Raw genomic sequence first — 72,089 nt, 5'->3', positions numbered from 1 at the left:
TAAGTAAAGCATGCTATGAGTTGGGGAAAATAACAATGAGGTATATATTTTGAGATTATTTTTATTGTTGTGTGCTCGTGTGGGGACTTATATTCTATTGTGGTTGGTTGTGATATTTGATATAATGGGTTGCCTATGTGGTGGCTTCGTTTGAGATCATTGGTCATATCAAGGTCTTATTTTTTCTATATAAGCCTTAATTAGACATTTAATGCCTTTATCATGATAGAAATACCAAGTTATAATTTGATATGATATTTATGATGTCTTACATTTATATTTATTCTGATGGTGCCTAATAAGGGTTAATGATCATGAATTACAGACATATTGAGTTGAAATCTAGGCTCACTTATATATATTTGTGTTAGATATATTGGATATCTTCATATTGAGCTGATTGTGAGCATTACATCCTCATTTCATACATATACATTCACAAGATACTGGTACTTTTGAGAAATACTCTATTTGAAGAAAATGAGACACGTTTATGAAAACCCTCTCTGATTGAGATATGAGATATATTATATAGGTTGTGAACCCCCTGTGTGTCCTGAACCCCCTGTGTGTCCTACCTGGGAGTTAGGAGCTCAGTGGTTTTATATAGAAAGTCATGCGATGGCTTTAATCATTCATCCCATCCATATTGCATTGCATTAGATTTGCATATGCATCTTACTTGATTTTCATAGTTTTCTTGAATTCTGCTTAGTTTTAGTGTATTTTTGTGTATATGTAAGTGTTGTTTTAGTTTTCTATGTATTTATATACTAGAACTGATAGTCGAGATGATGTAAGCACCATTTGGGTCTTTTTTTGCTTGCAGGTGGTGTGCTCATAGTATATTTTACTTATCTTATTTTCTACTCTGCTCAGTTGACCTATGATACATATTGATTACAAGTGGTCCGTACTAATCCCTATGGTGTCCTTTTAATGGAGATCCTTGTACAATCACTACACGATGTGGCTGAGTGCGTGCATACGTCAGATAGTTTGTGACTCGAGGTACTGGCATACTCTAGGCGTCTAGAGTCATTTTCAGACCTCATCCTTTTTTATTTATGTATTTAGTTATTTTGAAGGAAGATGTTATATTTTAGACTCAATTGTATTTTTAGAGGCTCTGTACCTATAATAATACATTTTTGTTTAGACTACTTCTTTGACTTATGTATTAGGGTCTGACTTCATTCTAAAAGTCTCAACATATTTTGTTTTATTGATTGTTTTGAATTTGCAAGTCCTAAAATTTTGGCCATATCAAGGTTGGGCCTCGATGAGTGCCATCATGACCCAAGATGTCGTGATAGTTGTTGTGAACCTCTGGCTCTTTCTCATTGACCTTGGTTAGCTGAGGTAATATTATCAACAAGATGTGCATCTACATCAGCACCCATAACAACATCGTCCTCGTTGTTGGGCACATTCAATTTTTGTTGATATAGTTGATCAACAACAATTTGTGCTAGCTTTGCAACTTCTCACTTTTATACATTCTTATTTAGTCTCAATGTCCTAGAAAGCTCTAGGTTTTAAGGTAATAAGTGCTCGTTGTCAAATATATAACCCAACAAAGGTTGGGTTCAAATCTCACGGGGAATATTTTGAACATAATTCATTTGCAATTTAAGTGACTATTAGTCTACAATTTTCATGAATTATGGGGTTTTGTAATAAGTGATTTCGACTCAACATCTAAATTATTTCAAGTAATGACTATTAAATTAAAGAGATATGAACAATAAAGAAAATGAACTAGGATCGTGTTCACCATGGCTCTTTATCACTTTCGGGTTAATATTGATAATGAATCTTTTTTAATACAAGTAATGTCAGGCAATTGAATTCAAATTTACAAAAAATATCTTCTCAAGCTAGTTAGATGATGATCCCTTCAATTGATTCGACCTTAAAGTGATGGAAATAGTATACTCCATTTTAGTCTCAAGTTGATTAGTCTTATTTGAGAATTATTAATTAGATGGGGGCTACAAACTCTGAATCCTTATTGTAAAACCCTTTTCCCATTTTAACCTCTTAGTTCAAGAAATTTAAACCTATGGCTTGTTCTAATTTTTTTCAAGCATTAGAAATATATGAAAATAAAAGGAATAACAATACATTCATAAGTGTAAGTCAACTCCATACCGAAATTAACCCTAGAGTTTTTTAGCTATGGATCCCAAATTCCTAGTTACAGAGCTTTTAGCCACATGGTTATAAACAATAAGAAAGAAATAGATTTCATAGTCAAAATATGAATTCTTACAAGGATAAAACTCAAGCCTTGAATCTTTTCAAAAAAATTGTATTAGTAGTTTCAAAAACCCAAAAATGTTCAATCCCAGAAAAAATAATGGAAAAATATTCTAACTCATGAAAGATGCCTATTCCAAATTCTTAACTAGGTTTTCATAGGTTGCAGGGAAATTTAAATCCAACTTTGAACCCGATTGACCACTGTAACCCTGATGGCTCGCTTGACGGTTTATCAAGTAGGAGACAATTCATCGCTGACAGCTGTCACACAACTCTGCATTGGTTTTATTCTATTGAGATCTGACGACTTAAAGTGATGGCACATCGACAAATTTAATGTTTGTTATCTAAGCTATCATAGTGAGATCTTTAAAGGGTATTTCTGTATTGCCAGGCGACATCTGTGATGATTCATCACCTGCTTGATAGTACTTCAAGTGAGTTGTCACATGAATCTTAAGCACAATTTACTTTTATTGGACTTGAATTAAATTTCTATAATTAAACACATAAATCATCTATTCTAACAATGGTTGCTTAAAAACATACATATATTCCTGGTTAAAAGCATAAAATATGTCGTCAAATATTGGCACATTAGGCATTAACTGACATATGTGAGTTTGTGGTGGAGAGTACGTACAATAAATATCTAGGGCTAATTTTATGGTGTGGAGGAAGTAATTAACAGGAATAGGTGTTGTATGTGTAGCCTAGTAGTCGTTATCAAAAGGTGATAGGAATCAAATATTCTTATAGTAGGAACATGGTATGAAGAGTAGTGATTGGGTTAAATTAAGAAATTAAATGGGTATATAAAATGTTCATGATTGATTTTGAATTTTAGTATTATGTTTTATGTTATTTAATCTTGGTCAGCTGGTGATGCCTACTAATATGTATGACTGTACTGATACTACTCTTGTTATAACCTTTTAGGGTATAGTTTTGTTGTAGGACTGGTTGATGTTTCTTACATGATATGGTTTGAGATCTTCATTAGCTTCTGTCTTTATTTCTATGGTAGAAGCTGAGTTTTGTGTAATTCTTTTTTTCATTTTAGAATCTCTTATACACTTCTAGGGCAGGTCCTAGAGAAAAAGTATTTTCCTTTTATATTTGAAAAGAGATTATGATAAGTTTTTATGATTATAAAGAGATTAATGAAATTGTTTTATAAATTCTGCATATCTTCTATATAGGTGGAAAGGGTTGTCCAATCTATGTATAATAGAGTTAGTTTTGACATGATCTAGTTAGTTGGATTATAACAATCTATTTTGGGAGCTTTATACATGACAAGGTTGATTTAAAAATTTGTATGTGAAAGAGAATATATCGGTGCCATTCGTAGAAGTCCACATGATGCAGGTCACCTTATCAGGTGCATTACATTCAGGTTGAGCTTGCTAGGGATTAAATGGGTTATACTTGCAAAGACAATAATTTTGAAATATAAGCCACAAGCCTAAAGAAGATTAAAGAAGGCTCTAATTTTCATTAAGAGTAGTATTGCAATAAATGATTTAGACTATAAATAGTTGCTTCAGTCATTTCTTTCCTTAGTTTTTGATGCTATTGAACTTGTCTACTCTTTTGAGAGATTGTGAGCTTGTTAAAGATTCTATTGATCCATGTTTAGAAATGGAGGTTGCAAGGGTAGTTTAATTTTCTTGAGGTCGTCATCATAGTTCAAGGGCTTTCTTTGTGTTGACCAAAAGGCGTCTCAGATTTAATATAATCTTTGTTCTTTTTATTTCTTTGTTTTTGTCTAATATCCTATCCTTTAATTTCTGGTTCATAATTAGGGTTTCTTTTTGTTTTAGATTCAATATTACATCTATATTCATCCTTTGCGTGAGAGACTATCTAGGTACATTGAACATGAAGTCATAAATAAAACTTGTACACTTATTAGTGCCACCTTGGTCGCCCTAAACTTTCTCACCTATTTTTCATTGATGAACCTATAAAGCTAACCTTGCCTATGGCATCATAATCATCTAACAATTTTAATAACATTTCTAGCCAAAAGATCAAATATGGAAAATTCAAGTTGATCTTCTCCAACAATTGTAAGCCTGAAACTGCTACTGCCTATTCTAATATCCTCATGATCAATGTTGGTACTAAAATTGGTAAATACATTGACTCTTTTTTTCATAAGAAGCCTACCAATATGGATGTTCAATTCATTATTGATAACTCAATAATAAGCAAGTAGGTTGAAAAAACAAATTCCTCAACGTATTTGGTTTAAAAGACTACCTTCAGTAGTATCCTTATCCACATCATGCAATAAATCAAACTCTCTTTAAAGGTCACTGGTTCTATCAACAAAGTCTAGAGAGACTTTGCCTAGGGTACTAGCTCAAAAATTAGAAAAATACATCTCCTCAATTAGGATACTCTTACTAGCAAAAAAATAATGGTGGACTGGACTACAAAAAAGTAAGATTAAAAATAAAGCCCTTCATGCAAGCCTTGCATGGAGACTTTTGAAAAATCTAAACAGTTTGTAGGGTAGAGTTATTATTAGTAAATACTATAAGACCAATTGGGTAGAAGAGGAGAAAATAGTTTTCAAGAACATGAAAAACAATCAGCAAGAATTGGATGACTGTGTCAAAGAAAATGATGGTCTGTCTACAAGGGGAACAAGGTTAATTTCATCATGGACCCCTAAATTACCCACGTGGCTAGGTACTATTAGAAATATTATTCACGATCCCTTGGAATAGAGTACTATAATATCATAGTCAATGACCTTTATATGCATCCATGTGGACCTCTCAAGTCTTTCGTTTATCCTACATGATCATCTTACATCCATTATCAATATCTTCTATCTTTCTATCAATAGCAGCTATGAAGAGAAACTCATATGACGCTAAGTAGTGATGAAAAGTCTCCACCAGAGTGCCTGTGATAGTTCTACTATAAGTAATACTCTTTGGGGTAATCACAACAACAAGGACTTCAATTGCATCTAGAATCTCCAAGCCCCTAACAAGGTGAAAACTTTCCTATAACTCTTTAACATGGTAGACTCTCTATTAACCACTTCCTCTATAGAATAGTCCTAAATATAAATCTTATCTACAACTTTTGTAGCTCTCCCTTTGAATTTATTAATCATATATTCTTCTCGTGCCTAAACCCATCTAACTTGTAAAATAAATAACTTATTCAACAATAAGAGAGAAGCTATCCCAATTAATGTCACCATCCACCAGGGAACTGAATTCTATTTCTGGAGTAGTATAAAATTAGGCCCTAGTAGAGTTAAAATCCCTTATGCATATTAAATAGGAAACCCCACCAAGAGACACCTATAAGCTTCAAAGAAATGGTCCAGTCAAGGTAACCCCAAAATTAAGGGCTTAGAAGGGTACTTGGGAATCATAATGGCCACTGGATAATGGACATTTAAAATACCCACACAAAAAATTCTATAGTGTCTAAGCTTCAAGCATTGAAAAGGGGCCTTCTACTAATACTCGACCACAATCTCACGCCTTTGGAGATTAATATTAATTCCACTGATATAATTTATATAACTATGGATCATATTTTATATAACAATTTGTATTTGAGAGAAGGTCAATAATCAAGAGGATAGGAGCAACACTATCATCCCCCATATTTAATGAGAAAAATCAGGTGGCGGACTTTCTAGTTAAGGAAGGAGTAAGGATCATTGTTTTTGGAGCACCAACCATTTTTCTAGTTCCCCCAATGTTTATATCTGGAGAGATTTAAGCTAACACTCTGAAAATTTTGTATGTCCGGCAAGCTACAAATATTTTTGTTAACCGACCTGTTCGGGATGTGGCCTAGACTATTAGCTACTTAGCCTCTATATCTCATAGAGGCCTTGACTTTTCAAACTTTTATGTTTAAGCTTATATAACAAAAGAAAATATGAACCTTGTTGAAGTATATTAGTTTATTTTAATTTGTTGAGTGTTCAGCGAAATATAGATGAATCCATTTGAACATATATGTAAGTAAACACGGTGGGGGTAATCAATTTTTTTTGTGCTATGTTTGTTTGTGAAATATGGTGGTTTAGCATTATGTGGATATTATGGTTTATGAATTCACCTATATTATTGGTGTATCTCTAAGTAGGAGTTTGACTATGAATATTTTTCACACAATTTTGGAATATGTTATCACATTATTCTGGGATACTTGTTTGGTCATAAATATTTTGGAAGATGCTGTCACAATATTAAATTTTTGAGACACACCTCAAGAGATGTTTTCACTATTTTTGGATTTACTTTTTGCACTTAATTTATTTTTTCAATAACAACTTAATTTTGTATTTTCATAAAAAAACCCAATTTTCATAAAACCATAAATTTTAAAAAAATTATTTTCACTTTTTACAATTTTTAATGGAAAAATACATTATTTTCAAAATACTATAGTCAAACACAACTCCAAGTTTGTGTTCAACATAAAAAATGCCAAATAAAGTGAATTTGTTTTCAGTTTTCATGGCCAAGGAGGTCCTAATTATCAAAAGATTCTTGAGTCGAGGTTCTATCAAAAATAATTTCATCTCTGAGATACAGCTAAGATTTGTGTAGACTTTATTTTTCGCATACCCCACTTTGTGGGATTATGCTGATGTGTTGTTGTTGCATTTGAGTTATGTACATTAATAATGTGGAAAAAAGATTATATCATCAAATCTTTTTTATTTTAATTTAAATGAGATGTGACCTTTTATTAAATTAAAGAGTGAGTTTACTACCGGTCCTCAAATGACCCGGACACACATAATAAACATTTTAGAATCAATTAAAAAAGGAAGGTGAAGCATCGAACAACTCTAATCGTCTTCCTTACTGTCGATCTCAGTTCTTGTAGGTGTATTTACATAACCTTGAGCTGGGACTGTTGATGCCATCTTCACTAAAAATTTGATAAACACACATAATAAACATTTTAGAATCAATTGAAAAAGGAAGGTGAAGTATCAAACAACTCCAATCGTCTTCCTTACTGTCGATCTCGGTTCTTGTAGGTGTATTTACAGTACCTTGAGCTGGGACTGTTGATACCATCTTCAATGATGAGAAGATGGTGTTGAACCAAATCTCTTTCTATTCCACCATTTCAGTAATGAGCTCAATTTTCGAAGCAAGCTCATCTAAGAAGGCTATGTTCTGATCTACTCTTTTTTTAAAATGATAAGTTCTCCATTAGATCTTATGAATGAGCTTAGTTACTTTTTGTTTCTGTTATTGAATTATTGTTATTTATACTATTTTGCATCTTTTACCATCACTAATTTGAAGCTGAATCCAGCAATAGGCTAACCCATTTACAATTTTCCATCCAGTTTCTTGAATTGATGAATTAATTTTCTCTCGAAATTAATACCACCACCTAATCTCTGAAACTAGTATGTTAGATAGTAAATTGTTCTAGCCCTAATTCCTTGCTATGTCACAAGTAACACTTAAGGATAAAGCTGAGTACATACCCTATTCACTTAGAGCATAAAGAACTTGATTTGATATTTGGTTACAACTAAAAGGTCTCACCAAATGCTAATACTCAAACAAAAATAGAAGTACTTCTAATCCCATATATTAAGTGAATGTAAGTAGAGCTATAGCTTCCTAGCAAGGTATCTGCAACATGTTAATTCTATGAATATCTAATTATCTACTTGTTGTCTGCAAATATAAGGCACTCCAATTTTATCTAGATAACGTATCCATCTTTATTTGATTGTAAGATCTTGAACATTATTTTTAGGAAATTCCCTACAAAAGAAAAAACTAGGTTAGAGAAAAAAATCAACAAGAGCATTTTCTTCCCAAAGGAAATGTTGTACTCTTTTTCTTGGGGTACTCCTAATCCTATTTATGTGCTGCACTTCCATTGCCATACTCCAAGGAAGTTTCCATAGTCCTTCTAGTATTTGAACCATTTATAGAGAATCATATTCTGCTATAATAGGTTCAATCTTAAATTTCTCACAAAACTCCAAATATTCCTTTATCGCTCTTGCCTCAGTCACCATATTAGTAGAATCTGGGAATTTGATACCTTTAGAATTACAAAAGACCCCGAATAATACCTTATATAAAAATGTGTTGAACTGTGTCCAGGTTGCCTTTAGAGGCACATCAGAATTATCCTTAAAATAGTGAATTGGATGAGTATTCCACTTGATAATTTTGAACCTATATGTAGGAATATCTCTCTCTATAGCCATCACCATATCCTACCAATTGTTATATTCTCCACTATCCTTAAATCTGCATCTAATAAACCTCCTCAAAGTATTATTGATGTCCCCAATAATCTTTTCATTTGTATACTTTCCACTATGGAAAATAATGTTTCTTTTCTTCCAAATAAACCAAAGTAGTATCAAAGGTACTACTTGAGCAATTACTCTCCCTCTCTGATTACCTTGAGTGTTTCACCATCTTTTAATATTGTATTTCATAAAACCACTTTGTCTAATCTCAAAAACTCTTGAATAATGCTCCCAAACTACTCTTGCAACCTCTCCTTTTAAAAATAAGTGATCAATGGTCTCTCTTTTTGGATTAGTTCAATATATATAGTATGGAGATTCATTGGCATTCCAAGAATTAATCAAGTGAGAGACTGCTACCTTCGTTAGCCAAACTCTCCAAGCCAGGAAAATGATTTTAAAAGGTAGACCTGTACACCAAAATTTACTCAAATGCTTATCAATATTCTCATTTGTTCTACACAACTTCTATGAACTTTTAACAGAATATATACCAGTACTATTTTAGGCCCACCATAGATAATCTCCTTTATTTAGAAACTTTGTTGTACTCATATTATTCCTGATATGGTCCAATACATGCCCAGGAACTCTTGTTTTCATTTTTGACTAGTTCCAGCCATTGGGAAGTTAAAAATTCCCCAATTTCTTTAATTTCATGACTAGTCAGGGTATCATTGTGAATTTTAAATAATGGACCAAGATTTCTCCAAATATTAAACCAAATGCTTAAGGTTCGCCCTTTAGGTCCCCAACGTAGAAAATTTTTCTACTTCTTCTCTAGCTTCCAACATTTACTTCCAAACATGAGAACCACCGGTCCACTTAACTAGCGCATGAATTTATTTTTTGCAGTATTTATTCCATAAGAAATTAGACCACTAAGTGCTTTGTTTCCTAAGCTTCCACCACAATTTAGTATGCATGGCTTTAGAGACATCAAAAATGGATTTGAAACCCAGGCCACCTTCTTTCTTAGGAATGTACACTTTAATCTAAGTTGACCAATGCTTAGACCTTCCAGTATCTTTATTACTCCAAAAGAACTTAGCAAAAATCCCGTGAAGTTATTTTAACACATACTTTTGAGGGATAATTACAGAAAGAATGTAAATGGGAACGCTTTGTAAAACACTAGTAATTAGTACATTCTTTCCTCCATATGAAAATATTTTGCCCTTTCATGCTTGAAGTTTTCCTTTTACCTTCACTAGAAGCTCTACATAATCTTTTTTCCTCTTCTTCTTATGAGTAATTGGGCATCCAAAATATTTAATTGGAAATTTAACCCTACTTATGCCTATAACCTGTCTCACTAATATGTCTATTATTGTAATAGTATTTTGATAAATATAATAAAACCCTCTTCTTTATTCATCTTCTGCACTTATTTCACCTCATATTCCTACAAAATGGTCATAACATTTTCCAAAGAACAAATATTAGTGGATGAAAAAATTATTGTATTATTTACATATACCAAGTGATTTAATTTTTCACTCCACATTGGAACCCCAAATCTCACAAATTGACTATCTTTAAACAGATAGTTAAAGACTTGTGTAAAACACTGCAAAGAGAATAAATAAAGTTGAATATATAGGATCTCCATGCTTCACCCCTCTATTTGAATGGAAAAGGACATGAGATTTTCCATTAATAAGAATAGAGTACTAATTATTGGGCACTAGTCTCCATATCAGATCAGTAGAATCATTTAAGAATTCCATTTATTTCAATACTTTAATCAGAAATATCTATAAAACCCTATGATGTTTTTTCTATATCTATCTTGATTACAATATTATCTAGTTTTCCTCTTTTATTAATATCTATTATAATCTCTTGAGTTAGTAACACATTCTCTATTATACTTCTACCTTTGATAAGGCTTGATTAGTTAGGTGAAATAATCTGAGGCAAGATGCCTTCTATCATATAATGAATGATTCTGGATAGAATGTTGTTCACAAAGTTACTCAATCTAATTGTTCTCAAATTAGTGTTTCATTTTATATTTGAAATTTTCTTTTTAAAAAATTATGATTTGAAAACCAAATATGTATGTAAATGAACAAGAGAAGTACATAATTTTTAGAATAGATCTAATATTACTCGCTGACACCCACCCCTATTAACAAAAGATTTAATGGCGCCCTCAAATGAAAGAGAGTAATTTACCTAGATAAACAAGGATAATTTCCTATTAAATACTTTCTTTTCTATTTTTTTTTTAAATTGTATCCATATTATAGAAATTTTAGATTTGCCTCTGGTACTAGAATTTATAATGGCACTTACAAAATTCACCAAAATTCAATAACTTCTATTTAGATTGTGTATATATATATATTAAGAATTTCATTACATATATAAGAATTTAGATGAAATACCATTACAAAATAGGTTTATGAATCTAGAGGAACTCATAAACTTCAAATATTAAACCAAACTCTATTAATGTTAGATATTAAAAATAAAGAGTTACCAATTAAATATAAAAGTATTTTTTGAAAAAGTTAACTACAAAGTGTAATTGCAATAGAGGAAGCAATTCTCCAATAGTGAATATAAATGTTATGTCCTTCATAGATATGCAATGAGTCATTTATGTAGAGCTCTTGATGATTGCCCTTCCTTCTCTTTTTCTTTTTTCAATTAATTAGGTAGGATTACTTAGAAGTTGGTGGCAAACGATTTAAAGATATGGATTGTGTGAAAGCTTATAAGATTGGATTGACTACTTGGGCTAATTGGATTGACTCCAACATTGATCCTACCAAGACTAGGGTCTTCTTTCAAGGAATTCCTGCTCTTTATTTTGCGTAAGTTCCTTAAATTCAATGAATTGCTATTTGGAAGAGTTAACAGTACGTTATTTAGCCAATTAGATTACTATGATGAAGTTTACCATTACATTGATATCGTCAATGATTCAAACCGGTAACCATCCCTTACTACTATTTGTTATTTCAAATATTAATCTTTTTAACAAATGAATTTATTTAGAAGTAGTTGATATTTTCAAAAAAAAAAAAAGTGAACTCATTTGTTGCTTTATCTTTCTTCAAATCAAATAATGTTGTTTAATATAAATCTTGATGACACATTGTATCTGGTGTCTTTCTTTGGTTTGCTTTGACTAGTGGTGTAGTTTGGGGAGAGCCAAAGGAGAAAAATAGCAAGGGTCAAACTAAACCTCTAGGAGGATCAACTTTTCTAGGAGAAAGTTATCCCGGACAGCCTGTCATAAAAGAAGTGTTGAGTACTATGAAGAAGTCTGAAATTTTTCTTGATATATTACATTGCTGATTGAATTGAGAAAATATGGTCATCCACTTATTTATGGCACAAGTGGACAACTAGACTGTAGTCATTGTTACGTCGCTGGAGTACCAGACACTTGGAATTTGCTCTTATATACAAGTCTTATTTCATAGTGATGCTTTTTAAGTATAATGTATTTTTAGATTTGCTTATTTGAACAATTAAAATAATATTCTTGACTTGAAAAATACTTGAAATCACTCTCTCTCTCTCTCTCTCTCTCTCTCTCTCTCTCTCTCTTTCTCTCTACAGTTCCCTCTCTCAATCCAAAATGGACAGTCCTTTTTTCTAAGTACCAAAATGGACATTTAGTCTAAAAATGAACACACTACAACTAACATCGTCTGTGAACGTTTGAGGAGGAAAAAATGTTAATAGGGTTTTTCCAAAAATGGGCAAACTACATTTTCATAAATGTTTTTTTAATAAGTTTGCACATTACTTTTATATGGGCAAACTATGATTCTTCCACATAGAGATTCAACTGATAACTGATTAAATATCATACTGTTAATATTTTTGAATATTTTTTCACTTTAATTTTTGAGAAATGGTACAACTTTTTAACTTATAAAATATGTGTTGTTGTTCACTCAATTTAATCTCATTTATCGCGAGCAACACTCCTTATTCACAGAATACTTTTTTTTTCACAAATAGTTGTTTGTTTAAATTTTTTACAAGGGAAAAAATAATGAGTGATGCCATTAGAGTTAGTTTATTTAGGGGTGGAGAAGTTTTGTACGAAGGTGGTTCGATTATATATAGTCTTCCTGATAAAACGATTCAGGTGTTTCTAATGACACTCAAATATAATTGTTTTGTACATCTTTTACAGAGTAAAATGAAGGTACATGATTATGAACTTTTTATTCTTATTACTAATTGATATCCCATATCAATTATGGGTAACAATAATAATTTTTTAGGGGACTCGAATTTGGAATGATGAATCTTTATCGACCTTTCTATGTTGTCCTGATATTTTTTGCAACCAAATGCATTTAGTAACACTTGATATGTATGTCAAATCTCAAAACGCTATTTAGGATGAAGAATTTTCTAATAATGAATTTGATATTCAAAATAGTACCTGTTTTACTTGTTTCAGTGTTGGTTGGCCAAGCAATTTTATTCAACAAACAAATAGTAGCAAGGTTTGATAGCCAAAATGATGGTTTACCTTCACTAAATCAACACAATCTACATTGGATTTCTCAAAATTGTGAGTTTGGAAAATCGAGAAATCAAGAACCGATTAATTTATACTGTCACACTTCAATTGAGTCAATGGATAGGTAATGATATTATATATAATTTTTTATTCTTTGAGGATCGTTATAACATATTTGAATTAGAAAAATTATAATTCTGTTATTTTGTAGGTATAATGTCTTCCTAGACAATCCTACATTGACTTAATTCACAGAAACTGTGAACAACAATGAGCTAGCTAATGACATAGTTTGATCATGATTCTATTAACTAATGATGGTGTCACCCATTATTTTTTCCTTAAAAGAAATTTAAACGAATAACTATTTGTGAAAAAAAGAAAGTGTTCCGTGAATAATGAATGTTGCTCGTGATGAATGAGAGAAAGTGGAGTGAATAATAACACATATTTTTAGATTCAATATTACATTTGTATTCTTCCTTTGTGTGAGAGAATATCTAGGTACATTGAACATGAAGTCATAAACAAAACTTCTACACTTATTAGTGTCACCTTGGTGGCCCCAAACTTTCTCACTTTTCATTGATGACTCTATAAAGTTGACCTTGCTTAAGGCATCAAAATCATCTTTACCCTTAACAATTTCAATAACATTTCTAGCAAATAGATCAAACATGGAATATTCAAGTTGATCTTCTCCAACAATTGTAAGCCTGAAACTGCTATTGCCTATTCTAATATCCTTAAGATCAATGTTGGTACTAAAATTGGTAAATACATTGACTTTTCCATTTTCATAAGAAGCCTACCAGCATGGATTTTCAATTCATTATTGATAACTCAACAATAAGCAAGTAGGTTGAAAAACCAAATTCCTCAACATATTTGGTTAAAAATACTACCCTCAGTGGTATCCTTATCCACCTCATGCAATACATCAAACTTTCTTTAAAGATCACTGGTTCTATCAACAAATTCTAGAGAGACTTTGTCTAGGGTACTAGCTCAAAAATTAGAAAAATACATCTCCTCAATTAGGATACTCTTACTAGCAAAAAAAGAATGGTGGACTGGACTACAAAAAAATGAGATTCAAAATAGAGGCCTTCATGCTAGCCTTGCATGGAGACTTTTAAAAAATCTAAATAGTATTTAGGGTAGAGTTATTATTAGTAAATACTATAAGACCAATTAGGTAGAAGAGGAGAAAAGAGTTGTCTAGAACATGAAAAACATTCAGCAATAATTGGATGACTGTTCGGGAGAAAATGATGGTCTATCTACAAGGGGAACAAGGTTAATTTTATCATGGATCCCTAAATTGCCCACGTGGCTAGGTAACATTAGAAGAATTATTCAGGATCCCTTGGAAGAGAGGACTATAATATCATAGTAAATGACCTTTATATGCATACATGTGGACCTCTCAAGTTTTTTATTTATCCTGGATGATCATCTTACATCCATTATCAATATCTTCTACCTTTCTATCGATAGCACCTATGAAGATAAACTCATCTGACGCTAACCAGTGATGATAAGTCTCCACCAGAGTGCGTATGATTGTTCTACTATAAGTAATAATCTTCGGGGTAATCATAATAACAAGGACTTCAATTGCATCTAGAATGTCCAAGCCCCTAACAAGGTGAAAACTTTCCTATGACTCCTTCACACGGTAGACTCTCTATTAACAACTTCCTCTATAGAGTAGTCCTAAATATCAATCTTATCTACCACTTTTGTAGCTCTCCCTTTGAATTTATTAATCATATATTCTTCTCGTGCCCAAACCCATCAAACTTGTAAAATAAACAACTTATTCAACAATAAGAGAGAACTTATCCTAATTCCTGTCACCATCCACCACGGAACTGAATTCTACTTCTAGAGTTGTACAAAATCAGGCCCTAGTAGAGTTAAAATCCCTTATGCATATTAAATAGGAAACCCTACCAAGAGACACCTATAAGCTTAATACAAATGGTCCAGTCAAGGTAACCCTAAACTTAAGGGCTTAGGAGGATACTTGGGAATCATAATGACCACTGGATAATGGACATTTAAAATAACCACACACGAAATCTACAATGTCTAAGCTTCAAGCATTAAGAAAGGGCCTTCTACTAATGCTCGACCACAATCTCACGCCTTTGGAGATTAATATTGATTCCACTGAAATAATTTATATAACTATGGATCATATTTTATAGAATAATTTTGTATTTGAGAGAAGGTTAATAATCAAGAGGTTAGGAGCAACACTACCATCCCACATATTTAGTGAGCAAAACCAGGTAGTGGACTTGATAGCTAAGGAAGGAGTAAGGATCATAGTTTTTGGAGCACCAACCATTTTACTAGTTCCCCCAATGTTTATATCTGGAGAGATTTAGGCAAACACTTTAAAAATTTTATATGTCAGGCAAGCTACAAACATTTTTGTTAACCTACCAGATCAGGAGATGGCTTAGACTATTAGCTACTTAGACTCTATATCTCATAGATGCCTTGACTTTTCAAACTTTAATTAAGAAAAAAATGAAATAGATCCACTTTCTAGATTATTGCCGATGTAATCATAAAAAGCAAATTTTTCAGGGACCGGATAAACTTTGATTTTTGGCTAACCCAGCACCAAGTCTTTAATAGATTTTTTGCTGGAGTTTGGTCCTTTAAGCCAGGGAAGCTGTATCTACTTTAATTGATGATTTCTCACCTTTAGAATCTATACTATATTACATCAAATAGAAGCGATGGTATAGATATTGACCTAACCAAGCTAGTATGAATCATCTCAGCTCCGATCCAAGTAATTTTTCAGCTCACCGATAGGTATTACACGCTCCAAAAAGTCAAAATATCTAAAGTCGGCAGGCGAGGAGCCTTCGGCACCCCTAATCAAATTAGCGTGTATCATATCATTTATAATCACTAGTGGCGGTTTTCAGCTTATATAACAAAAGAAAATATGAATCTTGTTGAAGTACATTAGTTTATTTCAATTTGTTGAGTGTTCAGCGGAATATAGATGAATTAATTTGAACATATATATAAGTAAAACACAGTGGGGGCAATCAGTTTTTTTGTGCTATGTTCATTTGTGAAATATGGTGCTTTGACATTATGCGGATTGTATGGTTTGTGAATTCACCTATATTATTGGTGTAGCTCTACGTAGAAGTTTGTCCATGAATATTTTTCACACAATTTTGAAATATGTTATCACATTATTTTGGAATACTTGTTTGTTCATAAATATTTCGGAAGACGTTTTCACAATATTAAATTTTTGTGACACCCCTCAAGAGATGTTTTCACTATTTTTGGATTCACTTTTTGCACTTAATTTATTTTTTTCTATGACAACTTAATTTTGTATTTTCATAAAATAACTCAATTTTCATAAAACCCTAAATTTTTAAAAATTTATTTTCACTTTTTACATTTTTAACGTAAAAATACATTATTTTCAAAATACTATAGTCAAACGCAACTTCAAATTTGTGTTCAACATCAAAAATACCAAATAAAGTGAATATGGTTTCAGTTTTCATGGCCACGGAGTTCTAAATTATCAAAAGATTCTCGAGTCGAGGTTCTAACAAAAATAATTTCATCTCTAAGATAGAGGTAAAATTTGTGTAGACTTTATTTTTTTCAGAACCCACTCTGTGGGATTATGCTGATGTGTTGTTGTTGCATTTGAGTTATGTACATTAATAATGTGGAAAAAAGATTATATCATTAAATCTTTTTTTATTTTAATTTAAATCAGATGTTGCCCTTTATTAAATTAAAGAGAGAGTTTACTCCCGGGCCTCAAATGACCCAGTCCACAAATAAAAATTCGATAAACACACATAATAAACATTTTAGAAATAATTAAAAAAGGAAGGTGAAGCATCAAACAACTCTAATCTTCTTCCTTATTATCGATCGTGGTTCTTGTATGTGTATTTACATAACCTTGAGTTGAGACTTTTGATACCATCTTCAATGATGAGGAGATGATGTTGAGCCAAATCTTTTTCATTTCCACTATTAAAGTAATGAGCTCAATTTCAGAAGTAAGCTCATCTAAGAAGGTTAAGTTCTGATCTACTCTCTTTTTAAAATGATAAGCTCACCATCAGATCTTATGATTTGAGCTCAATTACTTTTTGTTTCTGTGTTTGAATTACTGTTATCTGTACTATTGTACGTCTTTTACCATCACTAATTTAAAGCTGAATCCGGCAATAGGCTGACCCCTTTACAATTTTCCGTCCAGTTTCTTTAATTAATAAATTAATTTTCTCTCAAAATTAAAGCCACCACCTAATATCTTAAACTAGTATGTTAGATAGTAAATTGTTTTAGCCCTAATTCCTTGCTATGTCATAGGTAACACTTAAGGATACAGCTGAGTACATACCCTATTTCACTCAGAGATTGAAGAACGTGATTTGATATTTGATTACATTTAAAAGGTCTCACCAAATGCTAATACTCAAACCAAAATAGAAGTCCTTCTAATCCCAAATTTTAAGTAAATGTAAGTAGTGCTATAACAACCTAGCAAGGTATTTATAATATGTTAATTGTCTGAATATCTAATTATCTACTTATTTTTTGCAAATTTGTGGCACTCTGATTTTATCTAGATAAAGTATCCATATTTCTTTGATTGTAACATCTTGAGCCTGTTTTATTAGGAAATTCCTTTTGTCGCACCCTATTTTCCTCGCAGAAAGCGGGATTCGACATGACCACTCTTTTTAGGATTGTTTTAAAGAAGGGTATGAAGAGTCGCCACCTAACATATTAAGGTGCATTAGGGCACCGGTCTAGGCTATTACGAATCAATTTTGTTGTTTAATCTTAGTTCACCACAGTTTGGGTAAGCTTTTAAATTACCTCGAAAGGAAGGTATTAGACACCTTTCGAGGTCCACAAAGGTGGTTCCCGATCAAATTTATACTTTATGTGGGGATTCTATGTGATCAAATAAAGTCTCTTATTTTATTAGTAATATAACGTTTAGCTAAGTGATAAAGTAATTAACAAACATTTATTTTAGCTATTAATCATCTAAGTGATAAAATATATAAACAAGACAAGTGAGGAGAAAGAAGGAAAATAATTATAATAATGAGGACTGCTTATGTAATAACTAATTACCCCAAATAAACATTTAAAGTAAATAAAAAGACTAAAAAGAAATCATCCAAGTCAAATAAAGAAATTTTTTGGTCTCATTCGGATCAAAACCTCAACTTGTTTAATCATCATCCGACCTATCGGCTGAACTCTTAGACAATTAACAGTGTTATTAGTCTTATCATCAATATATGTTAGGATCATCACTTCTTAATGACTATCCGTCCCACCCCACCTAGGCTGTATGTTAAGTCTAAAGGTGTTCTATGACAAGGATAAAACTAATGTCTCTTAGTAATACTTATAGTCCCACTTACTGTCCAAGAGGCATTGGACTTTACTATTTTAGATTTGTGTTCTATACAAAAGTAAAGCTATGTTTCCTAGGACTCTAAGCGCGTAACACGTTAGACAGCAAGTAGCACATAATAATCTCAAGTTAGCCTCTTGATTAATTAACGAGATTAATTAATGTGATTAACATGCGAAGACAAATAATTATTTATTTTTATATCATTAATATATAGGCATGATATCTAAGTGTTAAACAATTGATAGTGTGAAAAATACAAATGTTATTTGAGTGTGTAACAATGCATCATCAAATTGTTAAAAGAGGGTGTCTATAGTGTAGTAAATGTGTCAAGAAATTGTGCTCATGAGATAGTGTTATGAACTAATGGAAATATAAGAAATTAACAAAAATATTAAAATGCATTAACATGCTAAGGATGCAATGATGTACTTAACATGTTGAGAATGCCTTAAATCTAATATTTTAGAATGCTGAAAATTATACAAATAATGCAGAAATTTAATGTTAACATGCTGTAATTCGTATAATAACATTCTAAAAGTTTAATTTAAACATGCTGAAAGTTAACTGATTTATGTGAGAATATAATTTTTAGCATGCAGGACGTTAATTATCTTAGGTGAAAACATAGTTCTAAACATGCTGAGATGAATTTGTTTATTTGTCATGCAGAAAACATTATTAAACATGCGAGAATTGTCATTAAACATACTAGAAATAATGTGAAGGCGCAGTATTTTCATGTTGATATGCTGAAAACATGCCAAAATTGCCTAATGTCTAATATCTCAGCATGATGAAAATTAGAGAAATAGTAATTTAACATGTTGAGCATTAGTTGTCTATGCCTAAAATGCAATTTGAACATACTGGAATCCAACTAACCATGCAGGAAAATTAATTTAAACATGTTATAATTCAGTATTAATGTGCTCAAATTTGTTTTAATATGTCTAAATGATATTAACAAGCCTAAACATGCAAAGACATATTACATAAGTTGTGCTTAATATGTGAGAAATCAACGTAGTAGCCTAACATCTTATCATGCTTTAATTCAATGTGGACATGTTAAGAAGGTATTAGCATGCTTAAATTTTATTTTAATGCGTCGGATATTAAAAGAAACTTAAGCAATATCTAAAATCGTCTAAAAGATTCATGCGTTAATGAATCCTACGTTTGTGTGCCTAAATGATCCACGTAACACGTATTGCACATAAACCTAAGTTGTGCCTATCTATACTATTCATAGGGAACATAACTCCCCGCTCGCCAAGGCAGCCTTCTAAAATTATTAGTATAATAATAATAGCATTTTTAACAATATTACAAACCAAGTAATATGAAAATAAAAGAAAGAGAACGACTAGCTATAAAGAATACATGATAAGGGACTTACCATTAAGCAACAAGTAAAAGAAATAAATAGAGTCAAGCACTTGTAAGAATAACAGAAGGATGCCTCCAGTAAGCCTTGAAGGCAAACCAAAAGAACCCAAGTATCCAATTACCTCATATTAAAATAGCAGATATTTTATTTAAGAGAGTAGTAGTGATTGTAATTGTAGCTTTCGAGCTGTCTGTTAATTGAAGAATGAAGTGATTATATAGTAGAGAAAGTTACAAAATACATATGGAGGGAGAAAGTCCTACCAATCGAATGAAATATTAATTCCTTGATTAAAAGGATCAGAATCAATTTTGGGACGTGAAAAGGGCAATTTAGCAAAAGTAAAATATTTTTGAACATAAAACAAATAATGATAGATATACACAATTATTAATATTTACCTTAAATAAAAATTCGTCAATCACATGAGATATTCCCTACTCATAATATTTTACTTGTCTTTGAAGAGGGATCCAAGTATACCAAAAATAGACAAGTAAGATAAAAATAACCTAGCATTCTCCATATAAACCAACACTGATTGAAAATAATAGGGCGAGATTACTCAACAACGCTCCAATCACCAAAATTTCCCTAAATTAATTTCAAAATTATGCCAAATCAATTTCCTACTATCACAATTAGGAGCAACACACAAACAAATATTTTAAACATGGCCAAAATAAAGTTACTAAAGTAAGACGCAGTCTGCATATAATTACTTTAAAACGAGTATAGTTCCATAATCATATCAAATTATAAGGTCACATATGTTAATTAAAGAATATAGAAAAACATAGAATTTAAAGGCGTTATGTCAAAATTTATAGTCATGCTTCACGAATTTTACGTCTAAAATTATGCAAAGAACACAAAGCATAACGAGTAAACTTAATCCATGAGGAGACGTCAAACTCGAAACACTCGTATTATGACTCGTTCAAAGAAGTGGTGGTGGTTAAACCGCAGCTGGTGGAGGGAAATTCTAACAGCGTGGAGGCTCGACTCATCGAAGGAGGTGCTGGTGGCAACGATGGGGTCATTTCGTTGGTCGCCGGCTGGTGGCGATCAGAGCGGGAGGAAGGCTGGAGGCGGCGACTAGTGTTGTCATTGGTTGTGGAGAGGTCGAGAGAGGCATTACCTACGGTGGGATAGTCGGAAGCCATGGCTATTTTTAGAGGGAAATTATAGAAAAAGAGAGATCCTAAAGATAGAGAGAGAAGAGCCGGGACTCTTTTATGAAAAATGAATAGTGTTAGGGGTTGTGTTTGTTTAATAATGGAAAATAATAGGACTTGATCACAGCCGTCAGATCAGTTTTTGATCGACGGTTGAGCTCTAAGGGTTGAAACTTTGATTGATATTTAGCTAAAATTAGAATAATTGAATCACAAATTGGTTATGATTGTAATAGATTGGCTAATATTGTAAGAAATTGGATAAAATTGGGCTACAACATAAATAAGCTAGGCAAAACAATCTTAAATAGGCTATTAGTCAAATAGTAGTAGTAGTAAATAATAATAATAGTAATTAAATAATAAATAATAGTAATAAATAATAATAATAAATAATAATAACAATAATTATAATAAGTAATAACAAAATAAATAATGCCAAATAATGGAAAACTAGATAATGCATTTGCAAAAATGTGAATATGCACAGTTATGTGAAAATAATTTAATAATTATTAATAATATCATATAAGAATTTCATAAAAATTTGTAAAAATGATGTTAAAAGATACTGAAATAATTTATGCATTTTTTCTAAATTATGAATGTGACATGTAAATATGTATTTAATATAAGAATATTGTGTAAAAATATTAATATTTAAAATTAAATTTTGATAAAATAGTAGCCTAAAAGCAATATCGGGAGGTCAAAATTGGGTGTCAACAATTGCCCCTTCATTGCTTGGGAATGATTAAAGAATTGGCAAGCAACAAAAGTTGACGTAGTTGCCAATTTTGTCCGTCCGAGATGACGGTTTGCTAGGAAGAAATCCATGGGAGGTGGTTAAAAATAGTGTGGCCAAGACTTTGGCTTTAAGTCGCCTACATATCTCTATTTTTATGAGAATCTGGTCGAGTAAAGTTCTAGGTTTAGGAATCAACAATATTCCTAAAGAATGCTAATGATAAAGGTTGGGGCGTCAACTAGGATATTGCGGTTCAGTGAGACGGTAATGAATAGGATTTGAAATAATGATGTATGAAGAGCTTGAAAATGTTGAGGTAGGGGAGTTTCAGGATGAGTTCAGGTTATGAATGGATAGATGCGGTAATACTCCGAAAACAAAAATGAAAATTATCTCTGTTTGTTATTCCTTCTCTATTACCTGCATCTTTGCATCACACTAAATAACAAAGGTTAGACATGTAAGAGATAAATAATTGATAAATGTAACGTGAATTCAAAAATAAAAAAAGTATATCTGTTGTATCATGGAATCGTGTGATCAGCTGCTTGGCTTCTTATTGTGGGATCAACTTTTGGGATTCTCCATACATTGTGAAATTGTGTGATCGGTTGTTCAGCTTCTCATCGTGGGATCAACTTTTGGGCTTCTCTATGTATTATGGAATCGTATGATTGGCTGTTTAGCTTCTCATCATGGGATCAACTTTTGAACTTCTCCATGCATCGTGAAATCATGTGATCGGCTTTTTGGATTCTCATCGCGGGATCAGCTTTTGGGATTCTCCATTTGTGATTGAGGTTTTGGCTTCTCATCATGGGATCATTTTTTTGGTTGGCTTCTCATCGTGGGATCAGCTTTTGGCCTTTTCCATGCATCATGGAATCGTGTGATCAGCTACTTGGCTTCTTATCATGGGATCAGCTTTTGGGATTCTCCATGCATCATAGAATCGTGTGATCAGCTACTTGGCTTCTCATCGTGGGATCAACTTTTGGGATTCTACTTGCATCATGGAATCGTGTGATCAACTACTTGGCTTTTCATCATGGGATGAACTTTTTGGCTTCTCCATGTATTATGGAATCGCAATATGTACCTGTAATTCTTAGCTTTTCTCAGCGGAAATGATTAGTGCGGATATATTTGGGTATAAGATTGAAAATTATAGAAAATAACCATAATGGTAAAAATAATAGAAGATAAAAAAGCGTATCTGTCTTTTTTTTGGATCGATTGTGAGGTTTCTTGTTAACGATGTTGGATTGTCTATTATGCTCCTTCGTGATGGAGTGATTCCTGTTATCTGTACCTATTAATCCTATACTCAAAGAAAAATTGTGAGTTCTTAAAAGGGGGAGGTTGATTTGTGTCTCCGCCTTGACTGAAGTGTCTTCCTCTTGACGTCGTTGTCTTGTTGATAAGTTTCCGGGCCTTCACTCAGGTAGACAGCTAGGAAATAGATGTTATAAAAGAAAAATCATTTTTGAAAAGAGAAATTTTCTTTTGAAAGTAATAAGGAAAATCCATTAGAATAAACACAAAACTTTGTTGAATCATTAATTGTGACATGTCTTGAGATGATACAACATCTTGTATATCCTTGTTCTTTTGTTAAGAAATTTTTGAGGATCACTCAACAATTTCTACCCCAGTGTAGAACTAACTCATTGCATAAATTCCAAAGTTTTCTTATAGGAATTTTTGAGGTCGTCTCAAGAATTCTGGCATAATTTATGCCGATATCATGCCCATGTAGAATTTGTGAGGTCCTCTAAAAAATTCTTCCCCAGTTACAGTATTCTAAGAGAGGGGAATTATGAAGTGACCGAACTCCACACGAGCACCTACGTATCCCTCTTAAACAGGAACCAGGTCGAACATAGTTCCAATTACAATTCAAGGGGCATAAGATAAAATTTAAACATAGAATCTCTTAACAGCGTCTGAGTTAATGGGTTTAGACCAAACTATGCCATCTATTTCTGCAAGTATGAGTGGTCCGCCAGTCAAGACTCGAAGAATCACGTAAGGGCCTTGCTAATTAGGAGAGAATTCTCCCTTTGCCTTATCTTGATGTGGAAAAATTTACTTCAAAACCAGCTGTCTAGGCATGAAGTATCTCGGCCTAACCTTTTTGCTGAAAGCTTTGGCCATTCCGTTCTGCTAGAGTTGACCATGACAAATTGCATTTATTCGTCTTTCATTAATGAGTGCCAATTGCTCGAATCTGCTTTGTATCCATTCAGCGTCACTCAATTCTGCTTCCTTGATGATTCTCAAAGATGGAATTTTGACCTCTGCTGGTATCACTGCTTCATTGCCATAAACCAAAAAGTATGGTGTAGTGCCTGTGGACCTTCTGATTGTAGTACGGTACCCTAGTAATGAGAAGGGTAGATTTTCATGCCAATGTCGATTGTTGTCAATCATTTTGCACTGGATCCTCTTGATGTTCTTATTTGCGGCCTCCTCCGCTCTATTCATGTATGGTCTATATGCTGTGGAATTTTGATGCTTGATTTTGAACTTCTCACAAGTTGTTTGCATCAAATCACTATTGAGGTTGGCCCCATTGTCTGTGATAATAGATTCGGGAATTCTGAACCGACAAATGATATTACTTCAAACGAAGTCATCCATGACCTTCTTTGTGACCGATTTTTGAGAGGTGGACTCTATCCACTTGGTGAAGTAGTTAATTGCGACAAGGATGAACCTATGACTATTGGACGCGGCTAGCTCTATGGGGCCAATGATATCCATGCCCCAAGTTGCGAAGGGCCAAGGAGAGCTGGTGACATAGAGCTCATTGGGAGGAACTTGGATCATATTAGCATGAGTTTGACACTGGTGGTATTTCTGCACGTAGCGGATGCAATCACTTTCCATAGTCAGCCAGAAGTAACTTGATCTCAATATCTTTTTTTGCCAATATGAAGCTATTCATATTTAAAACACATGTTCTAGAATTTAATTCTTCAATTAGCCTAGATGCCTTTTTGTCCTTGACACATCTTATCAAACCTAAATCAGGGGTCCTCCTATACAGGATTTCCCCATTTAGGAAGAACTTTTGGCTAGCCTCTGAATGGTGTATTTTTTGGGTACTTATTATATTCTCGGGATAGTTTCTAGTTTTCAAATACCTATGTATGTCTGTATACCATGGTTTTTCGTCTGATTCCTCTTCTACATAAAAGCAATGTACAAGCTGCTCATGCACATGAATGGGAACAAGATCAATGTAGTTTTTGTCTAGATGTTGGATCATGGAAGACAAAGTGGCCAATACATCTGCAAACTCGTTTTAGATTCTTGGGACGTGTTTGAACTCTATCTTGTAGAACTTCTTGCACATTTCTTACATGCACTTCAAATAGGGTAGGATCTTTGCATTTTTGACAGCCTATTCACCTCGTACCTGATGAATCAATAAGTCTGAATCTCCAATCACCAGTATCTCTTAGACATTCAAGTTGATAGATAAGCGAATTCCCAAGATACAATCTTCATATTCGCCCATGTTGTTGGTGAAAGGGAACCTTAGTTTTACCGACACCGGATAGTGTTGGCCAGTTTTAGAGATCACAATGGCGCCAAAGAATTGTCTCCAACCATCATATTCTTCAGAGATATTCTCTCCCATGAATGCCACCTCCTCATCAGGGAAGTAAGTTTTTAGCGGTTGGTACTCATCGTCCATAGGATTCTCGACTAGATAATCTGCTAGTGCCTGTGATTTTACCACCTTCTGAGTGATACAGACTATGTCAAATTCACTTACTAGTATCGGACATTTGGCCAACTTTTTGGTAGGCATTGGCTTCTGGACTATGTATTTCAACGGATCCATTCTGGAGATCAGGTAAGTAGTATTTGCTGAGAGATGATGCCTTAACTTTTGAGCTACCCAAATCAATGCACAACAGGTGCGTTCTAGTAGAGAATATCAAGCCTCATAAGAAGTAAACTTATTAATCATATAATAGATTTCTTGTTCTTTCTTACCTGTCTCATTATGCTGCCATAAAATATATCCGAAGGCATTTTCTATCATAGATAAGTACAATAGTAGCGGCCTACCAGGTTCCAGGGAACCAAAATAGGAGGATTTGATAGATAATCCTTATATCTTGTCGAATGCCCGTTGACACTCCATTATCCATTCTATAGCAACATCCTTCTTCAACAGCTTGAAAATTGGTTCACAAATAACCGCGGATTGGGCTATGAACTGGATGATGTAGGTGAGGTGACCCAAAAAGCTTATGATGTCTTTCTTGATTTTTAGAGGAGGGAGATCTTAGATGGCCTTAATCTTGGAAGAATCCAACTCGATGCCCCTACGACTTACAATAAAGCCCAATAACTTCCCTGTAGGGACTTCGAAGACACATTTTGCTGGGTTCAACTTCAAATTATACTTTCTTAACCTGTCAAAAAAGCTTTCCAGATCTGCTAAATGACTTGTACCCTTCCTTGATTTGATGATGACGTTGTCCACATAAACTTCGATCTCCTTATGGATCATATCATAAAATAAAACTATCATGGCCCTCGTGTATGTGGCTCCAGCATTTTTCAGACCAAACAACATGAATTTGTAGCAATAAACCCCTCAAGGAGTAATAAAAAAAGTTTTCTCAGCGTTGTTCTCGTGCATCTTGATTTGATGATAACCGACAAAGCAATTCATGAATGATTGTGTTTTATGCTTGGCACAATTATCAATCAAGATATGAATGTTTGGGAGCAGAAAGTCGTCTTTAGGACTGGCTTTGTTGAGGTTTCTATAATCCATGCAAACTCTAACATTCCCATTCTTCTTGGGGATAGGTACAACATTGGCCAAACAGGTTGGATACTTCGTCACTTAAAGAATACCAACTTCAATCTGCTTTGAGATCTCCTCTTTGATTTTCAAACTCAAATTAGGCTTGTACTTTTTGAGTTTCTATTTGATAGGGAGACAAGATGGGTATGTGGTCAGTCTTTGAGTCACTATCGATGTTCTTAGTCCCATCATATCTCCATAAGAAAAAGCAAAGGCATCCGTATGCTTTTTCAAAAACTGGATATATTTCTCTTTATCTTCTTTAGACAAGTGAACGCTGACGTGGGTTTCTTTTATATCCTCCGAAGACCCTATGTTCACTTTTTCCAATTCTGTGAGCTTTGCCTTAGGTTTGTCTTCAAAGTCTTCAACTTTTCTGACAAATTCCTGGGGGATTTTAAATTCCTCTGTATCATCGACCTTGCTTATATTATGTTGTATTGTCTCATTAGATGTCACAATATCAGATTCAATAGTTTTAAATGTGATTTTGCTGAAAGAACAAATAAAGAACGTTAATAATCGAAAGGGGAACTTTATTAATAATGTGAATGTCTTGAAACATATTGTTGAGAATAAAAACAAAGAAACTGAAATTTAAAATCATCCCGGATGATCGTGTTTATTAAAAATAAATGCTAAAACATTCAAAACTCTGTTAAGTTAGCCCAAGTATTCGGTAAGGCCTAGATAGAGTGACAGTCCAGCTACTGACAACGACTTTTTGTTAATGGATTGGGCTAAGGTATTCTCCTTCCTCTCTAATAACAATATGGTAACCGTCTTCCTTGGTCAGAAAAGAAGCCTTAAGCTTTCCAAAATATCTTCTTTGCCATTATTCAGAAAATCAACAGAACGGAAGGTCTCACATAGTGCAGGCAAAGGCTTAGGTAGAGGGCAGTAGTAGCCTTTCATAGGTGGCTCCCATCGAGGTAATCTTCTATAGTGCATTCATATTCCAGACCGAAGGAGTCCATCTTAAACTGCGGCTATATGAGCTCAATGATTCCTTGCAGTTTTCCCCCAAACCTTTACCTGGTTCATACCTTTTCATCAACTTTCCACCTATATCCTTCCAAGTCATGTCTACCTCCATGGTCTCATTCCAAGTTATGTCTACCTCCACGGTTTCAATCTCATCTTGGCCTTTGGGAGAGAGAGTGATGTCCTCGGTCATGGCGAGCCCTTTCAATATCTCTGTTACTTTGTTAACTTTATTCTCACTATATTCGAGAAATCTCGAAGAATGAAAGATTTGGTATAATTATAATACTGGGTCAGGTGTGTTTCCTCTTTTGTTTGCCTCTTCATCAACTACATATCCCAGCCCGCAGTTGTATTTCTTTTTCTCAAATACTAAAGGATCAATTATTCCTTCCAATCTGGTGTCGAGACCTTTTCCTCTTCATACCCCAGCCAACTTATGTAACTCAAAGCATTCAGGGTTTTCTGAAGTTGTATGTAGCTTATTATGTCTTCTTCAATATTCCCAATCCATTGTAAAGAGTCAAGCCCTCGTTGTCCTCCTTCACCCCATATTAATACCTCTTATTGATAGTACTCAAATCGGATGCATCGGTGTAAGGTGGACAGGACTGCACCAACCATGTGGATCCAAGGTCGTTCGAGCAGCAAATTATATAAGGAGGGAATGTCCATTACCTAAAATAGTATGGGGAATGTAGCAGAGCCCAATGTGATGTTCTGTATGATTTCCCCGATAGTGTTTCTCTGGGAGACATCATATGCCCTTATGACCCTTACTCGGGGTTGGATTCTTGCCATGTCAAGTTTAAAACTTGTCAAGGTGGAAAGAGGACAAATGTTTACCCCAAAACTAGGATCAATCATTATGCGTGAAATTTCCCTTCCTTCACATTGTACGGTGACAAATAATGCGTCATTATGCGGCCCCCCTTCTATGCTTCCCACCAACATAAGGGTATGAAATATTTCCCCATCAAGGTCTTCTTTTTCTTTAATAGAGTATATAGGATGCCTCTTCTCTCCATGTATCACAACCTCCTTATGATTGTATTCAAACTTAAGGAATTGATAAAGAGTAGAGGATACGACGCCGGCCGCATAAAGCCATGGACGTTCAAGCAGCAAGTTGTAAGAGGCAAGGATATCCATCACTTGGAAGGTTATAAAGAAAGGGACTGGCCTCATCACTATTTCCAATGGAACTTCCCCAATAGAACCCCTTTGGAAGCAATTGAACCCTTTTATATTCATCTTCCAAGTCTGCACTTTGGACATATCAACCTCTAATCTGGTCAAGGTGTTCAAAGGGAAAATATTCAATCCCAAGCATGGATCAATCAACACACGGGATATCATTCTTCCCTCATACTTTAGTGTGAAATGTAGAGCCCGATTGTGTGCTCTAACTTCAGGATGTAATTCATCATTATGGAATGATATTTTGTAGGCCTCAAATACTTACCCTACCATATGGGCCATCTCCCCGCCTGTTATGGTAGCTGGAATATAAGCTTCACTTAAGACCCTCATCAAATCCTTCTGGTGATTCTCTAAAGTCTAGAGCAATGCAAAAAGTGATATTTGGGATGGATTCTTACTCAGTTGCTCTGTTACAGAATACTCATTATCTTGTACCATCTTCTAGATGCCATCTTCTTCAACCCCGATGACAGGTTTCTTTCCTTTGAGATAACTTCTATGAAGCAAGTTTTTGGGCGTGTATATTCTGCCTGATCTGGTGACACCTTGCGCAACATCTATCTCGACAGCCTTCACTTTTCTTGGAATGTTGAGTCCATAATTCCATGGAACTACATGAGGATTACATACAGTCGAGGTAGGTCTCACAACAGTGAAGGGAGCTTTGGGTGTTGCGACCTTGAATTCAAATGGTGCATGCTTCCGTACCCTAATAAGAGTATTGTCTCCCTTCTCAATGACCCAGATAGAATGCTCCAGGTCTATATCATCATCAACATTGAGCATATTTACTTCATGAGTGGGGAGAGGATTGTGGGTGATGTTCGGTTCTGGGTCCTTCAACTAAATCACCTTAGTATCGATCAGTTGTTGAATTTTGTTCTTCAATGCAAAACAGGCCTCAATGGGGTGCCCTCTCATGCCAGAGTGGTAGGCACAGTTTTGATTATTTTGATACTGTGGTGACTTCATGTCAACTTGTACAGTAGAAATGGTCGTGATATGGCCAGCTTTTTTGAGCCTTTCATACAATTGAGCCATCGATTTCGCTAAAGAGGTATACTGTCTTCCTTCACATTTTTGCTTGGGTTTGGTGGCCGAAGGCTTGGTAGCAGAGATATGAGTAGGATGGGTTGTTTGGACTTGGATGGGTGTGGCATTATATACAGGGTAAGAAGGATTTAAAATTGTGGAGGCACTTCGTAAGGAGGAGGCATTTGTTATAATGGGGCTTGATATGGCATTAGAGGTTGTGGTGAGTAGAAGGAGGTTGTATATGGTGTTTGCGGGTAAGATAAGGGAGATAGAGCAGGGGTTTCATGGCTTGAGATATTCTCCGAAGGCTGGGCTACCATTACTAACCTTTTCTCTTTCTTCTACTTATTTTCCACTGCTCCTATAGATTGAGTGTTCAAGTGGATAATGCTACCATTTTTAAGACTCTCCTCAAATATTTCTCCTATTCTGATTATTTCAGAGAAGCTTTTGTCTGTGATCTTTATCATTTTGTCATGGTATTGTGGCTCTTGTGACTTGATAAAATATTTCTTTATTTGTTGCTCTTCACCTGAAGGTAGAGCTCTCGCAGGCTCGGCCCTCCATCTCATGGCGTATTCATGGAAGGATTTATTTGGCTTCTTCCTCATTGCCTGCATGTAAGTCCAACTCAAAGCATTGTCGGTATTATACCCAAACCAATCAACGAAGCTAGACGCCACGTCAAGCCAGCCTGCCCACTTTTTCACACCCTTCTCAATGTACCATGTGAGGGACTCTCCCATGAGGCTTCTCATAAACAGCTTCATCCAAATTTTCTCATTCTTTCCTACACCCACAAGTTTGTCATAGTACACACGCAGATGCACCTTAGGATCTCCAATCCCATTGTACAACTCACACTTGGGAGGTTTGTACCCCTTCGACAGTTCTACATCTGGGTGAATGCACAAGTCTTCGTAATTGAGACCCTTGATACCCTTGTTTTCTTCCAAATGTCTCAACCTCTCAACTACATCCTGCATCGTATAATCATTCACTAAGTTATTGGCTGTGGGTTGAGAATAGTTGAGTGAAAGTATTTCAACATAGATGGGGTTCAGATTATGGCTTCCAGATGTCTGATGGTGGTATATGTTTGGATGTAGAGGATTTTCTGGAGAAGGATAAGCGGAGTTTTTAGGCTCTTGGGTAGGCATATATAAAGGAGTTGTGGTATTTTGGATATTTTGAACGTTGGTAGGAATTTGGGGCTGGAGATGAAATGTTGGATGGTCAGAAGGAGTTTGGGATTTTAGGATAGCAAAGCTATCAGATTGCAGTTCCGGAGTGTTCAGGTTAAGGGAAAGTTTATCCGGGTTGCGTACTTGGGCCAATTCTTCTTATAGTTCATGAATTCTTTGTTCCATTTTCATCATTATTTTGTTCTGACCAACGATACTGTCCCCTTCTGAACTAATACCTTCCTTTTCTCCAACAATGTGACAATCACCCATTGCTTCTTTTACTCTGGAACTTGTAGGTAAAGGAGGAGAAGAAGGAGGATCCCCTTTTGATCTAGTATGATAGGCCAGACTGCACAAATTAACCTATGGGAAGGGAGAACTACACAAACAAAAGAACAAAAGGTGAAGAAGTTAGTGCGTTAGTGATAAAAAAATGAACTAGATTAACATATAGCACATTGTTTGACGTGTCCTATGATGGAAGCCTCTTTTTGAGCTAGAGGTAGGGCTATCGCTGTTTAAGAAATAATTATGCCATAAAATAATGCCATTTTCTGAAAGATAAAACCCAAAAGAAAAATAAACTCTATTTCATTTGAACTGTTTCAACATTGCAAAATAAATACAAAAAAATGAATGCTAAACTAAATTCTAAATAGGTCCTCTTCTTGCTTCTTCTTGTCGGCTTCTAGGGCCTTGTCAAAGTAGTGGCGGCTTGTCAATAGATAAGATAATGCTAATTTTTCCCCTATGCTCCCCATATTGGCACAGTCCTTTCCTTGTTGGTCAAACTTATCACGGAGTTCTTGTACTTTTCTTTCCATTGTCCGTGCACGGTCTTCCAAGATTCCAGTTGCTTTTCCATGTTTGCCATTTCTTTGGCATTCTCTGTAATTATGTGGTGGTTACGTGCTTCAGATTCTAGAGTCCTCTTCTTGAACTTGCGGTAGAGGGCTTGTGCTTCATCCTCCTAGTCATTGATATGTATACCCCTTTTGATACCTGGGGTCACTTTGTTCTTCCACTCAGCATGCAACCATTTGATATAACCCACCATGTAGCCTGCATTGTATCTGTCTGGCACAATCCTCTCCATATCTAGGTGGGTTTTTTTACCCCAAGTCTCGGCAATGTCGTGGCCATTTGGAATCTTATCATCTCTATAGTAGACTCGGTATGCATCTATGTTAGTAACTCATGGAATTAATTGTTGCCTTCCTGCTTGCCTCATTAGTCTAGTAGGAAAGTACGGTTGCATCCCATGAAGTCCCATCAGAATCAGGGGTTCTTGTTGTTGAGTAGAAATCATGAAATCTATACTCGAGAACCATTCGAACATCCATTGGATGGAATCTTCGGTCAAGGCCCCCAATATTCGTCCCCACTTCTTTGTCTCATTCGGTCACTTGATCCTTTTGACTCCCAGTGTGACTCGAGTATCGTGGGTAGTGATATTCTCGATTCCAAACGATCTAGGCATGCTTTATACACTATGAATTTTCTGAAGATGCTCAATCAACCACAACTGTAGTAACAAATTGCACCCTTCAAAATGTTTGGCGCTGTTGTTGCAATGCTCAAGAGATTGATAAATATCTTCCACTATCATGGGTAAAATTGTGCAAGACCCCTTTTGGATCCTATTGCATAAGGCATAGGCTACGGTGATCATACGAGTGTGCACTATTTCTTTTACTTCGATTGGAAAGACCATCGTTCCTATCAAGTAAATGATGAATACAAAGATTCATTTATCTTCCTAAGAGTCGGGGTTAGAACCTTCTACTACATATATTTATTTTCCTTGATTGTAGGTGAATATATTGGCCAAGTAACTAATAGGCATCTTTTACCTCATTACATATGCTACTAGTTGACTGCCATGGAGACCCAACTTGCTGCTTGCTTCTTCTAGAGTAACACTTTTGGGGATGATAACCTCATCCTGTTGCCACCGATTTTGGAAATATCTTATTTTCTACATATCCTCCTATTTCTTCCAGAAGCGGGGTCATTTCCATATCACTAAACCTGAATACCGATCTTGTTTCATCCCAAAATGCAGTAACAACTTTAATAAGTTCTCTTCAAGGATTGATGTTCATGAGAGAGGGAAGACTACCCAATACCTTTTCTACCATACTTTGTCCATAATATCCAAAGTTGGTCCACTAATGTTTCATGTGCGGCGTTGTGCACCAAACCATGTCAAATTTAGGGTATGAGGTCAGGAGGGACATTAAATATGCTAAACAAAGTGTTAGTCTACCCAACCCCCAAAGAGCAAATGACATTATTTTGGCATAATTGTCTCTCAAAATGCCCGTAAATAGTAAGGTGTTCTTTTTGGGATCATGGGATCCCTTAGAACTTTGGGCCAGGTTTTCTATCATGACATCCTATGTTTTTTAGAATGCTTATTCCTTAATAAATGGATAAACGGCTAGGTTTTAAGAATAAGAGTGGTTTTGTCACGGTTCCCCCAAGTGGAAAAATTGAGAGGGAAAGTTTGTGGCTGTCAAGACACCGTTGATCGATCAATCCACAAGGCATTTCCCAAAGGATGTTTTAAGAAAGAACGTCCGTGCAACCACGTAACTGTTCGTACTAAGAAAATAAAAGGGGTTTCCAAGTAGAGGAGAATTATGAGCGGAATGCCAGTTATATAAAGCAGTAGAACATAACAAAAATACAATAACATATTCACAATATTAAAGTAAATTAAGCATCAAAACATTTAGCAAACAGAAGGAAAAAAATGAAATTGGCATAGAGAATACATACAAAGGGGAAAGGAGGAGGGAAAAACATGCAAGTACAAATCATCAAAAATAAACAAATAAAAGAGGAAAGGGACAAGGGAGAAATGTAAACATGTAGAAAATACATAGTTAAAGAAAAAATAAAGATGATCAAACAAAGAAAAATAAGAATACCACATAAAATAGGAACTTGTAATGGTTAGAACCTAAGATCCCCAGCAGAGTCGCCATTTAGTCACGTCCTATTTTCCTCGTGGAAAGCAATATTCGACATGACCACTCATTTTGGGATTGTTAGAAGGGAAGGGTGTAAAGAGTCGCCACCTAACATATTAAGGTGCATTAGGACACCGGTCTAGGTTACTATGAACCTATTTTGTTGTTTAGTCTTAGTTCACCAGAGTTCGAGTAAGGGTTTAAATTAGCTCGAAAGGAAGGTGTTAGGCACCTTTCGAGGTCCACAAATGTGGTTCCCGGCCAAATTCATACTCTATGTGGGGATTCTATGTGATCAAATAAATTCTTTTATTTTATTAGTAATATAATATTTGGCTAAGTGATAAAGCAATTAATAAACGTTTATTTTAGATATTCATCGTCTAAGTGATAAAATATATAAAAAAGACACGCGAGAAGAAAGAAGGAAAATAATTATAATAATGGGGACTGCTTATGTATTAACTAATTACCCCAAATAAACATGTAAAGTAAATAAAAAGACTAAAAAAAATCATCAAAGTCAAACAAAGAAATATTTTTGTCTTATTCAAATCAGAACCCCAACTTATTTAATCATCATCCGACCAATTGGTTGAACTCTTAGATAAGTAACAATGTCATTAGTCTTACCTTCAATATATGTTAGGATTATCATTTCCGAATGACTACCCGTCCCACCCCACCTAGGCTGGATGTCAAGTCTAAAGGCGTTCTATGACAAGAAGAAAACTAACGTCTCTTAGTAATACTTATCGTCCCACCTATCACTCAAGAGACATTGGACTTTACTATTTTGGATTTGTGCTCCAGACAAAATTAACGCTATGTTGCCTAGGACCCTAAGCGCGTAACACATTAAACAGAAAGTAGCACATAATAATCCCAAGTTAGCCTCTTGATTAATTAACGAGATTAATTAATGTGATTAACATGTGAAGACAAATAATTATTCATTTTTATATCGTTAACATATAGGTATGATATCTAAGTGTTCAACAATTGATAGTGTGAAAAAGACAAATGTGATTTTTGTGTGTAACAATGCATCGTCAAATTATTAAAGGAGGGTGTCCAAAGTGTTGTAAATGTGTCAAGAAATTATGCTCTTGAGATAGTGTTATGAACTAATGGAAATATAAGAAATTAACAAAAATATTAAAATTCATTAACATACTAAGGGTGCAATGATGTACTTAACTTGTTGAGAATGCCTAAAATCTAACATTTTAGAATGCTGAAAATTATGCAAATAATGCAGAAATTTAATGTTAACATCTTGTAATTTCTATAATAATATTTTGAAAGTTTAATTTAAACATGCTAGAAGTTAACTGATTGATGTGAGAATATGATTTTTAGCATGCAGGACGTTAATTATCTTAGGTGAAAACATAGTTCTAAACATGTTGAGCGGAATTCATTAATCGTCATGAAGAAAACATTATTAAACATGCGAGAATTGTCATTAAACATGCTGAAAATATTGTTAAGGCGCAATATTTTCATGTTGATATGCTGAAAATATGCAAAAAAATGCCTAATGTCTAATATTTCAACATGATGAAAATTTGAGAAATAGTAATTTAACATGCTGAGCATTAGTTGTCTACGCCTAAAATGCACTTTGAAAATGATGGAATCCAATTGAACATGCAGAAAAATTAATTTAAACATGTTTAAATTCAATATTAACGTGCTCAAATTTGTTTTAATATGTCTAAATTATGTTAGCACGCCTAAACATGCAAATCAATATTTCATAAGTTGTGCTTAACATGCAAGAAATCAATGTTGTAGCCTAACGTCTTATCATGCTTTAATTCAATATGGACATGTTATGAAGGTATTAGCATGCTTAAATTTTATTTTAATGCGTCAGATATTAAAAGAAACTCAAGCAATATCTGAAAGCATCTAAATGATTCACACGTTAATGAATCCTACTTTTGTGTGCCTAAACGATCCACGTAACATGTATTGCACATTAACCTAAGTTGTGCCTATCTATACCGTTCATATAGCACGTAAATCCCCGCTCCCCAATGCAGTCCCCTAAAATTATTATTACAATAATAATAGTGTTTTTTTTATAATATTACAAACCAAGTAATATGAAAAATAAAAGAAAGAGAACGACTAGCTATAAAGAATACATGATGAGGGACTTACCAGTAAGCAGCTAGTAAAAGAAATAGAGTCAAACACTTGTAAGAATAATAGAAGGATGGCTCCAATAAGCCTTGGAGGAAAACCAAAAGAAACCAAATATCTAATTGCCTCGTATTAAAATAACAGATATTTTGTTTAAGAGAGTAGTAGGGATTGTAATTGTAGCTTCCGAGCTGTTTATTACTTGAAGAATGAAGTGTTTATCTAGTAGAGAAAGTTACGAAATACATATGGAAGGAGAAAGTCCTGTCAATCGAATACAATATTAGTTCCTTAATTAAAAGGATCAAAATCAATTTTGGGATTGAAAAGGGAAATTTAGCAAAAGTAAAATATTCTTGAACACAAAACAAATAATAACAGATATGCACAATTATTAATATTTACCATAAATAAAAATTCGTCAATCATATGCGATATTCCCTACTCACAATATTTTAGTTATGTTAAAAGAGGGATCCAAGTATACCAAAAATAGACAAGTAAGAAAAAAAAAACTTAGCATTTGCCATATAAACCAACACTAATTGAAAATAATAGGGCGATATTACTCAACAGTGCTCCAATCACCAAAATTATCCTAAATTAATTCGAAAATTGTGCCAAATCAATTTTCTACTATCACAATTAGGAGCAAACACAAACAAATTTTCAACCATGGCCAAAATAAAGTTACCAAAGTAAGACGCAATTCGCATATAATTAAATTAAAACGAGTATAGTTCCATAATCATATCAAGATCTAAGGTCACATATGTTAATTAAAGGATATAGAAAAACATAAAATTTAAAGGCATTATGTCAAAATTCATAGTCATGCTTCACAAATTTTACATCTAAAATCATGCAAAGAACATAAAGCACAACGAGGAAATTCAATCAATGAGGAGACGTCAAACCCGAAACACGCATATTATGACTCGTTTAGAGGATCGGAGATGGTTGAACTATGACTGACGGAGGCAGATTCCGACGGCATGGAGGCTCGGCTCATCGGAGAAAGCACTGGTTGCAGCAATGGGGTCATTTGGTTGGTCGCTGGCTGGTGGTGATCGGAGCGGGAGGGAGGCTAGAGGTAGTGACTGGTGTTGTCGTTGGTTGAGGAAAGGTGGAGAGAGGCATCACCAATGGCAGGATGGATGGTAGCCATGGCTATTTTTAGAGGAAAATTGTAGAGAAATAGAGAGATCCTAGAGATAGAGAGTGAAGAGTTGAGACTCTTTTCTGAAGAATGAATAGGGTTAGGGTTTGTGGTTGTTTAAGAAAGGAAAATAATGGGACTTGATCTCAGCTGTCAGATCAGTTTTTGATCGACGGTTGAGATCTAAGGGTTGAAAATTTAATCTAGATTTGGCTAAAATTAAAATAATTGAATCACAAATAGGTTATGATTGTAATAGATTGGCTAAAATTGTAAGAAATTAGATAAAATTTGTCTACAAGATAAATAAGTTAGGCAAAACAATCATAAGTAGGCTATTATTTAAATAGTAGTAGTAGTAAATAATAATAATAATTAAATAATAAATAAATAATAACAACAATAATAATAATAAATACTAACAAAACAAATAATGCTAAATAATGGAAAACTAAATAATGTATTTGCAAAAGTGTGAGTATGCACAACTATGTGAAAATAATTTAATAAATATTAATAATATCATATAAGAATGTCATAAAAAATTGTAAAACTGATGCTAAAAGATAATGAAATAATTTATGCATTTTTTTCTAAATTATGAATGTGACACGTAAATATGTATTTAATATAAGAATAATGTGTAAAACTATTAATATTTATTATTAAATATTTTTGATAAAATAGTAGCCTAAAAGTAATATTGGGAGGTCAAAATTGGGTGTCAACACCCTTCAAAAGAAACAACTAGGATAGTGAAAAAATCAACAAGAGCATTTCCTTACCAAAGGAAATGTTGTACTCTTGTTGTTGGGGTACTCCTAATCCTATTTATGTACTGCACTTCTATTGCCACACTCCAAGGAAGTTTCCATAGTCCTTCTAGTATTTGAACCATTTATAGAGAATCATATTCTACTATAATAGGTTCAATCTTAAATTTATCACAAAACTCTCAATATTCCTTTATCATTCTTGCCTCAGCCACCATATTAGTAGAATCTGGGATTTTGATACCTTTAGAAATTACAAAAGACGCCGAATGATACCTTATATAAAAATGTGTTAAACTGTGTCCAGGTTGCCTTTGGAGGCACCATCAGTATTACCTATAAACCAGTGAATTGGAGGGGTGTTTTGAACCTATATGTAGGAATATATATCTCCATAGCCATCACCATATCATACCAATTGTTATATTCTCACTATCCTTAAATCTTCATCTAATAAATCTCTTCGGAGTATTATTGATGTCCCTAATAATCTTGTTATTTGTATACTTTTCACTATGAAAAATAATGTTTCTTTTCTTCCCAATAAACCAAAGTAGTATCAAAGGTACTACTTGAGAAATTACTCTCCATCTCTGATTACCTTGAGTGTTTCACCACCTTCTGACATTGTATTTCATAAAACCACTTTGTCTAGTCTCAACAACTCTTGAATAATACTCCCAAACTACTCTTGCAACCTCTCCATTAAAAATAAGTGATCAATGGTCCCTCTTTTTGGATTAGTTCAATATATACAGTCTGGAGATTCATTGGCATTCCGAGAATTAATCAAGTGAGAGACTACTACCTTCCTTAGCCAAACTCTTCAAGCCAGGTGAAGGGTTTTAAAAGGTAGACTTGTACACCAAAATTTACTCAAATGCTTATCAATATCCTCATTTTATCGACACAGCTCCCATGCACTTTTAACAGAATAGATACCAGTACTATTTAAGGTCCAACATAGATAATCCCCTTAATTCAGAAACTTTTAATGTACTCATATTATTCTTGAAATAGTCTAGTACATGCCCAGGAGCTCTTGTTTGCATTTCTGACTAGGTCCAGTCATTAGGAGTTAAAAATTCCCCAATTTCTTTAATTTCATGACAACTTAGAGTATCATTGTGATTTTTAAATAATGAACCAAAATTTCTCCAAATATCAAACCAAATGCTTAAGGTTCCTCTTTTAAGTTATCGATGCAGAAGTTGTTCTACTTCTTCTCTAGCTTCAAACATATACTTCCAAACTTGAGAACCACCCGTCCACTTAAACAAGGCATGAATTTATTTTTTCCAGTATTTATTCCATAAGAAATTAGACCACAAAGTGCTTTGTTTCCTAAGCTTCCACCGTAATTTAGCATGCATGGATTTAGAGACATCAAAAATGGATTTGAAACCCAGGCCACCTTCTTTCTTAGAAATGTACACTTTACTCCAGGTTGACCAATGCCTAGACCTTCCAGTATCTTTATTACTCTAAAAAAACTTAGCAAAAATCCTGTGAAATTCTTTTAACACATACTTTTGAGGGACAGTTACAGAAAGGATGAAAACGGGAATACTTTGTAAAATACTAGTAATTAGTACCTTCTTTCCTCCATATGAGAATTTTTTTCCCTTCCATGTTTGAAGTTTTCCTTTTACCTTCTCTAGAAGCTCTGCATAATCTTTTTTCCTCTTCTTCTTGTGAGTAATTGGGCATCCTAGATATTTAATTGGATATTAAACCCTACTCATGCCTATAATCTATCTCACTAATGTGTCTATTGCTGTAACAACATTTTGATGAATATAATAACAACCTTTTTTTTTTACTTATCTTCTGCACTTATTGCACCTCATAATCCTACAAAATGGTAATAATATTCTCCAAAGAATAAAGATTAGTGGAAGAAAAAATTATTGTATCATCTACATATGCTAAGTGATTTAATTTTTCACTCCACATTGGTACCCCAATTCCAACAAATTAACTATCTTCAAACAGATAGTTAAAGACTCTTATGAAAAACACTGCAAAGAGAATAAATAAAGTTGGATATATAGGATCGCCTTGCTTCACCCGTCTATTTGAATTGAAAAAGACATGAGATTTCCCATTAATAAGAATAAAGTACTAATTATTGGGAACTAGTCTCCATATCAGATCAGCAGAATCATTTGAGAATTCCATTTTTTTCAACATTTTAATCAGAAATATCTATAAAACCCTATGATGCTTTTTCCATATCCATGTTGATCACAATAGTAGCTAGTTTTTCTCTTTTATTAATATCTATTATCATCTCTTGAGTCAGTAACACATTCTCTATTATGCTTCTACCTTTGATAATGCTTGATTGGTTAGGTAAAATAATCTTAGGTAAGATGCCTTCTATCCGATAATGAATGATTCTGGATAGAATACTATTGACAAAGTTACTCAATCTAATTGTGCTCAAATCAGAAAATATATGTACATTAGTGTTTTTAGGGATTAGAATTAAATTAGAGTTAGTAATGGAATTGGGAAGAGAGTTACTAGAGAAAAAGTCATTAACCATTTTGATAATATCACCTCCCACTATCTCCCAACAAAATTGATATAATATGCCTGTAAGATCATCTGGACCTGAAGCACTACAAACATTTAGATTAAAAAATGCCCTCTTCACGTTATTAGAATTTGGAAACCTACTTAAGAGAACATTTTTATCTTTAGCCACCATCTCTGGAATATAATCAATCAATGAGTAATTAAAAGGATATGTTTCTTGTTTGAATTTATCTTTGATAAAATTGCATAGCTTCTTGTACCACATCTCTTTCATCTTCTAATCAACTATCATTTGCATCTTATATCCTCGTTATTTTTAATCTCAGTCTTCTTTCTTTCACTAGACTATGAAAAAATTTAGTATTTTTGTCCCATTCAATAAACCAATCATACCCTACTTTCTGTTGCCAGTAGCTCTCCTTTAAATGTAAGTATTTTCTATACTCAGCTTTGGCTCTCTACATGATAGTCCTATGCTTAATTGTGGGAGATTTTTCAAATAAGTATTCCTTTATTCTAGCAATTTCTTCTCTGATAGCTGGAAAATATAACCATAAGTTTTCCTGTTCCACACTCTCAGGGTCTTGTTTGCCTTCTTTATCTTTCTCTAGGTCTAAAAAGAATAAACGAGGAATCATCATCCCAATTATGGTTAACAACTTCTTTAAACTTCTCATGTTGGGTCAAAAAGTTAAAAAGTATGAAAGGTTTATTAGCAGAGGTGATATTATTCTAATTGATCACTAAAATTGAAGCATGATGTGACCTATCTCTAGGTAAATTCTCAACCTCTATATGGTTATACTGCATCTAAAAATCTATATTAGATAAGACTCTATCAAGTCTTTAAAAAATGCAGTCCTTACCCACTCCCCCATTCCACCAAGTGAAAGGACTACCCTTGTAATATACTTGACTTAGAACTGAGGATTCTATAAAAGTCTTGAAATTTTTAGCATCAATATCAACAAAAGGTAAACCTTTAGTTTTTTTTATCTTTGTTCAAAATCACATTGAATTCACCACCTATTAGCTTGAATATTTGATTTTATTTCACTTACTTCTTCTTCCTCACTCTGTGATAATTTATTATGTCTGTTAGGAACATGGGATATTATGTTATTCAAGATCTTATTAGGGAATTCAATTTATTGCAGACTTATTTGTGTGTCATCAATCTGCACTATTGTGAGAACCTTCATAATAGCTAAGTTTTTTGAGCTATTTATTTTGCTTTTACAAATCTTTAGTAGAAAACCCAACATGCTGTTGTACACTATTACTTGATCTAGCCTCTGCTGTAAATATAATATATTTCCCTTGATTGGTAATATGAAATTGGCACTCTATAGGTAATTCCTGATCAGGTTTTGGCTGACATACAACCACTTTTGGGCTCTCTTCAGTTTCCATAGTTATCAACTTGTTGTGTGTATCTCCATCAGTAACATAATTAGTATTTATTTGTATGTGTGTGTCATTAACCTGTAATTATATGGGCATCTTCATGCTGCTCATTACTTGATTAGCTTCAATTGTCCCATGTTAGCTTTCTATTAACCCTTTCTTTTGTTGCTTTACTGTAAATGTCTTGTAAACCCACTCTTTAATGGACTGATGTTGACCTGTAGAAATATTTTTGAGATTTTATTTTTTTGGTTGCTATTGCTGGTTATTTCCTCCCTTCAATCCCATATTTTTACAGCTGCAATTACATTATAGGATTATTTTTCAAAGACATCTGCCTCATGTGAAGCAACTTCATCAACTGCCATAGAATCCTCCTTCTATTTCTCCTTACTTTAGGCATCAAATTTATTGGTTGTGTTGATAGTTTTGTTAGGTCTCACAACATTCCCATTAAGCATCACGTCAATAGTTTATCAATGGTAAATCTTCTTTTTGTTGGATTCTACTATGTCTTCATCATATTTTTACTCTTCAGAAAAATCTACCTCTCAGTATTAGCCACAGTTATCTCATTTTCTTCAGTTCCTTGCTTATCTTCTATTGTATATTGCCTCTTTATCTCCGAATGAATCACTCTACATTCTTCTACATCAAGCCCTTGGAGTCTACATTCTTTACAGAACTTAGAGAAACCATCATCCTTCTATTTCTCCTTACTTTAGGCATCAAATTTATTGGTTGTGTTGATAGTTTTGTTAGGTCTCACAACATTCCCATTAAGCATCACGTCAATAGTTTATCAATGGTAAATCTTCTTTTTGTTGGATTCTACTATGTCTTCATCATATTTTTACTCTTCAGAAAAATCTACCTCTCAGTATTAGCCACAGTTATCTCATTTTCTTCAGTTCCTTGCTTATCTTCTATTGTATATTGCCTCTTTATCTCCGAATGAATCACTCTACATTCTTCTACATCAAGCCCTTGGAGTCTACATTCTTTACAGAACTTAGAGAAACCATCATATTTAATTTTAATCCTCTCTATTCTTAATTCATTAGTTTGAGGGTAAATAATCTCCAACTCCACAAAATTAGGAAATTTAGAAAACAAATCAACCTGAACCCTGATCATAGCACAATTAGGTCTAGTTTTGCTAATACTTGCTGCATCCAAGTGTAAAGGCTTCCCAACTGTTGTGGCTAAATAAAATAATGATTTGTTCACATAGAATATTGGCTTCAAGTCTGGGAATGAGATCCATGCCAAAGCTTGTAAGGTTTCTTCTTCTACCCTAAAATTTGCATCATAAATAAATGGCCTCATAGGATAGGAGTAGACTTCTCTATCCAAAAAGTAATAAATATTTTTTGATAGCATGCTAATAAAAATCCATTTCCTACTGAGTCTTATCAGAATGGATTTACGCTTTAAAAATCCAACCATGCAATCACCTTTAACATTGTATTGTTTTGAAATTTAAAGCCGTATCTCATCTCGTTCAAGTCAGTCGTTTGGAAACTTGCCAACAATTGTATATTGTAAATTTATATTGTGAGTTTTCTATGATATCCATTCTACAAAAATCTTCTTTAAGTCCTTTGGATTCTCAAAATTCCATCTCTATACTAAACCTTTTTAATAAAAATGGGATCCACCTCTGAATTAGACTTGTGAACGTTCCCATGGTTTTTTATAAAAGCTAATATAGCTCCCACCTAATGGATATTTGACTCTATTGTTCTCCTTATCAGTCAATAGATCCAAGGGTTGACTGTAGGGTATGAATGATTTAGAAATTAGGGAGAAAAATCTTAATTTGAGAGAGCTATATTCTAGTCAGCCCTAATAACTGACTGATCAGTGGCCGGTAAGGCAATTAATGATGGTCAGAGCTTAAAGATTTGGCAGAAATCTAGGAAAGAGAAGAGAGCATAACAGAAGAAAAAATCTCAAGCTCCAGTAATCTTTATGTCATCAAATCACTTTTACTTGTAGTGGGCATTTTTTTCCTTATCCAAATTATAAATCTTATCCTCAAGAAGGTTTACTTGAAAACATTTTTTTTGTGATCAAGTAGTGTAAACAAAATTGGTATATTACTTTCCTTGTATGGGTCAATTTTTTTTTTTTTGAATTAATTTCTCAATTTGCTATATCATTTGAGGGGGAAAAATACAATGTCCATTCCCATTGACTGTTTTACTTTCATCCTAAAAAGATCCATACATAAAACTTGTTATTCTTTAAATTATTATTTCCTATTCAACCTACGTGATTAATTTGATTTTTTTGGACATATTCTCCAATCCAAGATTTGGTGTGATTAATCACTTGGGAGTAATTAATTTACTTTTTTCAAGAAGAATTTACTGTCCAAAAATGGAATAATTACTAGAGCATTTTTGACTGATAAATGACTCATTTGGAAATACTGGGTGCTGAGTTAAATGTTTACCTTAAATGACTATGTAAATTCTTTTATATATTGAAATTTTTAGTCTCCAATTTCCCACATTCTTTCTAATGGAAAGGACTATTTTTTATATATTCATTTTCTTCTTTTTCAATATCATGTTTTATTCACAAATCAAATGGGTTGAATTCAACATTTGAAAATTGTAATTTGTTTGAAGGAAGTTGGATTATTGATGAATCAACCGACCTTATGATTCATTAAGTTACTCATTTTTACGTGATGATTTCAATCGTCTCAAGAATGGAAGTCCTGATGAGTTTTACCTTAAATATAGATGGTAGCCTTCTTCTTGCAATTTACCCAGGTATGACTTGCTACTCAAACTTTTTTATTTACTCTATCTTTTAATACATACATAAAATTGTAATAAAAAAAATTTTAAATACCCAAAAAAGAAATGAAACAAAGTATTTACCATTCAAATTGAAAATGAAAATAAAAGAATGTTAACAATGTTTGTAATCACTATTTAAAGATATTAGTATTAGTCTCGTTACTATAATTGCAATAAAAAAATATAATGTATATATACATACATACATACATACATACATACATACATACATATATATATATATATATGTATGTATGTATGTATGTATGTATGTATGTATTGGATTGTGCTCAGGAATAGTGTGAATGGATGAGCTTATCGATCATCGGCTCAAAAGTTATTTTGGTTGAAATAAAGAGCATGCTAAATTAGTCAACTATTATAACCCAAATTTTTAAATGGACTAAATTGGATGGGTTAAATAGATTGATAAATGATTAATTGCATGAGTCATATATTCATAGACTAATTTTTCACCCCTAATACTATCGTACCATCCAATATTTTATTAAATTATTTATATGTATAAATTATAGTAAAGCTTTCTATCGCTCAATTTAGTGTAAAATAAATTAACATTCATGTCAAATTTTAGTAAAAGTGAATTTGCTTTCTTGAATTATGACAGATTTGATGGAAAAGTTTTCCTAGAAAAAATGAAAGGAAAAAGGCTTTTAAATGGGCATACTATTAAATTTTTTTTATGAAAATGTAGTTTGCCCATTTTTGGGCAAGCCCTATTAATATTTTTCTTCTCCCCAAACATTCACAGGCGATGTTCGTTGTAGTTTGATCATTTTTGGCTAAACTGTCCATTTTTGTACATAAAAAAAGAAATGTTCATTTTTATTCCCAGACTTAAAAAAGTGTCCCTTTTAGCTCCGAAATTTGTTGTATCTTGTGTCTTTCTTTGGTTTACTTTGACCAATGGTGCAGATGGGGTTAATCCAAAGGAGAAAAAATGCAAGGGTCAAACTAAATTTCTAAGAAGATCAACTTTTCCAGGAGAAAGTTATCCAGGACAGCCTGTCATAACGAAAGTGTTGAGTACTATGAAGAAGCATGTATTTTTGCTTGATATTACATTGTTGACTAAATTAAGAAAATATGGGCATCCATCTATTTATGGCTCAAGTGGACAACTAGATTGCAGTCACTGATGTATCACTGGAGTACCAGACACTTGGAATTCACTCTTATATACAACTCATATTTAATAGTGTTGCTTTTTAAGTATAATGTATTTTCAGATTTCCTTATTTAAACAATTAATATGGTATTCTTGACTTGAAAAATTCTTGAAATCATGTTCTCTCTCTCACTCTCTTTCTCACAACTTTTCCGTCTCTCGACATGGTATCTAAATATAGGAAAACTTATTTAGATGTTCGTTTCGCCCATCTAATTTATTAATCATGATTGAAGTATAAATGGGTAAACTACATAAATATGCCCTCCACAGTTAGTGTCTTTATTTTTATCCCCTATAAGAAAAGTTATGTTAAACTGGTCTTCGTGCTTTTTTATTTATGTGTAGGATATTTACCTATTTGACCCTCTATACCTTAAATAACTTTAAACAACCCTCCATTATTATTTATCTTTCAAGTTTTAATTTTTTTCTCCTTTTTTTTTTTAACTTTGATTGCTATTCCTTTATAAAAAAAATTCTCAACCTTTATTCTTTTTTCCCTTTCTCCTCTCAACTTTGATTTTTTTTCTCTTGTATATTTTTCTTTGGTTTTTATTTTTTCTTTTCTCCTTTTTTATTTTTTTAGAAACATGTTTCAAAGCCCTTATTTTTGTTTTTTTTCTTCATTTTTTTTCTGTTTTCTCAACCTTTTTTTCTTTTAGTTTTTTCTTTTTCTCCACTCAACTTCTATATTTTCCTTTTTTCTTTGATTTATATGTTTAAAATATTTTTTCCTTCACTTTTTTCCCTCAACTTATATTATTATTATTATTTTCTTTTATTCGATTCCTTCCGAAAAATAACCTACGCCCATGAGAAAAAGTTGGCATTACCAAGTTGTGTTTTGATTTATTAGATTTTCTATAAATCTTGCATTAAAAGTAAGACTCATCCCAAGCACTTTCAAACAACAAGTTACGTCTCATGGGAAAGAATTGACATTACCACATTCTATTTTGATTTATGGATGTTTTATAACTATTGTCGTAAATGCAAGACTTAGCCCAAGGACTTTCAAACAACAACTAAGACCCCTTGGTCAAGAGTTGATACTAACACATTGTGTTATGATTTATAGGATGCTCTATAACGATTAGCTTAGAGGCAAGATTTAGCGTAAGGACCATCAAACGATAAGTTATGTCCCATGGGTAAGAGTTGACACTACCATATTGCGTATTGATTTACAAGATGCTTTATAACTCTTATATTAGAGGCAAGATTTAGTTCAAGGACAATCAAATGATATGTTTTTCCCTATAGGCAAGAGTTGACACTACCATATTGTGTATTGATTTATGATATATTCTATAACTTTTTCCCTTAGAGATATGACTTAGATCAAGTGATTTAAAATAATAAGTTACACCCAAAGGTTAAGAACTGACACCAGCATATTGTGTTTTGATTTTTTAAATGCTCTATAATTCTTTCCTTAGAGGCAAAACTTATACCAAGGGCTTTCAAACAAAAAGTTCCACCTCATGGGCAAGATTTGATACTACCACATTGTATTTTGATTTATGAAATGTTCTATAACTCTTGTCTTAAAGATAAAACATAGCCAAAGGACTTTCAAAAAATGATTTATATCCTATTGGAAAGAACTGATACAACCAATTTTTTTTTATTTACGAGATGCTCAATAACTCTTACTTAAGAGGCAAGACTTATCCCAAGGACTTTGAAACAAAAAATTTATACTCCATGGACAAGAGTTGATTCTACCATATTTTGTCTTGATTTATGGGATACTCTATAACCTTGCTTTAGACACAAGATTTAGCTCAAGAAATTTCAAACAACAAGTTATGCCTCATGGACAATAGTTGACATACCACATTTATATCTTGATTTGTGAGATGTTATATAACTCTTGTCTTAGAGTCAAGACTTAACTCCCTAGAGAAACAAGTTATGCCCCATGGGCAAGAGTCGACATTGCTACATTGTTCTTGATTTTATGAAATATTTTACAGCTCTTGCTCTAGAGGCAAGAATTATCATATAAACTTACAAATAAAAAGTTACACCTCATGGGAAAGAGTTGAAACTACCACATTGTGTCTTGATGTATGAGATACTCTATAACTCTTGTCTTAGAGGCAAGACTTAGCTCAAGTAGTTTTAAATAATAAGTTACGCCCTATGAGCAAGAGTTGACACTTCCACATTATGTATTGATTTATGAGATACTCTATAACTATTGGCTTAGAGGCAAAACTTAATCCAAGGACTTTTAAACAACAAGTTATGCCTCATGGGTAAGAGTTCAAACTACTGCATTGTATGTAGATTTGTGAGATTTTCTACAACTATTGTCTTAGAGGCAAGACTTAATCTAAGAACGTTCATGCCCTTATGTTTATTTCAATGTCAAATAAATAAGATACCCTTTGCGAATTATCCATATTTCTATTTATTAGCAAAGAATAATAGGAGTAGAGAAAAAAAGAGAAGAAAAGAAGGAGGAAAAGAAATAAAGATCAAGAAAAAAAATATATGTTGAGAAAAACAAAAACATAAAGAAAAAATAAAATAAAAATAAAAATAAAGTTTGAGAAAAATAAAAAACATAGAATGAAAAAAGAAAAACATAAAGGTTGATACAAATGAATTAAGAAAAAAAGAGAGAAATGAAAAATAAATAATGTTTGCGAAAAAAAAGAAGGAAAAAATTAAAAAATAAAAGAAATAAAGATTGATAAAAATGAATTAAAATAAAAAAAATTAAAATAAAAAATTAAAAAATAAGGAAAAGTGATAAAGAAGAAGAAGAAAAAATAGTAGTTGAGAGGCAAATAAGTATGGAAAGCGTAAAAACATTTGAGGTTAGAGGGGAAAAACGTACATGTACTATACATAAAAAGGAAGAAAGACTAATTTATAAAGACTTTTGTTATGGGAGACAAAAAAACAAAGTCACCCAATATGGGGGGCATCTAATGTATTTTCCTGAGTATTAACTATGTGTTCATTCTACTATATATGTTGTGTATAGATATGTGTATTATATATATAACATATGTATATTATTATATAGTATATATATATTTAGTAATACATTATCTATACACAGTGTTTATATTTTACAAATCAAATTGCTCAAAGACTTCAGGATGTAATTTTCCCTAAATATTTTCACACTATACAATTGTAAGATTGTTCCATATGATAAGATTAGACTAGAGATATGCATCCAGTACACTCTTGAATTATGATCAAAGTTTATATGACACACTCCAACTTTACAGGTGTCTTATTACCCTCCTGAAGTTAATTTTAGCTTTTTTTTGTCACCTTTTTGTGCTAACGTGATACTGTTATGACATAAAAATTATATTGATATCAAACATGTTATGTCAACTAAAAAGATGTCATGTCAACTAAAAATATTGATAAAAATATGCTAAAATTTAGTTCAAGAAGGTGATAGGACCCCCGTAAAGTTGGAGTGTGTCATAGAAAATTCGGTCATAGTCCAAGGGGATACTAGATGCTTTACTCATTAGACTATGAAAATATGATCCACTCTAACTTGGGTCATTGACTCGTCAATTTATTGTTTCAACCCATTTTAACTTAATTTAGGTCATCTAAAAACTGACTGATATATAGTCCAAATTAATATATGAGAAACCATGTTAAAATATTGTTGAAAGCATATATTTTTATTTGATATGTTATCTATAGTACTAATAACAAGAGAAATACATATTTTCTCCATTAAAGTTAATACTGTATTTCAAGAAAACACTTAAATTTTGTGATGTTTCTATTACACCCCTTTTACTCCCGAACAACTTTGAAAGTATATCATTGCACCAAAACCAAAAAACACAGAGCAAGTAAATTTTGTACATGAGAAAATTATATTTTAAAAATTAAGATGGTCCTAGGCCAACTTTATTAATGAAATCAAAGTCTACTTACAAAGAAATAAAAAGCAAAAAATCTGGCCAAGTCGAATTGACTTGGTCAATTCTAAAAGAGAAAATAAAATAAAAGTTAAAAAATCTAAAGCAAAAACAAAACATAAAAAATCTTTCAACAACAAACATCACTCTAAACTCTCTCAATGTTTCAAGCTGCTTCAGAGAATTCAAAGGTCTAGTTTGATGTCTTTAGTGGAGTTCTATAGCTTATTGGAAAAAATAGTCAACTTTAACGAAAATATAGCATCTCAGCTGAGTTACTTCCTTGTAGATTCTAGACTTTTAAGATGATCTAAATGCAACCCTTCTTCTACCTCTATTCAGATCTATTAATCCTTTGATTTGGTTGATTCTATTCTGTAGCCTCAAGCTCTTATTAGGTGTGGTGGATACAAACCAAAAAACCCTTTGTCCATAAGTAGGCTTATGGATCTCAATCGACGTAGATATCTGTTTTTTTCTTAATCTCAGCTCATCCATTTTGATATCTGCTCTATCTTATTGATCCCATCCACACACCCACAATTTTACAGGTTAAACTTCATTCAAAGTTAATACTACAGTATTTATTATAGTTTTGCCTTTGTGTGTTATTTACTGGTACCACTTCCCTTATTCTTCCTCTGTGTGGTTATTGATTGTCCTACAAGAACAATGTTTTTACCTTTTTTATTTGCAGTTTAGTTTGGTTCTCTATTGATGGTGGTGTGGAATCTTAGGTTAGAAAGACTCAACTTGTCTGCATTGAGAATTCTTCTAGCTTGGATTGGTAGATCCTAAAATTGTTGACAATTATTTGTACCTACAACATTAACAACATAGTTAGCTAAAAAATCTGTCAATTAATTCCCATCTCTGCATATATTTTGAATTTGACACAATCCTCTAGCTCCCTTATAGTTAATCCTGTCTACCTCCATAACAATATTGCATGGAACTTTCCATTCTCCATTAAGTACTTTGTCTATAGTTACACCATCAATTTCAATCATATCTTGGAAGATGTTAGTGCTTTCACAATGCTTACTTCCTTGTTCACTAGCTTTCACTTCAGCACATACACTTGTGGTGTTAGGCACTATCTCTGCTCTAGTATAAATGAGGTCTCCTCTCCTATTTTTGATTATGTAAACTATGTAAGTGATTCCTAGATTGCCTTTAAAGGATTCATCTATGTTGCACTTTTACCAATTTTTCTCTAGTGGTCTCCATGTAATGGCCCTTTAGGTCATTTTTGGTATTTCCATATATTTTCATTGGTTAGAGATTTTCTAAAGCTTTCCCAAGTCATATATGACTTGTTGGAGCTGGAAGTTTAGTTATAAAGCAGTTTATTTGATTTTTAGAGCCAATTCTCTATTTTGAACTCTTTACTGGTAAGAATTGGGTATTGGGCATAAACTTTATCTTAACAACCTTGCATGACAATTCCGACAGTTTCATCAGCTCTAGAATGTCTATTTTAGGCTTGGAGACCTTTGATTCGGGTCCCAAAGTTTTCAAGCTCATTTTAGGCTATTAGTCGGAAGTTGATAAAAATGGCCCTTGGGTGTGCGGCCTACTTTTTGTCGAAACGACTTCAAATAGAAATTTTGAATATGCCATTGAGTCCAAAATATCAAATTTAGTAGGGTAGTATATTTCATTTGAGTTTATAGGATTTTGAATGAATCTTGAGGGGTCGGTGGAAACTTGAAAAATTTCCAAGTTTCAGCTAGTGCATCCACGATGTCACCCAAATTACACCTCCTAAAACTATAATGTGGTCGCTTGTCAAATATAAAATCCAACAAGGTTTGAATCAAACCCACAGGGAATAGGATGAAAATTAGTCAGAAGATTGTTAATGTAGCTGGAAAGTGCAAAAAGTAAATGAGAATTTTTTGTAAGAATAGTAGTAATAGTAAAAATGCTTGGCAAATAAGGTTGTTATCAGTGTGACATGATCACTAGAATTATGTTTCCTCCGACTTCTTAACATTGTAGACTTATCGTTCTTGTCAAATTATCTCGATGCCTTCCATGTAGAATCTAAAGAGTTATGTTTCACCTAACTATCTATCGACCTAGGTTTGGGTGAATTTCACTTATCTCCTCATGGTCTCAGAGTGTCGCATTACTAACCCTTTTTCTGGATATCAGTTTAACTATCTCTTTTCGATCTCAAGTTAATTAGATAAAGGTTGGTAGCCTCAAATTACTATTGTGATCTTTTTTTCCTAATCTCACCCTCTCTCTTGAGTAAGTTTCGAATACAGGTGAGTTCATAACATTTGCCACCGTTAAGAAGGCAATCAGAGCGAAAAAAGCCACAATACACACAAGAAAAACAATCAAGAATGACTTTACACCTTGTACTTCATTAATATATCAGGATTTCCACAATCCTACTTATAGAGTTTAGCTGCTCATAATTGTTAGAACACACATATAATTCATAATTGATAGCATATGAATGAACTCACAAATAATTAAGAATGAAAATCAAAATCTCAACTTTATATCAAATCCTAAAAACCAAGAACAAGAACTCTTTGAACAAAACTGAATCTTAGAACTTAAAACAATGTAATAAGTGTATGAAGTGCGTAACCTAATAATGAAACATCCAATGGGTATTTATAGATACATCAGAAACCCAAGAAAACTTATCCTAAATAAAGTATGAAAATAGAGTTCGCACTAACCTATAACCACACTTATGGGTCGTAGGTAGGTTTTTAAAAATGAGAGAAAACTTCAGGCTTCAGAACCCCTAACTACGAGGGGTACCTACGAGGCCATAGGTAGTACCTGCGCCTAATAGCTAGGGTCCTTAAGAGTCAGACTTGAAAATTAGCTTTCAGAACTTTACTTCTTCTACCTATGTGGCCACCTACGGGAACGTAGGTAGTACCTATGGACCGTAGGTAGACCTCCTACTTCACTTTATTACTTTTTGCTCCTTCTCTACTCTAAACCATATTTTCCTGCAAAACCAACATAAAAGCACATCATATCTAACTAAAATACCTAATTGCTTGCATAATTTTCTAGTTTTACGCATCGGTAGTACTATGAAACAATGGCCTATCAACACCCTTAACTTAGAAGGTTTGCATGTCCTCAGGCAACTAACATATAATAGAAGAACACAATGTTTAAATAAAAGAAACCCAAGGTACCTATGACAGTCAACTCAATTTGGCTCAAATTACATATCCTCACCTACTCACATTTTTGAAAATCAATGTGTAACCATATGGCACAACAATATGACACAAAGAAATCAAGTGATGGCATTTATTAGCAACAAACTACCATGCATCTGTACAATTTACACTACTCGCAGTTAACACTACAACCAATGTACCCTTACAACAAAGAAGTCCCAACTCATACAGTATAATAAAGAATATCAATTTGGGGATGATATCAAGACACTCACCCTCTCAAAAGAAGTTCTAAAAATGTGCATAAAATACCATAGACTTGCTCTTATTTCTTATAACTTATTTTTTTGGACAGTTGGTATAGGATTTCTATAGGAATTTTATAGTCTTGTAATGTAGGCTTCGGGACAGGTATGGTACATTTGGGATATAGTGACTTACTCTCCTTGACACTACACTTACCTTATTTGCTTTTACTACTCAATCATCCTTCTTTTATTTCTCCCCTGTTTTCTTTTATTGCTTATTCAGATTGGGTGTGGTTTTCTTCTTTCTTTGCATTTATTCACATCTCTTTTATTCTTTTATATTCACACTTTTCTACCACACCCAATCATACATTATTTTTCTAATTTATTCAACACCTTATTCAGACCTATTTTCGATTGTGCCCGCCTATGATAGCCAACCTCAACTTAAGCAATTTGCTTGAGTTGAGGTGCACTGTATCCAGAAAGGGACCAGGACCAAAATATATTTATTATAATTAAACAGAAAGGCGAAAGGGTGAAAAAAAGAAAATAGATTAACTTAGTCTCAAATTAGATATCAAGCGATACTTATACTTATTCAAACATGGCCTATGACCATGTCCTAACAGCTATCCTATAACCTAGGCAAGACTAACTGATAAAGTTCTGAATTAAATGCACAAAGTGAACTAGGTAAGTTCCTTACACACATATGGTACATGGTTATATTATCAATTACTACCTATCCAGTTCATTCAATGCTAAGCTTTGATTATTTTGTCCCTATTGCTAATGCCAAACAACATTAAAATAATGGTCACACATATATTTCTACACAGTTCACAAAGTTTTTTTGTGGGGTATCATATTTTAAAACTTAAAAACACAAAACATGTCAACTATAGTTAGGTTTTTTATGTTTCTTTTAATTTTAAACAGAAAGAACATATACCACAGATTATGACACAAATAAAACCTTAATATGATGGCTCAACTACAAATATACTCCGAGGAAAAGAGATACAACAATAAGAACTTCAAGAGGACATTTAGACCCAGAAGTAGCCCTACCCCCATCAAATAATCTTGCATTGTCTCCAATGGATTAGGCCGCCACAATGCAAGAAATTAAGGAACATATCCTTTGCACCATAGGTTCATAGATCTGATGTCAATCACAAATAACATGATTTATCACAAATGTAGAAATAATAAGACATCTTGGGTTGCCTCCCAAAAAACACCTGATTTAATATCGTGGCGCGACATGGTGAACTTGATTACTCAGACTTCATCAAGGTAGCCATAGAGTTAGGCTTGAGGGCCGTTAACACTATTTATTACTAAAACCAGCATTATGTCAATTTGTTGCTATATAGCTCAACACATATTGGATATGACTTCCTCATTATTCATCTTGAACTTAAGCTCACCTGTTTCCATATCCACCCAATACTCTACCCATGGATAAAAATGGTCTCTATAAAATTATGGGTATCTCAAAATCAACCTCATATTCTAAGACATCAAAGTCAGTTGAAAACATAAAGTTGTCTACTTTGATAAACACATCAAATGCCATGCCCACAGGCTTCTTAATTATATGATTTACCATCAATAACTGCATAATCATAGGTTTTTGAGGTCTCAAATGTGATAGATTGAAAACTAATAGTGACATTAAGTTAATGCTTGTACCTAAGTCACACAGACCTAGCAAATCTAGATGACCCAATCGTATGAGGAATTATGAAGGCGGTGAGGTCACCTTTCTTTTGCACATGAAATCAAGGTGTAATCAAGCTACACTAATGAAAGCCACCTACATCCTCATGACTGATATATTACATCTTTAACACCAAATCTTTCATAAATTTTGCATAGCTAGACTTCTGGTCAAGAGCTTCAAGACAAGAGATGTTCACACGCAACTCCTCTAGCATTGCAATAAACTTTTTATACTTCCTTTATTCCTTCTTTTTCTTCAATGTTTGAGAAAAAAAGAGGGGGAGGTCGTAGAATAGGCTATAATATTGGTTTGACCTTCTTAACCTTACCTTTATCAGTATCAACTCATTTCTCAACTCCTGTCAATTTCTATGACGTCTTACCATTAGTCACAAACTACTCAGTTTCAGCTTTAAGCATAGAATCATCATCAATAGGGTCATCCATTACCTCATCAACTGTAGGTATAGATGGATCAATAGTAGCCTTTGATTAGGAAAGGTATGGTGGTGTCTGACTCAGATTCTTAATCTGAGGTCCTACCATGAAGACTGGGACTGATGGAGTTTGGGCCTCAACCTATGGTGGCGCGAGATGAGAGCCTGAATAATAGCTTGTGATGGCTGAGTGCCTAATATGGCAAGAACTACTGTAGCTACAACCTATCTCTCTAATCAGCCCCTAGTCTATCGTGGGGCTAATAGGGTGCTTTCCTTACTCATGGGGTACTCCTTTATGAGTCACTTTATTCAGGAGACTCATCACAAATCCTAGACCAAACTTCGTTCTTCTATATAACTTTAGGTGCCATCATACCTTAAAAAGTAATTGTTAGTGCTTGAAACACAGGAAAGGGATTTTTTCTTAAAAAAAATTAACAACCCAGGGCAGGGCTCCGTACGACCCTACTTACAGAGGCCGTAAGTAGTACTTACTGGGGTCATAGGTTCCCTCGTATGTATCAGAAAAATCCCTAAAGTTTTAGGGCTTCAAGTCTGACACTTACAAGGCTACTTATGCCCCATAGGTGCTACTTACGAGGCCCATAAGTAGCCTCGTAAGTGACCTTTAGAAAGTTGGTCAATTTTTCTCAAAAAATTTATTCCACATGATGTATATTTTTTTTTATCCCAAGTTCACACTACAACATGTATCAATTCAGATTAACAATTATTTCACAAGTATTGTTTGGCTTTCTTTACACTATTCAACTTCTACTTCCATATATGATATGATCAGAGGTATTCTAAAACATAAATCATGCAAAATGTTTAAATTTAACCATTCTAGGCTTCTTAAATATCAAGACTCATAAGATTTGATATACTTTTAAGATTGCTTTGAGTACTATCTTAAGTCATTTGTTAATAACACAATGTATAACCACTAGGAGCCAAAAATTTTACCTTTAATTTTAGATGTTGAAAGTAGAAGTTGAACCCTAGTTTTGTTATTTGTGCGTGTAAGTAACGAGAGAGAAATTGGGTTTCATTACCTTTGATAATTTTTATGAGGAAAGTTGAGTAGTTTGAGGATGAGCATGAGTTTTAATTTGAAGAAGCAGAGCGAATGATTGGGTTTGAGGATTTTAAGGAAGGGTAGGCCCGACCTAGATTTTAAAAATTTTAACCCAAAATGGTACTATGGCGATCGTAAGTGCCTCCGTAAGTGACCATTCAGTTGTTTTCCTCTGATTTTGACGACCCTCATAAGTAGGGTCGTAAGTTGTACTTTCAACACCTATAAGTGGGTCTATAAGTACAACTTCACAACAACAATAGGCCTAGTATATCCCACATAGTGGGGTATGGGGAGGGTAAAATGTATGCAGTCCGTACCACTACCTCCAAAAAAGTAGAGCGACTGTTTCTGATAGACCCCACGACTCTAAACAAAGACAATAAATAAAGTCGTAATATAAATGAAACAAGATGGAAGAACAGAAATAAGACAGCCATAAATTAATACCAAACTCTAACAAACCAAAGGCACCCACCACCCCATACTCTCTTAACTAGTATCTCCAACCTATGGACACAACCCTAAGACAACCAGCTCGGTTACACCAAAGATCTCTTAAGTACTGGCTGCGACTCACCCACGTGCACTATCTTTCTAACCTAATTTGCATTCTCCATACATTCCTAGGGTCATGTCCTCAGTAAGATATAACTTCTCCATGTCATGTATAATTGCCTACCTCCAGCATTTCTTTGGCCTACCTCTAACCCACTTGAAACCATCCAAAACTAGCCTCTCACACCGACGAACTAGGGCATTCGTGCCCCTCCTCATCACATTCCCAAACCATCTCAGTCTCACTTACTGCATCTTGTCCCCCACTGAAGCCACTTCTATTTTCTCCAGAATAGTCTCATTCCTAATCCTATCCCCCTATTAAGCCCACACATCTAACACAACATCCGTATTTCTACTACCTTTAATTTTTGAATATTGGAGTTCTCGACTGGCTAACCCTCTGCTCCATGCAGCATGGTCGGACGAACTGCCACTCTGTAGAATTTTCCTTTAGGCTTGGACAACACCATCTTATCACTTAACACTCTCAAGCTGAGCCTCCACTTCATCCATCCTGCCCCAATACGGTGGGAGACTTCCTCACATATCCTCTATATTCCCCTAATTCTTAGACCCAAGATACTTAAAACTAACCCTCTTTCAAACAACTTGGGAATCCAATGTCACTACCACTTTGTCCTCCTACCTCAAGTCATTAAACTTGCATTCCATATACTCCATCTTGGTCATACTCAACCTGAATGCTTTAGACTCAAGGGTTTGCCTCTAAACCTCCAATTTATCATTAAAACCCTCTTATCTCTAAGCATCTCCAAGAAACCTCCCTAGGAACTTTGTCTTACGCCTTTTCCAGGTCGATGAACACCATGTTTAATTCTCTCTCTCTTTTCGTATATCGCTTCACTAGTATCGGTATTAGGTGAATTACCTCCATTATCAAGTAATCGAGCATAAATCCAAACTGATTCTCAAAATTAGATACGAACCTCTTCAACCTCTACTCGACTATCCTCTCCCAAATATTCATAGTGCGACTCAACAACTTAATAAACCTATAGTTATTCCAACTTTGGATATCACCCTTGTTCTCATATAAAAGGAATCATAGCACTCCATTTCCAAGCCTTGGGAATTTTCGCAGTCTTGAAAGTGCCGTTAAATAATTCAGTCAACCACCTTAAACTAGCCCTGCTAGTAAACTTCCAAAAATCCACCAAAACCTTGTCAGACCCCGTCGCCCTACCCCTTTGTATCCTACAAATAGCGTCTCTAAACTCCTCCACCTTAAAATGCCTATAGTAACTAAAATCATAACAAAGCCTCTGAGTGCTCCAGCTCCCCTAACACAATGTCTCTATATAAATCCTCTGAGTGCTCCTGCTCCCCTAACACAATGTCTCTATCCTTCTCATCATTCCAAAGTCTATAAAAATATGACTTCCATCTTCTCTTAATGTGCATATCCTCCACCAGTACTTTACTATCCTCCCTCTTAATGCACCTTACTTGATTGAGGTCATAAATTTTTTTCTCCCTTGCCTTATCAAGCCTATACAAAATATTTTCCCTGTCTCTCTTCACTAACCCTGCATACAAGATCTCAAATATTACTGTCTTAGCAAATGTAACTTCTAACTTGGTCACCTTCCTAGCTAACCTATACTCATCCCTATTTTCCCATTTCTCTATTTCATCCTTAGTCTTAACCAACTTAGTATACACCTCCTTCTTAATCTCCACTTTTTTCTTTACTTTCTTATTTCACCACCAGTCCTTCTAATATTGTTTAGCCTGGCCCACCGAGACACTTAACATCTTTTTTGTAGTCTCCTTGATTCAGCTTGCAGACTTATCTCACATACCATCTACGTCCCATCTGCACTCCCATACCCTCATTCATACCAACTTCTCTTCAATATGTAGCACACTCACCGACCAATTAATTCTAGATCAACCCTCTCCACGTTTCCTCTTTTTGTCCTTTTTTATAAATAAGTCCACCACTAGAAGCCTGTGCTAGATTGAAAAATTCTCACTAAAAATGACCTTAGATTCCTTAAACATTGCCCTATCCCCCTTCCTAAGCAACAGAAAGTCAATTTAAGTCTTGGCTATGACACTTTAAAGGTAATCAGGTGATCCTCCTTATGTGTAAAGCTCGAGTTCTCTACCACCATCCCAAAGGCCCTCACAAAGACCAATAGAGCAGCTCTATATTAATCCGTTGGATTCTATGTTTACTTTAGCTCTTAGTTACATATTAAGGAGCCCTAGGCATGAAATTTTAACTAAGTGTAGGGGACTAAGCCATTTTCAAGACCCCAAAAATTTTTAGATTTTATATTTTGTCTTTTGGGACCCAAAACATCGATTTTTGAGTTGAAACATATCTAGTTATGTCCCATGAGATTTTAATGATTTTCAAATAAGGTTTGGGGCAAGTTTCCACCAAGGAGGAAGTAAGCCTTCGCGATAAAGCCATGTACTGCGATGAGGTCTGTGTCGTGGAGGCTAGCTGGCATGACCCAAATTGAGGACTTGTCATAATGGGCATCTCAAGTCCAGTCGAGACCAGAGACTACCACCGATACCAAACTATAACACCCCGTGTTTTTCCTAGATTAAAATTCATTCCTAGAATATTAAGAGTGTGCTTTAAAAAGGAATAACCTTTATTTTATATAGAATTTTCCAGATTTAGACGTTCGATTGTGTGGGAAATTTAATAAGCTTAACATCGATATCAAATTCGACCAAATATAAAACTCGGTGAAGAAGTTAGAGCATTTTTAGTAATGTAGTATCCCACCAAGGCACTCACCGCGTCGCGGTGGATGCCAAAATGGAAATCATCCTACTCCAGTGGACCTCCGCAATATTGGCACATCGCAGAGAGGTCCAAATTACCAATTGTTAATTTTGAGTAGTGTAACGCAATAGCACCGCATTGTGCTAGAGTGCAAATTCACACTCACCCTTTTCTAGTAGCTTAATACGATTTCAACGCGTTGCGATGAAGGTGTAATTTTTGTATTCTTGATCCATAATTCGAATTCTTGTGGCATGAGTTTAATCCTAAGTATGCGAAGTCCTTATTAGGTGAATAATATTTGTAGAAGTCACTTAGAGCCAAGTGGAGCTAAGAACATTAGATTCGACCAAAATTTGGCATTCAATCCTACAAAGGTCTACTTTAAATGTCTATAACATTTTATATACATGGAATTTTCCATCACAAGACCCACCAAATTGTATATAATTGAATTATTTTTTTGACGATACGAATTTTGCAAAAATTCAGTACTCGAGCAAAAAGTTATAGCCATTTTAGTGTGAGGCATTGGGCTGCCGCGATGGTAGCGTGTCGTGCTAAAGGAAAAAATCGGGATACGAGTTACGAATTTCTTTTTTAAATTAATAAGGGGTAATAGGATCTTTTCCAACCTCAACTAAGGTCGTAAAAACATGATCTAAGGATTCAATTGGGGAATTATTTGCCCCCATTCTCTAATTTTTTCCTAAAAAACAACCCTAATCAATTCCTTCAAGAATCATAATTCCATCTTCTTCCTTTCAACAAAAAGATCAAGAATTCAGGGTTCTTAATTGAAGAACTTCAAGAATGTTTTCAAGATCATATCCAAAGGGTTCAAAGTTCAAGCCTTCACATACAATTCATCATATGAATCAAAGATTCAAGATTTCGCATCTAAGATCATCAATTAACGTATGTGGGGTTATGAATAAGGACAATCCATTCATCCTTGTGCCCAAAAGTATATTTTTCAACAAGTATCTTATTATTTGAAAGTAGGGTGCATACCCAATTATAAGTATTTGATGATTATGAGGTTACAAGCGAATGAATATTGAATTGCATGACTATTTTCATGTATTTATGCGCATAATGCCATTTTCCAGATTTTCAAATTGAGTTTAAGCATGACATTGAGATTCTTGATCTTATTATTTTGATATTGTTGAAGTATGTTCAAGAAGCATATTGAGCTTTATGTTTTGCTATGATTTTGAATATTTATACATAAGTTCTAAATTGGAATTTCATATCCATTATCACTATTTACAAGATTATGAGTTTTGAGAGATTTTTAAGATAAGTTTCATGTCTATTCTCATATTTTCATGTCTATGGTAGAAATTTTCAGATTTTGAGTTAAATTATTCTTGAGTTCATTAATAAGCATGATTACAATGAATTTACATGAGTTGAAGAATGAGTTATTAGGCCCTAATTTGAGTATTTATATTTCCAGAACTTGTGCTTTGAACACCCTGAGATTAGTATATTTTGAGTTGAATAAAAGTATTTGATCTTCGGATCCCAGTTGAGTTTTGGAATCTACTTTTTAGAGTTTATTTCAGATTACAAATATATATGAGTTTGGTTTTCATTATAAACCATGAGATTATTTTTTTGGATTTTCAATGAGATGAGCTTATCTAATTAAAGGGAGTTGTATTTAGCATCAAGTTGAGTAAGTTGCTATAGTTTCATATCCTAGAACTATGTGCCACCATAGGATTGAGATTAATGGACCTGAGTCTGAGATAGTGATCACTGAGTTGAGGTTATACTCCCTGTCAAGAGTATGATGCCTCTCCCGAACGTGAGGTTTCTTCCTTAGGTGGACAAAACGTTGGACTCAATGTAGGTCACATTATTTATGTTGGTTAAGAGAACCTCCCTGCTAGTAAAAAGTAAATAATAGCTTTTGAGTATTTTTCCCTAATAGCAAGATTTTCAGAGTAGCTCCTAAAGTATGTTTCTTTGAGATGAGTTATTTTTCCTAAAGCTTTGAAAGATTTCCTTGTCAGTAAATATTTTTAGATACTAAGTGTAAGGGATCACATGCTTATTCAAATATTATTTTACTTGAGATTTTAGTTTCAAAGTTACAGTCTATCTTTCTGATACAGAGGTGAGCACTTTACCACTTAGTCTATATGATTTGAGAAGGGAATAAAACTACAGATTTTAGAACTAAATGTAATGACTTACAAGATTTATATTAAATGCTTCATTATTCATGATTTGTGAGTGTTAGATTTTAGATTTCTCAAGCTATGTGAGTCATTTACATTTTACATGCATTGTTTTATAAATGATGATTATGAGATATGTTTTACTTATGCATTCATCCCATATGCTCAGTACATTCCCAAAGTACTAATCCATATATACGTCTATGTGCTACATTATCTAATAATGTAGGTACATATTTCAGTATGCACCTATTTATATTCTTTACTTTCTTATTCATATGTATTGATTAGTGATAGTTGTAGTAGCTTCCTAACTATTTATAGTCATTATTAGTAGAGGCTTTATAGAAAGTCAGTAAAGTTAATGTATTTAGTTTTAGTTTCTTTGTAAAAGCAGAGTTGTAATAGCGTGAATTTAGTTTTATATTGATCAGATTCAAGAAAGAGTTATCTTCCACTTATTTTATTCAGATTTATGTTTCTTATTTAGTTGATCATAAGTTATGGCTGTATAAGGGTAAGCTTGAGATCACTTATGGTCCTAAGCATCATATGACATCTCGGGACCTATTTTTGGGGTGTTACAAACTTGGTATTAGAGCAGAAAGTTCAAGTGTCCTAGGGTATAATGAAGCCATGTCTAGTAGAGTTTTGTGGAATGATATAGAGATGTCTGTACTTTTCTTTGAGAGGATACAAGGCATTTGAAAAATGTCTCCATTCTTTCAAGTCTCAGATTATGCTATAGAAAGGTTCTCCAAGAAACTTATATAGATTCTCATCTTACTGTATTCAGCCCATCTTTGCCTTAGTTTCAAGGTACCAAAATAGTCAAGCTTAATTCTCCGTAGATAGTTATGGGATTATAAGAAGCCTAGAAAGTATCCCATCAGTGCTTTTGAGTTTTGAAAAAAAAATAAAGGGCTTTATTTATGTTCATAAAAATCGTGCACTAAGCCCAAATCAGATGTACTTTCAGATTCCTCCTCAAAATCCATGATGTAAATCTATACTTCCCTATCTATGTATTAATCTTGAGATAGCATGATTAGTAAGTTCTAATTTCGTCCCCTGATAATTCTCTCAGACTTGCTAGCAAAAAGTTTCAGAAGTCTCATAAAGTGGCTTGAGAGGAGCCTTCTAGTGTGTTATAATTCCCTCAAGTTTAAAGTTGTGCTCTCATTCTTATGAGCTATTTAGTTAAGACAGAGTAAAATATGTATCCTTAGATCATTGAATATTGTCTGTCAAGTTTTTATCTCCTGTAATCTTATTAACATTATGTTGTTGAAATTAAAAGTCTAGTGAAGATGTGTGGGGCTCTTTGTTATATCTCTTAGTCACTTTATTATTCATCTCATTTTCTTGTTCAAAACATAAAAATTAAAGTCTAGTGAAGCCATGTGAGGCCTATTTTGATTCACTAACAACTTGTTGTTTATCTTATTCTTCTTGTGTTGGTTGAAATTGCGGATTTAGAAGTGTAGTGACAAGAAGGATGATAAGGGCGATTTATTAAATATATATGTATAGCTGATTTTGTTTTTGCATATGATTGGGCTAGTAATGAAGTGATATGTTCTTGTTTGTTGGTTTAGTAAAAGGTATGGAAAGAGTTATTAGTTAAGGAGAATTGTTGTTTGCTTGAAGTATGAAAAGTCATTGATGATATTTGTTGTGTTAGAAAAGTATAGGTTATTGATAAAAGTATTTGGTGGTTGAGTGTTGTTTCTATGAGGTTACAGAAAGGAGTTTACCCAAAATTTATTGAGCTATGATGGTAATGTACATGTATAAAATGGGTAAATAGTAATGATGTGTAGAAGAAGGATGTGTTAATGGATTGTGAATAAGGTAGGCCATATGTTATGATCAATTATTATTCTTATAGAGTTCTAGTAGGCTAGTGTTTCTTGATATTTTATTTTATAGTTTCCAAGTGAGAATTGTGTATGACATTAGGTTTTAAATTATGTTGAGTACTAGACATTAAGTCTGAACAGTTGGTGGTCATGAAGGTGGATATAATGATTTCTTATTTAATGATGCTAGTTATATGAGAGTGATCTAATAGGCTTGAACAGTGTATGCAAGACCTTTAAGTTTGCTTTATTCATAATTAAGTATGATGTTGTATGTATGATGTAGAAGTATGCCTAAGGTAATATGGGGCTGCATTATTTTTTAAGATTATTACGTGTTGTATGTGATTAGTAGTACCGTTGAGTTGCTAAGTGGAAGGTGACTAGTTATATATATATGATGTTCTTAATCGCTAAGCTAAAGAGTTATGGTAGATGATGTTGAGCATTTTTGGTGTGATCATGATTCTTATAGTTTAGAAATACAAGTTTAGAGAGGTAATATTAGTAAGCTATGACACGGGTAGTTTGGTTTATTAAAGATTGATGATGTCTATGTTAAGTGTTAGAATATAAGTTTGAATCCTTGAAGATTGAGAGAACAGAAGCAAGAGTTAAAGCTCTAGGTGGTGTGAAATAAAGATCTGGTGATTCCATGAAGATTCTAAGTTAGTGAGTGTTTATGTTGTTATATAATGGCTTTTGAGGCTATAGAAATCCAAGAGTGTAATCTCAGAAGGAGGTACTAGCATTAGGAGTTACATGTTAAGATACAGTACTTCAGGGTAAGTTTAGTACTATATGTATTGATTTTACGCCAGACTCTAGAGTAAAGTGATTGCAGTTTAGATTAGAGTTTATATAGTGGTTCATATACTTAGAGTTATGGCTTAAAGCTAAGGGGGAGATGATAGGGAAAGTAACTAAATTAGATTTCTAGATTCTAGTAGTGATGATGAATACTTGTGTGGATAGGAGAAAGTAAGTATGTTATGGTTGGGAATATTGTTGTATATTTGTTTTATGTAGGTCGGTAAATGAAGGAATATTGAGGTGAAGCTTTTTGTGTATGACTTGGTTAGTTGGAAATATTTTATGTTTGTTTTCCTAAGAATTGAATAGAGAATGAAAGTTGTTATTGATAGAGGTATTGGAGAATATGAGAAAGATGCTTTCATGTGTGTGTTAGAAGTGCATACGTGGTTATGAAGATAGGCTTGAATGTCATGTTTGTATATATGTGGATAGATTTATTGTGCGTTAGTGAGATCTTAGTAGAAGGTTGAATGTAGTCATTGAAGTGGAATGTATAGTATGAATTAACCCATTTAGCCAGTAATTCAGTCTAGCAGTCATACAGACAAGTTTCTATGGTTTTCAATCTTCCCATCTAGTCATATCATTCTAAGAGGAAATTTGCACACTTTGAGTACCTTGCGAATTCAGCTCAGTTTATGCATTAGTTTCAGAATCTAGATGATCAGTCATGATTCAACTCGTAAGCTTCCCGTTCATCATCTTAGTCTTTTTCTAGTATTTCAATCAAATCAGTATCATTCAGGGACGAACGATCCCAAGGGGGAGATGCTGTAATATCCTAAATTTTTCATGTCATAAACCTCTCATTCATTTTCTCATGAAATCAGATCCATCCTAAACTAATGGTTACTCGTAAGTTGACACCCTCATTTCTATATCAGCCATATAGCTATTTTCATAAGAATTCATGCATTCGGAGATTAGTTCAGTAACTCATTATGTTTAAGATTCAGTTATTCAGTTTATTTCAGTTGTGCATGATAGCTTATAACCTCAGATTCTTCAATATTTTCAGCTTAATTATCCATATTCGAGGATGAATGTTTCCAAGGGGGAGATAGTGTAACACCCTATGTTTTTCCTAGCTTGAAATTAGTTCCTAAAATATTAGGAGTGTGCTTTAAAAAGGAATAACCTTTATGTTATATGAAATTTTCTAGATTTAGACCTTCTATCATGTGGGAAATTTAATAAGATTCCATCAATATCAAATTCGCCAAAATACAACACTCGGTGAAGAAGTTAGAGCAATTTTAGTAATGTAGTATCCCACCTGGGCACTCACTGCATCGCGGTGGATGCGAAAAAGGCAATCGTCACACTTCAGTGGACCTCTGCGATATTGGTGTATCATAGAGAGGTCGAAATTCCCAATTTTCAATTTCCAGTGGTGCAACGCGATAACACCATATCGCTCCAGAGTGCAAATTCGTACTCATCCTTTTCCAGTAGCTTAAGGCAATTTCAATTCTTCGCAGTGAAGGTGTATTTGTTGTACTCTTGATCCATAATTTGAATTCTTGTGGCATAACTTTAGTCCCAAATATGTGAAGTCCTTATTAGGTGAATAATATTCATAGAAGTCACTTAGAGTCAAATGGAACTAAGAACATTAGATTCGACAAAAATTTGGCATTCAATCCTACAAGGGTCTACTTTAAACATGTATAACATTTTATATACGTGGAATTTTCCATCCCAAGACCAACTAAATTATAGATAATTGAATTAGCTTTCCGACATACCAATTTTTCAAAAATTTAGTATCCGAGTGAAAAGTTATAACTATTTTAGGGTGAGACAGTAGGTTGCCACGAGGGTAGCGCGTTGCGCTAAAGGGCAAAATCGGTATGCGGGTGATTAATTTCTACTTTAAATTAATAAAGGGCAATGGGGTTTTTTCCCATCTCAACCCAGATCGTAAAAACATGATCTAAGGTTTTAATTGGGACATTATTTGCCCCCATTCTCCATTTTTTCCCTCAAGAACAACCCTAATCAATTTTCTCAAGAATCATCAATTCTATCATCTTCTCTTCAACAAAAAGATCAAGAATTTAGGGTTCTTAATCCATAAACTTGAAGAATGTTTTCAAGATCATCTTCAAAGGGTTCAAAGTTCAATCTTTAACATTCAATTCATCATAGGAATCAAAGATTCAATCTTTCTCATCTAAGATCATCAATTAAGGTATGTGGGGTTATGAACAAGGACAATCCTTTCGTCCTTGTGCCCAAAATTATATTTTTCAGAAAGTATCTTATTATTTGAAAGTTGGGTTCATATCCAATTATAATTATTTGATGATTATGAGTTTACAAGCAAATGAATATTGAATTGCATGAATATTTTCATGTATTTATGTGCATAATGCAATTTTTCTGATTTCCAAATTGAGTTTAAGCAAGATATTGAGATTTTTGATCTTATTATTTTGATATTGTTGAAGTATGTTCAAGAAGAATATTGAGCCTTATGTTTTGCTATGATTTTGAATGTTTATACATGAGTCTAAATTGAGATTTCATACCCATTATCACTATTTACAAGATTATGAGTTTTGAGAAATTTTGAAGATAAGTTTCATGTCTATTCTCATATTTTCATGCCTATGGCAGAAATTTTCAGATTTTGAGTTAAATTATTATTGAGTTCATTACCAAGCATGATTACAATGAATTTACATGAGTTGAAGAATGAGTTATTAGGCCCTAATTTGAGTATTTATATTTCCAGAACTTGTGCTTTGAACACCCTGAGATTAGTATATTTTGAGTTGAATAAAAGTATTTGATCTTCGGATCCCAGTTGAGTTTTGGAATCTACTTTTTAGAGTTTATTTCAGATTACAAATATATATGAGTTTGGTTTTCATTATAAACCATGAGATTATTTTTTTTAAAAGTGAATTTCTAATGAGATGAGCGTATCTAATTAAAGGGAGTAGTATTTAGCACCGAGTTGCGTAAGTTACTATGATTTATACCCCAAAACTACGTGCCACTATAGGATTGAGATTAATAGGCCTGAGGCTGAGATAGTGATCACTGAGTTGAGGTTATACTCCCTGTCAAGAGTATGACGCCTCTCCCCAACGTGAGGTTTCTTCCTTAGGAGGACAAAACGTTAGACTCCATGTAGCTCGCATGGTTTATGTCGTTTAAGAAAACGTCTGTGCTGGTAAAAAGTAAATAAACAACTTTTGAGTATTTTTTCCTAATAGTAAGATTTTCAGAGTAGTTCCTAAAGTATGTTCCTTTGAGATGACTTATTTTCCCTAAAGCTTTGAAAGATTTCCTTGTCAGTTAAGATTTTTATATACTAAGGGTAAGGCTCACAAGTTTATTCAAATATTATTTTAATTGAGATTTTAGTGTCAAAGTTATAGTCTTAGCTTTCAGATACAGAGGTTATCACTTTACCACTTAGTCTATATGTTTTGAGATGGGACTAAAACTACAGATTTTAGAACTAAGTGTTATGACTCACGAGATTTATATTACATGTTTCATTATTCATGATTTATGAGTTTTAGATTTAAGATTTCTCAAGCTATGTGAGTCATTTACATTTAGCATGCATTGTTTTATAAATGATGATTATGAGATATGTTTTACTTATGCATTTACCCCCATATGCTCAGTACATTCCCAAAGTACTGATCCACATATATGTTTATATGCTACATTGTCTTATAATGTAAGTACAAGTTTTAGTCTGCACATTCAGATTCAGACAGTTGCAAATTCCAGCCTGTGAGATGATGAGTTCTCCTACTTTGGGGACTTCAGTTACACCTATTTATATTCTTTACTTTCTTATTCATATGTATTGATTGGCCATAGTTGTAGTAGCTTACCAACTATTTATAGTCATTATTAGTAGAGGCTTTAAAGAAAGTCAAGAAATTTAATGTATTCAGTTTAAGTTTCTTTATAAAAGCAGAGTTGTTATAGTGTTAATTCAGTTTTGTATTGATCAGATTCAGGAAAGTGTTATTTTCCGCTTATTTTGTTCATATTTATGTATCTTATTCAGTTGCTCATGAGTTATGCCAGTATAATGGTTATCCTGGGATCACTTGTGGTCCTAAGTACCGTGTGACATATAGGGACCTATTTTTGGGGCGTTACACCAACCCAACCAACCAACATATACCCTATGTCGGATTAATTTTGAATATATAACAAGATAACATATTTAACAATATAATGACTTTCGCATTAATTCTGAATATATAACAGGATAGCATATTTAATAATATAATGACTTTGGGATAAGTATATATTTGAGACCAACCCTACCAAGTCAATCAGTCCAGTAACCAACCAACCTAACCAAAAATGATAACCCAATGTATATATATAAATATAACATGACCATTTCCATACCCAAGTCCACAATTTCCTATACAAAGCCTCTAAACCAAAACAAAGAGTACCCGATCGGGAAATGCCCCCGACCATAGCAAAAAACCAATGACTAAGAGAAGAAAATAATATGAAAAATAATCCTTGCCATGAAATGGATGACTTCCAAACTATGGAAGCTCATGACTTCAATCCAATACCGTCTGTTCCCGAATTCGATCAATGAGTAGGATAAGTAGTGTGGCCAGTTCCTACATTGCATGCGGATAAAGCCACCCAAGGATGAGTTAGCAGGTGAACACTAGCAAGTACTTAGGATAAGGATAAAATAATGTCTAACTTCAAATCTAAGTAACCCAACAACATGCATACACAACCACATATATATACATATAATCCATGTTCGTAAATGGAATCGACTGTAGCATGCCTTTAAAACTAATAACCTAGGTATATAAAGCTTAACTACCATAATCTACCCATGGGCTATATGGGTTCAATGTCACCTACTGGATAGGCCCCGATGTGTGTAGCCGTACGAACTGGAGGTATCATAAGAGAGTTTTATGTACCTTTCGCTCTCCGTAATACATATATACAATTGTTAGGGGATTCACGTGTACCTCTCAAGTGCAGGTTCCCCATGACCAATCCTCATGTCGGCAGAAATGAATTTCTAGTGTACATCCATTATACTCACACCTTTATGGTTATCTATCATACCCCACCATTATTGCCTAAATAATACCATTACCACACAACCAAACCACCATTTCATTTAGTTATAACCAAGGCTAACATTAATGGTATCATCATACTGACTATAGCTTGCAAGCAATGTGTTTATCCCACCTTAGGGGATTCCTATTGTAACACCCCAATTTTCTAAACCAAAATGCTACACATTGCTCATGACCCCGAAGGACCACAAGCTAACCCATGACTGATATCTGTACCTATATACTGCATAATATATCATAAAGTATGGAAACATGAACATGAAAAGCCATAACATTAGAACTAAATAAACACCTGATAACAAAATATCTGAAAAAGGTATAATAATACAAAAACAAGTCATAAATATTGAAAATAATGAGATCTAAATATCTAATCTGACATCTAGTTTAAAAGCTGCTAACTGAACTGAATAAGGAGTTGAAGGAATATGTCTCCAACTAACTCCATCTAGCAACTAAATAGTAAATGCAACAATAATCATATAATCCTCGAATGAGAAAGGACTCACTGCAAACTCTGAACACTGGAATGCTACTGCGGATCTAGAGCTCGTGCCTGTGAACCTATGTTGTAACATAAGAGAAAGCACTATATCACAAATGCATCAGCATGTCTGAATATACTGAGTATATGAGTGAGGTAGGTGAAATGCAGAGGGTTATATGCATGAACAATACTGACTAATATGAATGTTAGAATACATACATGCATACATAACTGTAACTAAACTCGTGAAGATACTGACTACTGAGTCTGAATACTGACAACTTGAGTGTACTGATACTGAGATACTAAATAGATGAACAATTATTTTTGATAGTCCAAATTATGAAGAATTGGTCTGGCTGACTGTGTCTGACAATCCTGAAGCTGAATGCTGATATCATAAATTTTGATAACTGATATGACTGATACATGAGTTTAGAAAATTGATATAACTAATATAACTATGATGATTGGCCTAATCGATGTAATTGATACTGAGCGACTATATCTGACAATCTAAGATGGAACTATCTAAGTTTTGTTCTGCTTAGAGTAACTAAATCTAAGATCAGTCCTATCTAGCGGGTGATCATGAGCATACTGATAAAAAAGATGATTTGACTTAGTCTGAGATTAGTTCTATATAGCGGGTGATCTTTAAATCTAATGATTCTGATACTGATTAATCATATTTGAGATCAGTCCTAGCTAATGGGTGATCTTGAAGTCTATTTACAATGATAAGCATTGATTGTATCTAACAGTACTGAATCTGTACTACTAAGCTGAGTTGACTGTATCTGACAGTCCTGAATCTATAACTGAAACTGGGGCATGTGTTCATCTAACCAACATTCCCCAAGCTAAGCTAACTGGGGTCCAATCTCTGCCTTGACTAGAAGGGTGTCAGTACATGTGGAGTCAGTCCTAAGCAAGCGGTTGACTCCTAGGATCAGTCCTATACATATAAATGTGCTAACGGGTGACCCCTGAGTATGTTAGTCCTATCTAATTGGTGATATCTCGTACCAATGTTGGCAACTTAGTTCTAGAACTTAGGGATTGCTTCTAGGGATCTCAGTCCTATTCTAGCAGGTGAGCCCCTATCCCTAGATTCGTTCGGTGCTGAATCCTACTCCCATCTAAAAGACACTGAACTGAATAATTTGGCTGAACTAAATAACTTAACTGAACTGATTTATTAAACTGATACTGAATAACTGAATTAAAAATAGTGGTATTGTTTAGGAGAGCTAAAACTGAGTTTACTGGATTCTGATGACGGATGGAATATAATGAGTTCTCTGGACTAATTAAGAGTACTGGAGTTACTGATATTTACTGTGATTACTGAGGTTCTTGAGCACTGAGATTACTGAGAATACCAAACTGCTGAGATTATTGAGATTACTGAATTACTAAGATTACTGAATTACTAAGATTACTGAGGTTACTGGATTTTCTCGAGTCATATGACTGACTGAATTCTATAGATCATGGCTTGACTGAGAGTGTTGTGATAACATGACATGGATCTAGGAACACAACTATAGTTTTCTGGTACGATTACCCCCAGGACTCGATGGAAGGAAA

At 33.7% G+C, this 72,089-nt stretch overlaps 1 protein-coding gene across 1 annotated transcript; it reads right to left on the bottom strand.

Annotated features, from left to right (window-relative positions):
• Positions 1-30,238: 30,238 nt before the first annotated feature.
• On the bottom strand, positions 30,239-31,057 carry LOC107871755. Its single transcript, XM_016718642.1, has one exon. It carries the CDS (start codon positions 31,055-31,057, stop codon positions 30,239-30,241), a length of 819 nt encoding a protein of 272 aa, XP_016574128.1.
• Between the last annotated feature and the right edge of the window lie 41,032 nt (positions 31,058-72,089).

The sequence above is a fragment of the Capsicum annuum genome, chromosome 5 (assembly GCF_002878395.1).
Source record: "Capsicum annuum cultivar UCD-10X-F1 chromosome 5, UCD10Xv1.1, whole genome shotgun sequence".
In the NCBI taxonomy this organism is placed as follows: Eukaryota; Viridiplantae; Streptophyta; class Magnoliopsida; order Solanales; family Solanaceae; genus Capsicum; species Capsicum annuum.
Note: the sequence above shows the minus strand (reverse complement) of the source record. Positions and strands in the feature narration are given on the sequence as shown.

What these genes read in the sequence shown, in the direction of transcription:
- LOC107871755 (XM_016718642.1), bottom strand. Translation starts at nt 31,057, where the DNA reads ATGCCTACCCAAGAGCCTAAAAACTCCGCTTATCCTTCTCCAGAAAAT.